Source organism: Limanda limanda, chromosome 18 (assembly GCF_963576545.1).
Source record: "Limanda limanda chromosome 18, fLimLim1.1, whole genome shotgun sequence".
NCBI lineage: Eukaryota > Metazoa > Chordata > Actinopteri > Pleuronectiformes > Pleuronectidae > Limanda > Limanda limanda.
This window is the reverse complement of record NC_083653.1, coordinates 6573732-6635990: the sequence shown is the minus strand read 5'-3', so window position 1 is coordinate 6635990 and position 62259 is coordinate 6573732. Positions and strand designations below refer to the sequence as shown.

Genomic DNA, 62259 nt, shown 5'->3' with positions numbered 1-62259 from the left:
ACTGTGATCAACTGAAACGTGAGTATTTATAGTAGTACTATATTCAGTTTTTTCCATCGTTAATCTTACCCACCACCTTTTTCCTAAACTGAAATGATTATAATCTGTTGAACTTTGAAGTAATAAACTTTTATTTTGACCATGTAAAAGTCTGTTAAGGAGTTAACCTGGCACATGTATGACTTTACATATCTGTGTATTTGTGTTGACTGTTCCTCTAGGATGTCAAACATGAGACACAACTCGAATCCAACCAGACAGAACACTGAGTCATCACTTCAACACTGACTCCAGGAACAGACATGTTTTCATAACTTACAAACAATCAAAGCAAAGTATTGCACATAATACATAATGTATTAAAAAATATATGCAATACTAATAATGTGGAAGAACTCCATACACTACATTCATTGTCTTGGTAGTGCACAGTTTAATCCAAAACCATATTCAAAATCAGTAGTTGAATATCCACAGAAACTAAAGATGCAGACTTTGTTCATAAGTAACACTTCCTCTACAATAATGCCAAATTTATGTTTCCTATCATTTAATTAGGTACGGACGAGCCTGAAGGACACAGTTTCCCTTTTTAAGTGAACTTTTTTACAACGTTTTGTTTAATAAATTGTGCAAGTTATTTGAGCTATGTGTCTGTCTAATCTTTTTACTTTGTTGCAATCATTTTACTTTAATGCTGTATTATAGGCAACATCTTTGTGTCGCGCTGAGCGCTAAAGCATGTGAAATATATTTGAAATAGGATTTCTGCTCCCTGCTGGCACTGAAAATGCAGCCCATAGTATATCTTACTGGTCTATATAGGCCTACTGCTTATAATAATCAGCTACCTCTATTTTTGTGACAGTGACATGACGTCATACAAAATTGCCCCACCAGAAATTTCAGGTTAAAATCGCTACTGATTTCAGATACAATTAAAACCATAGTGATCATTTTTGTCTGAGTCTCCCCTGTTAGCAGATGATTATTATGATTATAGCAATACTGCAGCAGCAGTGCGAGCTAAGGGGATTATAGGAAACTTCTCTCTGCTTAAATAGACCTCCTGATAAGGTGGGTGTGTATTAGAGATGGTTGTGGGGAGTGAGGTATGTCACATGATGAATGTCACATGATGAATGTCACATGATGTATGTCACATGATTGGAGCAGCGCAGCTCGAGTTGGCTGCCTGAACTGGCTCTGAGGTGTTGCTCCATTCCTCATGCAGATTACCATCTAATTGAAATTTATATGTGTAACATGAATAGGCCTGTGTTAAGTAATGAATATGACAGCTTCATTGATTTATTGTGGTAGGATACAGCTGACTACAGTACACAGTAGATGTAGCGTAGTTCTTTTTGCGGTTCAATCAAAAATTCTATTCCTCTGCTCTTTTCTGTTCAAACAAAGAGGCGTCTTTCTTTATATATTTTATCTTCTTTCCTTATAAATAGCAAAGTATCAGGATAGATTAACTAATCGGATTTGGCTGCTTAAAGAAAAAAATTGCTTTAATATTACTTGGGTGTTGGGAAAAGGGTCATTATCTAATCCAAGAAGGCTTTTCATTAGGGATGCACCGATATGAAAATTCTTGGCCGCTAGCCGATATTTGTTTATTTTGTTTTTGTTGTTATTCATTCACCCTTTTGTGCCAGGAAAATAATTAAATCCTTATTTAAGAAGCACTATTTTAAATTATTTCAGCCATTTATCACTCTTACCTTTTAATGAGCACAAATTCAATCAGATTTATGAAACATCTTTTTTTTTAACTAAACTTTATTTAAAGGAGTATATTATGCCCATTTTACCACAAGTTAATATGGTTCCTTAATGAAATGTCTGTAACATATTTTGGTCAAAATACCACAAGGATAATTTAAAACAGCACCCTTTTTACCCTGTCTAAAACAGCCCTCCTCAGATTGCCCTGTTTTGGGTGTGTGAGTGTACCACAACCAAGGGATGTAATCTGGTTGCCAGATTGGCAGGCTGCAGAAAACATAGTGTAACGGACTGGGTTTATGCTTATGTTTTGTTATGACTTATGTTCAGTTAAGACACCCTGTTAAAGGAGTATTGAGATGTCCTGAGGGTCAGTGAACAGGTTGGGGTGGGGCATGTGACAGTTCTAGAGCAATGGGGTGGGGTTGTGTGGGATGACAGGTTCTCATTGGCTGGCTTGTTGGGGGTCAGGGGTGAATGAGGAAGGAAGTGTCAAAGACGATTGTTGACATAGACAAATATAAAGGCTAGATGTCTCTTCTGCGTTGCCGGCCAACGGAGCCGGACGTCACCACATGGCGGCCATCTTGCTAGGGGGCAGCTCGCTCACCCATAACATTGTGTTGGTAGTGGTAAATAACCATAACTTACTCAATTTTCAACCGATTTTGAAACGGTCTGGTTTGTCATAATCGTCAGAGATTTAGTTATGACACTGCATAAATTATTTTATTTTTTTTAGAAAATAACATAATTATTCATAAGTTTGCAGTGTCATATCTACATCTCTGACGTTTATAACAAACCAGACTGTTTCAAAATCGGTTGAAAATTGAGCAAGTTATGGTTATTTACCACTACCAACACAATGTTATGGGTGAGCGAGCTGCCCCCTAGCAAGATGGCCGCCATGTGGTGACGTCCGGCTCTGTCGAACGAGACATCTAGCCTTTATATATGTCTATGGTTGTTGATGTGTGGAGTGCCGGAGAATGAACAAGGAGTGTGACATGTTCGTGTTGACTTTAATAAAGTTACAAATAAGAGAAGAAGTTCCGTGTCGTCTGTGAGGCGCAGACGTTACAATACCAAGGAACATCGGCCAATTCCATCGGTGAAAGTCAAGTTTATTACCGATACGCTGATGGCAGTAAACGAGGCGAATATCGGCCGCTGCTGATGTACGGCCAATACATCGGTGCACCACTACTTTTCATGTCAAACTGGTTTGGTTTTTCATGTAGGCCTGCCCTATATATTGTAAAGTGTGACTTTGTTAACACTACCACATTAGTCCACTTGATTGGATCGTCAAACAATAACAGTGGACACGCTCACTGATCTGTGTAAAGGATGGAAAAGGACCTGAAAGCCCAGTTAATTGTGTAATTCCCTAAACCTACTGTATGTAAAAGAAAACTGCTCATAAGATCAATTTAAATTTCTTCATCACACAATCTCCTTGATTGCAGATAAGAGAGGAAAACAATACATCTACAGTTGCAACCAAAAGTTTCATCTTCAAGTAAATATGAAGCAGTCATAGGACATGTCAGGATCATTTAGGCCTGCAGCCATTTTCTTGTAAATGCCATTAAAGGTGCTCTTCCGCAGTTCCTACTTTTAGGATTTTTTTTTACCACAGGAACTGTCTAAAGTGCAAAGATGCTTTTGTGTTGGCTGCACATGCTGATTATAAGGCATCATGAGACAGTGTAAAAATCTGACTTTTTGACCTTTGGTTCTACCTTTTTAATTGGCTGTTTGATGTGTTTAGGGTGCTAAACTTTGTAGAGGTTCACATGAGTATTTCACACAGATGTTGTGGCTAGTTTGGTTTCAATGTCTGCTCTGTACTAGTATTTTTGTGCTGTTTGTGATGGATGTATGTAAACCTTTACTGTTGATGCATGTGTAGTAGGCCTATAGTGAAACTCTTTGTTAAAATCCCATTGTGTTGTGTTTGAGTTTTCAATGTAGAAAATTGTTTGGTGGATAATAAGAACAAAGACATACCAAGAGTCAGGAAATTGCTCATTCCCGGTTATTCAAAAGTACCAATTCACTCAGTGATGTAGTTTATAATTCCAGAGGCTGAGTTGCTGTCACACATATAAAGTTTTGATTTGAATTTCATTCAACGTCATGAAGCAGGAAATCACACTACTACAGATGATTGCGTTGATGTATTTTATTGAGTCTGGTAAAGTTTGACATGTACACAATAAAACATCAAAATTGACGTGATACAACAGCTGTTTCTACTAAACCTATTGGTATAAATATGGTTAAAGAACTAATTATCCAGATTCCTTCCAAACATGTTTTCTAAAGAGATGTTAGTTTTTCAGATGTTACACTGTTATTATTACAGCCTCAATTAATTAATGATGGAAGGCAAGTGGAAGGTCAAGCTCAAGTTTTCCTTCACTAACTTTAACGTAGGCTTGAGCTTCCTCTGAAGTTTGCTGCAGGAAAGCAGAGGCAGTGTTATTGAACTGTTCCACAGCATGAATGAGCATGTTCATGATGTTCTCAAATGCATTGTGGGGATCTACATTCAGATAAATCTGGTCAACAACATTCTTCACAAATGTGAAAAGGTTAAGATAGAGGGCATTGATGTTGATGAACACTGCATCTAAATAGTCAGACTTGATAGAGTCAACAAACTCCTGAGATTTCTCAACAACAGCCTTCAGGGTCTCTCCAATTTTCACTAGCATTGTGTCAAGACTCTCCATATTTTTCACAAAGTCCACCAGTTCATCGAATACATTCCTAAACGTTGCTTTGATCTGATCCAAGACCTGACCACCAGTAATTACATCGCCAACTGGCATTCTCAATTTAATGCTGCTGATATTATCAATAAAGAGGTTATAGTAGACTTCCATATTTTCATAGGTAATCTTAATGGTTGCATCTAGCATAGCTGCAATGCTTGTGGTGAGCTTCTTCAGGACCTCAGGAAGAGTGGTCATCTCATCAGAACCGGGCACTTTGAACTGGGTCTCTCTCAGAACCTTAATGACAGCATCCAAGAGGACCTGGACAGTCTTCTGGTACTCAACAATGGTGTTCCTGTAGAAGATTGACAGCTGGCTCATTTGATCGTCATAGTTGATAGCTGCAGCGTAGGCCTCGTTGATGCGGTTAAGAACAGAGTCCTTCAAGTCACTCATCTTTGTTGTGATCTGGTACTTGTCAGCAAACACTGTGAATGAAGAGAGGATGGAGGGGAGTTTCATCTTGAGCTCAGAGAGCAGTACTTTTGGTGCCTCCATGTTGTAAGCAACGTGAAGGGTCATCTTGTCAGCGTTTTTAGGAGATGATCTGATGGCCAAGATGTCAACATCATCCTCTGGGGCAGACTGTTGAAAAGGGGAAAACAGAATATTATTTTAAACATATTTTAAATATATTTAGCTTTTCCAAAAAGGCAATGTTAATGATACTCACAGGATAACGGCCGTAGAATCTAGCGTTCATCTGAGATGGGACTCTGCCGCTGAGCTGAAGGCCGAGGAATCCATTGTGTGGGGTGGATACTGAGCCACTGATACCATCTGTGCGAACGGCAAAACGGATGTTCATGTCGGTGAAAGTAGGACTGGTGATGTCCACAGTCAGGGTGTTGTGAGAGACGCTGGAAGAGAAAGAAAGCATGTTAAATGAAAAATCCAGACAACTTTTCAATCTGATATTTATTATTGTATAAATTAAAGAAATAATAAGACATAAGCAAGAAGAAATAGGAGCCTTACCTGTCATCAGCCTGGCGCCTTTTCCTAAAATATGAAGAAAATTATTTCGTTATTATATCCTTGAGAAGCAGTTTCTGTAACATAATGTGTATTAAATACAAATCCTGTTACCTCAAGGCCTGGGCAATGGCATGATTGACATTCATGGTCATGTCACTATGTGTCAGGACAACCTTGCTATTCATCTTCAGAGCTTCATCCTCAAATGTGGCAGAAGTGGATGCTGTCGAACAACAAATTTTTAGGATTTAGTTTCTGAAGATGCTTGACACAAAAAACAGGTAAATCTATTTGAGTGGGTGTAAATAAACTCACCATCCAGGTCGTATTCCAAGAAGACAATCACAGAGGTGGCAGAGGACTTAAAGGTGATTTTGAAGACTGGAGCATTGCCCTCGATTTCTGCTGCCAGGTTTGTGCTGTACAATGGGCTGATGAACTTCGCGTTGGTAGAGATCTTCTGCTTGTCAGCTGTTACTTCAGCAACAGTTTTCTCAAAGATGGTCAGCTCACCCAGACTGCTGGGCTGAGAGATATCGATCTCAATATCGGCAATCAAGGAAGACACTGGCGTAAAGTCAATGGTTGCCTGGGCAATGTGCTTCCCATTGGTGTTGAAACTGAACAGGTCTGCCTCATTGTTGCTAGTATACTTCAGCACTGCATACACTCTGCTCAGGGAGGCTTCAACGGCAAGATTTTCATTCACATCCAGGCCAAAGAGTTTGTCAGTGCCATGGTTAAGTTTGGCGTCGGCAATAATCTTGGAGGTGGAGCGCAGGCCATCATTATTCAGGTACATATTGAACTCATTATCAAGGACTCCCAATACTAGGTAATCTTCAAGCACTGTTCCATCCATGTTTGCTCTGGTAGATGACTCCATGGAGATATACTCAAAAGCTCCTTCCAGCTTCAGACTGTGGTCAACCTCTGCCTTTCCAACTGCCTTGATCATGGGGATGTTGCAATCAGCCTTCACCCTCAAGGTGGAGACAGCATTTGCTTTGGTTTTGGTGTCTGCAACCAGATTTTGGTTTGCCTCCAGATTGAGAATGGGCAGGGAAATCTTTGCAATAGTAGCCACAGAGACGGCAGGTTCAAAAGTTTCAGTACTCACAGTGATGGAGCTGTCATGAGTGCCTTCAATGTGACGATTTTCAAGGGACAGAGAGTTGGCCAACTTGAGTCCTCTCTTGGTGGTCAGACTGGTAGTGCCATCGAGTTTGGCGTTCAGACCCTCAAACACAGAGACTGTGGTAGCTCCCAGACGGAAGACAATGTTATCTTCAGTGTACAGTCCAGCATTGGCATTCAGATTGAGGATGGCAGACTTGAGGGACAATTCTGTGATCAGATCACCCAGATGGGGAATGTGGACCAGACCCATCACATCCACAAGTGGAGCAGCTTTCCTTTTCTGGTAAACAATCTTGGCATCTACATCAACGGTTTGCTCAGTGGTAGTCAAAATCTTGTCTAATCCAGTCTGCTCATACAAGTTCAGTTCACTGATGGCTGGAGTCTTGAAGTCAACAAAAGGCAGATCTAGCTCAGGAATGCTGATGGGGGATGTCAGGAAGTCAAGATTAGCCTCACCATCCATGGCAACAATGAGGGCAGCCTCATTTTGGTCATTGTTAACAGTTAGGTTGTAATGCATTTTGTACTGATTCAGGCGAGCCACAGCAACTGTGTTCAAATGTTGGATGTCAGGCTTGACGGTAGCTGAGTAGTCATTCTGGAGATCGATCTTAGCGATCAGAGTGTCAAAAATGCTGACCTTGGCATTTCCTTTGTTTTGGAATTCGAAGACAAACTCATTAGGATGGGCAACAATGTTCAGTCCATTGGACAGGACTCCACTGACTACGCCATGCAGTTCTGTGTCATGGTTGGCCTTCAGCTCCGCCTTGAAATCATGAAGGTTGGCGTTTGCAGATGCAACAAGAAGACTGTTTTTGATGAATGGTGTCTCGGCCTCATTGCGTAAATCAACCTTAAAGTATGAAAAGGTGCCCATTTCAGCAGCAATTTGCTGTTTCATCTTTATGATGGCACAGTCTGTGTCGCCAGTGAAAGTTAGAGTGATAATGCTAGGAGTGAGTGACAAGATCAGGTTGCTCTTGTGTTGGCCCTCTTCAGCATTAACTTTGCCAGTGCCTGAATTGTCAAATGTAAGAGTGAGTGTGAGGCCGTCTTGGCGAGCAACGGATTTCTGGGTTAAAGTGGCCTCACTTCTGACATTGAAAATTGGGGTCAACACATGAGTGTAGGTTGTATCGAGAGTAGCAGACATTCCTCCTTCAATAGCAATAAATGCTGTGTTCATAAATTCAGCAGTATAGGGTGTAGTGGTGACCTTAACTGTTGTCTTGGCTTGAGCCTGGCCTGATAGACCATAGAGGGATACAGATGCCTGATGGTCAACTCCGAGAGCAAGATGGTCAAACTTCAGAGTCTCGGCTACAACGACACGACTCATTTTTGGGAGTCCAATCTGGGCAGTGGAGTCAAGTTTGTAATTAAGACTTTCAAAGCTTGGAGATGTGGCCTGGGAGGTGAAGAATCCAGAGAACTTAGGTGACATGTCACTCTCAGTGGAGTTCTGGAACTCAGCAGAAGTCTTGATGGTGTAGATAGGAGTGATGAATTTGATCTCACCAAAGAGTTTACCAAAGCATGGGAACATGAACTCACTTGGGATGGTTGGCAGCTTACCAGTAGGAATCTGAAGAGACTGAACAAGTTTTTCTAGAGGAACTTCTGGGAAGGCAGGGAAATCCATCGCGGGAAGAGTGAATTCTGGAAGAGAAAGCTCAGGCATGGGGGGGAGGTAGGTCATTGTCAGATCTCCAAAGAAAGCATCAACATCAGGAATTTGGATGTCAAGGTTTACAATCATATCAATAAGCTCAAGGATTTTCTGCTTGATGTCATCAAAGGAAATTGTGGTGGCCTTTACTGCTTGGAAGCCCAGGATGGTGAATTCAGGGATGTCCAATTGTGTTGGGATTTCAATGTGTTCGAGCGTATCCATGCTGAACATAATGGAAGGCACAACAAGATCAGTAAACGGAACGGTGAAGGATGGCGTGGCCAACTCAGCTTTTTTCAGTTCTCTGATTAGGCCATCAGCAATCTGCTGCATCTCGCTTATGATCTTTTGCTCAGGTAACACAGACTTTACCATCTCAACCGTGCTGTTGAATACTTCAGTGACGATGGTTACAACCGTTGTGTAGTGCTCCCTCACAGAGTCCAGACAACTGTTAATCACAGCGTTGACATCCAGATTTGTTAATTCCTGTTTCACAAATTCAGCACAGCTCTTCAGGTTCTTCAGCAGGTTCTCGTCAATGACATCCTTGACTGATTTAATCATCTCTGCAATTTTGATGTCTCTCACACGCTCCGTGAAGCCTTTAAGAGAGGACAAGGCCAAATTGACAAAATCTCTTGTTGCTGCAAGTTTCTGGCCAATTTCAAAATCTCTGATGAACTCATTCAGGTATACTTCGCACGTAGAAACAATTTGATTGAGAGAGTTAACAAAGTCGTTGTAATTAAATGATGTCAGCTGTCGCACAACAGTTTCAATATACATATTAAGCTGTTCAATTATATCCTTGACGTCAGTTGATTTCAAGTAGTCGATTGCACTCTGGAACATTCCCATGAATTTGGTTGGTATATCTGCTTCCTTCACCTTGTTGACGACAGCTTGGATGGTTTCCTGAATTTTGAACTGCTCGATGAGCTCGACAGCCTTTTCCAAGGCAGCTTGAACCATTTTGTCAGCCTCAAACTTGACGATTAACTCTCTCAACTTGGCATAGAAGGTGTTGATCTTGCCGATGATGTCAAGGTCCTCAATCATTTTCCGAACATAATCTCTTACATTGCTGAGAATCTCTGAGGGAATCTGACTAATGAGTTCCTCAAAGTGAGCTCTGAAGTTCATAGATGTAATGTAACTTTTCAGTTCAGCAACAAAGTTTTGCAAGTCAAAGGTCTCAACCATTTGCTTAATCTCTGACATGATTGTCTGTAGTTTAGCTTGGATTTCATACTTGGCATCAATGTCAAGCAGGAAGGCAATGCTGCTGCCCTTCAGTTTTTCCAGGTCAAACTGCTGGACCATCTCCCTTACGGTGTCAATCACATACACAACCAGAGCCTTGATGTCATATTCCTCGTTAAAGGCATTCAGATGTTGCTGGATACTCTGAGCGAGTGTTTCAGGGAGGCTGCCACTAAGAAGTTCTTCCATCATACCAACAAATTGTTGGATGTAAACAGTTAGATCAGCCAGCAGTTTTTCAAAGGTAACCTTCAGGTTACTTAAAGAAGCCTCCACATCGTCCATGGAAATTGCATATTCTTGGGTAAGATCAGTGAAATACTGCTTAAGTTGGTTTACTTTGCCTTCAATATTCAATTGGGAAACAAAGTCACTCACATGCTGGGGAAGAGCCTCAAGTTTAGCCTTTATCTCCTCGTTGTTGATGCAGTCTTGCAAAGTCTCAGCAACATACACGATGAAGCCTTTCACAGTTTCCAAGAGGGCAGGGAGATTGTTAAAAAGAGGGATCTGAATGATATGACTGTCTGTGTTCTTGTCGTACTTGAGGAAGCCAGAGATGGTGAATTCCTGGTTGTCTGCAGAATCTATGTTGATGAGGTTTGTGAGGATGGTGCCAGAGACTTCAATTCCAGTTCTCTCAGGGGTATTGTACACACTCATGTCCTGATTGAAGACATGCTCATTCATTTTAGATTTCATTCTAAAACTGGTCTTCTGCTCTTGGGGTGTCAGAACAGTGTCCATTTTGTTGTCGAATGTGGTCTCAAGGGAAAAGCCAGTATCTAACTGCTGGGTTACTGATGCTCTGCACTCATGTGAACTAGCAAGAGCCAGAGGTTGAGCTTTCAGGAGGAACTTGCCATACAGCTGAGCACTGTGCTTTCCGTATGCGTTGATGTCTCCATCACCGTTGACAACAGCATCGAGGTTGAAATCAAAAGGAACAACGCTGCAGCGGATGGTGTGATCAAAGCGCATTGGCTGTGAGTTGAAACGGGCATCGTTGGAGAGCCTGGCAGCAAGACCAACAACTTCCAGCTCGGTATTCTGGTTCATGTGGGTTCCAAAGAGTTTTCCAGTGGTGCTACACTTTGCATTTGCAGTCATATCAGCATACATCACCTGATAGATGTGCTTGATCTCTTCCTCACCGTAGAGGGCTTTCAGGCTTCCGGTCAGGTCCATCTTGTACAACTCTGCCTGCAGCTGAGCCTCATTAATGAAGTTGACAGCCAGAAGTCTCAGGTTGTTATTAACATTGGCAGAAGCGGTGTAGGGTTTCATGTTGATGAGGATATCATGGGTGTAAGAGGCATACTCGCTGGCTGTGGCCTCAGCCTTTGAGCTGATGTCTAGGCTAGCAAGAGTAATCACGAGAGTATTTGCATTGTCTACCTTGACATCACTCATTGCAGCCTTGTTGTTAATAGATAAAGTAGCTCTGGAAGCATCAAGCTCAGCATTGAAGCTGTTTTCTAGGGACAGGGGGCTCTGCAGGGTGTTTTTTCCACTTGTGATCAAACCGTCCTTGTTCATCTTCAGAACAGCGTTGTGAATAGCTTCATTCTCAAGAAGTTTCAAGGTGGCATCGCTGTTTACAGCCAGACCATTGACATCAAGAGTGGCAGTCAGCAGAGAGGAAACACTGTTTTCAGTCTGGTCGGCATTTGTCTCGATCCTAATGACGACTTCACTTGCACCAGCTGAGGCTTCAGCCTGGTTGCGAATCTTCATGCCGAGAGCAAGGACAATGGCATCACCTTTCAATGACAGCTTGCTTTCTTTGAAGGAAAGCTCACCAACATGTGTCAAGAGGTTTTCAAAGGCATTGGTGTTAGACACAAGAGAGAATTCACCATTGGCAAGGGATGCTGCGATTGTGTTCTGAGCATTGATAACTGTGGAGTCAATCTGGACGGTAGAATCAAGCTTTGCTTCTTGCCTGAATGGGAAGATGGTGAATGACTGGGTGGAGATGGTTTTGCCGTACATGGGTCCAGCCTTGAACATTGCATCAAACTTGCTATCAGCAGAGATTTCCTCAGTGTTGAATCCAGTCATGCCTGTGTGCTCTAGTGCGACATTGAGACCAAATGGACTTGTGGCTTCAATCTTGCTGCTTGATTTCAAATTGAGTTTATCAGTGAAGGTTGCGTCTTCAGTTATGCTAACACTGGCTTCAATGAATTTATGGACCAAAGAGCTTTTCAATTGAGCATTAATGGAATCAGTTGTCATCAACATTCCTGAGCCTAAATAAGAGACAAAAGAAGAAAATATGCATAGTGTGAATCATTGGGTAAAATACCAAACACAATATGCACAATCAACTGCTGTATCAGCAGAGATCAGTGCATTGTTATATTGTTGCACTGTTACTGAAATAAGCCACGTAATATATCATCAGTGGGAAAAGGAAACTGTTACATGAATCTGTTCCACTAAAAGTGAACAACACATCACTTACAATGTAAATTTAGAATAACATGGATGTAAGAAATTATTAATAATTTAAATCTGAATTACCTTCAATCTTTATTGACAGGACGTCAATTGGGGAAGTTCCTTTCACGTCAAACTTCGCTGAGTAGCTTGGTGTTTCCACCACATCTTTGCCAGCAGAAAATGAGGCCTCTGCATCATAAAGGTTGCTTTTCATCATAGATGAAACTTCAGCTTTGCCGAAAAGAGGAATAGACAGAGCAAGACGCTTGGGCACAACAAGTTCTGGGATTGGAATCTCCATGGAGACAATCTCGAGGCCGAACTGAGGCAGAGACAGGCTAGGTGTGGTCAGAGCTGCTGGGAAGTTAAGCTCCTCTGTGGTCTTTCCTCCGAGAGGGAGAGGGATAGTGATGGTGAAATGCTCATTGTTGAAGTAGTATGAAGCCTTAGCCTCACTGTTAAAAAATACAAAAATAAAATGCATTAAGGTTTAGAAAATAATAATAATAGTCATTTGTAGCATTTAGCACCATGAAATGTTCCACACTTACGTATTCAGGAACAATGTCTCTGGCAGAGAAATCGCAGGCATATCAGGTACTCTGACATTCTGGATGTAAGGGAGGTGGTCAGCACCATAATTGTCCATGTAGTTGTTCGCAGCCTAAAAAGACAAGAGTTTTTTAATGCCTGCTTTACTTATTTTTTCAAAACAAAAACCTACAAATCTTAAATCCAAGACGCTTACCTCGCCAAACTTCTGGAAGATGTCACGGACTTTCATGTCTGCCTCTCCCACATGTGCGTCAAGCAACTGGTTGCCATACTTCTCCAACATGTCAGCACTTGGCAACATGGTGGTCTGGGCGTTCACATCAGACTTGAATTCAACTTCAAACTTGCTGGCATCTGCAACAGTACACAGATCAATTAAATCTACGTACTTCAAAATTTGATCTCACGTCACATGTCACGGTGTCATGTGTTGCTACATTTAGGATGTGACGTTACTATAGAAAGAATCGTTTTAACGGAATATTATTCTAAGAAAGGCAGGTGGAAAATACATTACCATATTTAATCTCGACCGTCTGTTTAGAGACGGCGTCCTTTACTTTGATTTCACTCTCAAGCTCCAGCTCCAATTCTTCACCATGCTTCATGTTAGCTGTGACAGTGGCATCAGCATTGAGTGAGGGGACAAGAAGCTGGACTTGCAGCATTGCTTCCTTCATGGCCTTCAGACTGAAATGTGTACCAATTGGTTAGTGTCAATTTAATGACAAGAGTGACATTAATGTTATTTGATGAGGATTAATGGCTGATTTCTTACTTGGCGCGGCCAACCAGGGAGAGCTGAGGGATGTTCTTGTTTACAAAGTCCAGAGAGATTGAATGAGTTCCTTTGCCCTTGGTGTTTCCATCAACAACACCCAGCCTGAGTCCAGCCTCTACATCGTAGTCGGGGATCTTTAAGTCAGCTGTGACGACATTCTTCCTTCTGTTGTACTTCAGCATTGCTACGGCCTCAGTGGGCTCTGCACCTGTTGTTGGGAGACCAAGAGTGTAATTTTAAGCTTGTGGGCCACTTCAACAGTGGAAGGATTTGATCATATTGTCCAAATGTACTGCAACTTACCTTCAGCCCTCACAATGAGCTTCACAGAGTCAACCTTCTGCCTGCCCTCTTCTCCCTCCCTGAGGAGCTCGTAGGCAACAGTGGCTGTGTACTCAGTGACTTCGCCAGTAGGGTGGAGCTCCACAGCAAATCTACCAAGGTGAATTAAATACATCTTGTTTAAACAAGTTCATTTCAGAAATGATAATTAGTGGGTGTTTCAGAAAATGTTGCTTACTTGCTGTCTCCAGTGAAGGGGAAGTAGGGGGTTGTCTCTTGAGAGGAAGCATCAATGTACTGCAGAGCGGTGCAGTATTTCATTCCAGCGAAGAAAGGAGTGCACTCACTCACATCAACCTTGTCCATCACTGTTGGGGGGATGGTCATCACCTCTTTTCCAGTCACGGCCACCAGGGTGTTTCTAAAATTTAAATGGAGAAAATTTTAAATCTGAAATTTGGCTATTATCTTAAATTTAAACATGGCAAAGTTGATGACACAAAGTAAAGGCTGTTGTACTTAAGATAACACAACATTGCTTCTATTTCTTGAATGTTCCCTTGTGAAACATCATGGTACACTTTGTACTTCAGGTTAGCTAGATTAACAGCTGCATTTCAACCAATGTTGCAGAGAAACTATTACTTGTATAATATTTGAAAGCTCTATGGCTTACGTCATTTTGATGAGCTTTGTGGGATTCACTGGTGCAGGGATGGTCAGCTTGACTGAGTCACGTTCCATGGAGATCTTGGCACTGAGTCCACTCTCGTGGAAAATGTTGGTGTGCATCTCTAATCCAGAGTCGACATATTCAGGGATGTGGGATCCAACCTGAGTTACAAACTCAATGCCAGCAGAGGGCATGAATGCAACTTCACTCTGCGTGGACAAAACAGGACAAATATAAATGGTTTTGTTGATGTTGTGAAATTTAAAATATTTGTGTAAGATTTATAAGCACATTTAGGGATTTTTACCATATCACGAGCAATGTGAAGTCCACCCTTGATACCAGGAGTGAAGGTACCAGACAGTGCAATCCTCAGAGGCACACCAGTTAGAGTGGACAGGAAGAATTCATTGTCCATGAACATGTAGTGGGCAAAGATTGTATTGTCAGTCTTGGTCATCAAAGCCTTCATTAGCTGTAGGAAATAAAAATACACAGGACATTTAAATCATAAACTGTTTATAAAACATAAAATTGTTTAAATGCTCTTTAAAATAAGAACACTAAAATTCTAACACTTCCTTACATCACCAGGGAACATCTTCATCATGCTGTCGATCATCATTGTAGCAGAGTAGGCCATCTCCTGAATTTCGTTGGTCTTCAGATATCCCAGCTCATTTCCCAGAAGTTTCATGTAAACCATGGCCTCAGGAGACTGAGCAGACTTCAGTTCACCCACAAGTTTGTTCAGGTTGCTTCCGATCTGTTTCACAAAGTCCTGGGTGGCCTGTGCATATATTACCAAATTAATCACTCGCCTAAAAACAAGATATTCAACACACTTTCTTTATACAAACAAGTTTCTTTGAATACCTGTCTCTTCATCCTGTCCTTCTTCAGAGCAGGAATTATAGTCTGCAGCATCTCACTAACTTTCAATGGCATGTTTTCAGATACAAAGAACATTGTCTTCATGGCAGTGTCAGGGAAGAATCCATTCTGTCCAAACAGGGCTTCAACTGTTGGCTCAAATCCTTGGCCCTCCATTCCAAACTGTAAAGGTGACACATTTATAACACTTACTATCACAACTAGACACAACTTGTCACGTTTCAAAATGTCTGATGGCACAACATATTTACCTCAATCATGTCCATATCATAGCCAAAGGCCTTGAGAGTCATCTCAAGCATGACTTCCTTGGGCAGATAGCTGGTACCCTCAAAGATCATGTTTCCCTCCACAGATCCCATCTTGTAGTTGCGAGAGAACTTGGTGGGGTCCATAGTGGCTCCAATCTCATTTCCCTGCAGGGCATCACGGATCTTCTGTCTCAGTCTGTTGGAGAGAAAAATACATGTTAAAGTTAAGCCAATGATGGTGTCAGGGGACATATTCACCACTAGGTTTCGCAACTAAAAGGTGAAACAAAAATTAAAAAATAAAAACATTTAAAATTAAAGCTGCAGATATTTTTGCTTACTCTTGGGTCTCAGGCTCAGTTGAGGACAAAATGTTGGTGATGTAGGAGATGACAAAGCTCTTGGCTTGTTGGTCTTGTTCAAGGGGCAGGGCAGCCGCCAGCTGAGCCAGTTCACTTGGCTGGGGGTTCTTCATAAGTACCAGATACGCAGCCACGCGCTTTTGCAAGGGGGTGGTACCGTCCAGAACTACCTGCATGAGAATCTCTCTACCCTGTGACAACGAGGGTTCAACATGATTAGAATCAGTCATGCAGGAAAATTATTCTAATAAGCTGTAAAACCAATTAATCAATTTGTCTTGCCTCCTCAATGACGGGAATCAGCCTGAACGCTTGGATGGCAGCCTGCTGCACAGCCAGAGAAGCCTCAGGTTTGTTCACACACTGGATCACAGCGGCTCTCAGTGCAGGACTAGCAGAGGACATAGCTGGAGCCATATTTCCAATAACCTATAATCAAAAGGAAAGTGATCATTATCTTCACTGGACTGAATCTAAATTCATGCAAAGTATAAGTCAGTGCTTCCGTTGCTCTTAATCACGTCATTCATATCCTTGAAGAAACTGGGTGAGACACTTACCCTCAAATACATGAAAGTGGTTTCCTGGTCACCGGAGCAGTCGCCCAGATGAGAAGCCATGAACTCAGCCACAGAGTGAATCTCAGGGGTCAGTTTTCCTTCAGCCTTGTAGAACCTGTTGAAGAGAGAATATGAAACAAATATTTTTTAACTTTGTTTTATTTAACACTCAGCTAAAACATTATTCAGTCATTCTTTTGCTGAGTATAACTCATGGTTAACATCACTCACCTCTTGACGATATTGCTCAGGGCATACAGGATGGGCTTGCTGGGCTTGTGTTTGGCCATCTCGAGCATGTCATTGATCAGGAGGGCAGAGGGATTGGACACGAGTCCCAGAGCAAACACAGCAGCATCAACCTCGACTGCAGAGCTGTCGAAGGTTCTGAGGATCTGCATGATGGCACTGCTGCACTCAGGGGTTCCACACTGGGCCAGAACCTGGTAGGTCAGGACCGGGGACACTTCAAGAGCCTCGGGAATGGCGGGACTCAGGGTCTCGGCCTTCATTCCACGGACCATGGTGACAAGCTTGTGGAAGAGGTTGGCCCTCCTCTCACCCTCGGCCTCGGGCAGATTGGTCAGCTCTCTCAGGAGGTTCAGACCATCTTTATCCTGGAAAGCACTCTTGTCATGGACAGCTTCCATGTGAAGATCCTTGGCAACATCACCTGTGATACACAAGAAAGGTGGGGAATCTGAGTTACATCTAATGATCCTTTTCAAACAGCTCTAAATCCAAACAATATAAATCAAACAATGGAGCTTACTGTGATCGAAGACTCTGTCGTTGTAAGGAGTAACCTCAACCAGAGTGAGTTCTTGCTTTCCAACGTTGGTAACTCCATATTCTCCCCTGTAGGAAGAACATTTATCCTTAAATATGCCACACAAGTCATATGAGACGGATCAGTACATAAACCTTTCTAAAGGAGCATCTAGTATATGGCTTCTCTTACTTATGTGAGAAGGGAATGAGGATGTGGTTCTCAGTGCAGGATCCAGAGGTCATGTGTTTGTTCTCATTGTCGAACTTGTAGTTGCATGTCTGGGAGCTTCTGACCAGCTGAGAAAGAGGGTAGTGCTGAAAGACAGAAAACATAATGACGTTAGTGTCGTGGAATATTGGAGTTATATGAATATGATTGTTCTAATTGTCATTTTTGAATTACAACAACAAAACCATGTTTCTTGTTTTTTCCACATCGCTGTGGCTATAGACAACCATTAGTTTTACACCTAATTTACTTCTCTCAAGGAAATCTGTAATTTCTGATTTGAGATATTCTAGCTCACTAAAGGTGCTTGAAAGGTCATGAAGCAGCTTTTATCACCACGTTTCCACTTACCATGCCAGAGATCAGTGCCAGCGGGCTGGTGTGCTCTTTCACTGGGAGAAACTCGTCACATTCGGACAGATCCCTGTTCAAGGTGATGTCAGTTGCAATGTCCTCTCTTGCGTTGACCGTGGAATGGGTCTTGCACATGCCGTGGATTGTGGGCTGAAAGTAAGAGATAAAGATGATTAGAAGTAAAGTTTGTGTTAAATGTACTATAAAAAGCTTTATAATACGTTTTGGTGAATACCATAAAGTATAGATAACTTGGTGTTAAACTGTGATATTAAAATATTTCTCAAGATGCGTATTAGAGGGCATTTTTTAGTAAATTAATTTACCATAATCTTATTCTTGTCTTCTTCCAACAGAGGAACAGCCAGAGCAGAGATGATTCCTCTCTTGATGTTCAGGATGGTTAAAGTCTCACCTTCCTCGGGGTACAGTTTCACATCGTACACACCCTCAACCACAACCTTCAGAGGGTATCTGAAAGAAAACAGCGTATTTAAATGTTGTTATTTGTGCAATAGCTCCATAAATACCTAAAGTTGTGCGATAAAATGTTAACTAGACATTGGGGATTTTCATGGAGTCACATACTTCTCCATTTCAGCAGCAAAGGCGTCGGAGCCGGCAGCAGGTCTGAACACGAGGTTTCCCTCTGTGTCCATGTCAGCGACCTCGCTCAGCATACAGTCAGTGGTGCGGACGATGTAACTGCAAGTCTGAGGCACTTCGATTTCAACCTGTGAGAGAAGGTAAATGTTTGATTTGTCTTTGGGGAATTGTTTGTTTTTTTACAGCGGATGATTGTGAAAGATTTTTCCTCGTACCTTGCAAGAGCCTTTGGGTCCATTCTTCAGAGTGGAAGCTCCGTTGATGGCGTTCAAAGATTCGGCTTCATAGCGATACTCATACTTGTGCAGGGTCTTGTACCTTGTGGCCACTGGAGAAGAAAATCAACAATTACAAGGGAGAAGCAGTGTTTTATGGAAAATATATATTATTATAAATAATAATAATAAAGACACAAAAACACAAAAGTTTAACCGTAAAATTTTAAATCTTGATCCCTGAAGCAGTCTTGAATAACTTACACAGGCAGGTTGGCACATCTTCGTCTTGGGCAACTGTTCAGGAAATAAGTTGGACAATGTAGGTTTTTAGTCATTTTAATGCAATTGAGGATCTCTACATGTCAAATTAAATAAATACATTTTATTAATACATTTTTTTTAGCTGATGCTTTAATCTAAAGCGACTTAAAATAAGTGCGTTCAGCCATGAGGGTACAAACTCAGAACAACAACAATCAAGAAAATAAAATGTTCTTAAATGAAATGAAATCAATTGCTAACTAGAGTTACAACAGCCCCTCAGTCCTAGGTCATAATATTATTTCATGGCACATAAGGATAATGGTTTTAACATTTGTTGTTTTAAAGAAAGTTATTAATAATAATGCATTGTATTCTGACAGCACTTTTCATATGTAAAATGCAGCTCAAAGTGCTTTACGATAAAATAAAAGACATGAAATGACATCGATCTATAAGAATAAAACTAAAGATTTAGGATTAAAATAAAACTAGCAGAAGGTATAAAAATGAAAAATAAATACCATGAAGACGATGGTGTTAAAGAAAGAATATATAATGTAATTAAAATCAAGATCAAAGAAATAAGTCTTGAGTTGTTTCTTAATTTCTTAACTTACATTTAAAGATTTGTAAAAAGACGGATGTTACAATGAATTTTTAGGAAATAATCTGATTAAATAATTTATAGCACAAAAGCTGAAAAGAAAAACTTGGAAAACAGCGGATTCTATACTCACAAGCCAAAGCAGATGTACTGAGGAGCAGCAGAAGACAGAGCTTTGAATCCCCCATGTTGGGTTGGTTAAGCTCGCTTCTTGGGTCTGGCGAGTACTCAGATGAGACTGATTCCTAAGCCTCAGCTCAGGTCTTTTATACCCACGGCCGGGCTCGGTCACAGCACTGGGAGACACAGACAACGGTTTGAACGCTCAAAGTCCACCCCAGCCTCCTGTGTGGAGGGACAAAGGGAAAAGGTTCGAAAGGATCTCATATCTCGGGCTTGCAAAACTGATCATTTGTGATCAATCTGTGAAATGTCTCCTTTTTGCACCATTACAGGTTTTAGACAAACAGAACTCTGGATGAGATATTTGAATTGATTAAAGCACATTAAAGCTCAGTCTTATCAGATACTTATGGTTTTATGATACTTTATTACTTGTAATATAATTTAGATATCTCATTTGTATAACAATAATTGGATTTACTGCAATTTACTGCTATTCGTTGTGAGTATTCATGTGATAAGAAGTGATAGACTACAGAAGCTTGTCTTGACTTTTACTCTTTTCACAGTAAATCTGGGACAAAATACATGTCCCAGTGTTTGAAATGTCCACAACCAGGCAGATGTTGTTAATCTTTTGCGAACAAGTCAATCAATGAATTTGACGAGCCAACAGCAGCAGCATGAATTGGGTCACTCACAGGCGCTGATTAGTGAACCATGTGTGATCAAGGCGTGCTGAAAATACAAAGTCCCTCAAGATGTGAAAAAGATGATAAACTTATCAGCTGCTTTATCCCTTGATGATATTAACCCCCACCCCACCCCACCCCTTCAGTCCCCCCCAAAACAGAAGAAAAGACAAAGATATCTGCAGGCAACAGTTCCTCTGTTCCTCTGTGTCATGTAAAGTTTGAGTAGATCTTTTATTCACTTGTTACTTCAAGAGGCACAGTTCACATTGATGACGTCAGTTTTTATCTGCAGTTACCGTTGTGCTCAATTCTACTTTTATTTTATATCTGAGCACATTTATTATACACATCCCTACACATATTGTAGCTAGAGTCTCAAATTTGAATGTGAATGTGTGTAATAATTGTAATTACAAATAAACATAGTTGTAGTACTTACAGTGTAGCACCTTGTACAAGAGTCAGATGCTTGTTGTTCTGCTTCCACTGCCACGAGCCAAAATGAAAAACAGCAAAAACATTTACCAAACTTTGACATGGTTCTGATGATGGACTTTAAACCACACAGATTTGAAGGTTGCCGCTTTTCAAATTGGGTCTGCAGTCGGTTTTTGGGGCCAGCACAGAATAAACAAACAAGGACGACTACGGATTGATTCAGGTCTTTTACTTGTAAGGATGTAGACACATACTGCCCATAACTATGGAATGTGTGAGAGCACATACAGTTTTTTTATTACTTCTATATGTACTTCTGTTATTTTTTAAGCAAATCACATTTCCAGCTCTGCACGTTGCGTAATCGCCTGTTGCAATATATCCCCCCATCAGCACCCTTTTAGATGTCAGATACTGACAGTGTTTGCACTGACATGAACAAACTTAAAGTCCAAAGGGAGCTTATGCTTCTGAACACTTTGTATTTTAATTTGCTTTTTTTCACAATCTCACCCAGAATTATTCTTTGCTAATATTAAATGAAAATGTTTTCTCTTCTGTTGAAATGACGCTGTCGGTTTGTAAATGCTGATATAAGCTGAGGGTGCAGAGGCCTCTGTTTGGTTTGTCTCTCCAGGCCTTGGTGCAGTTGAGCAGCATTCAGACAGGATAAGTGCGACATGATCTCTGCGATCAGGGTAGATGATAGAGTGGTAGAAATAAAGGGACTGAAACTCGCACACTTGTGTATTTTAATCATGCAGTACATGCTGCGTAACACAGATTCGGTCTTATTCAGAAAGTTCCACAGTGCAACCACCAGGATATCCACTGTAAGTCTTGATGTGTTGTGTACTGGAAAAGCAGTGTAATGTATGTAGGTTCGGTTGTGTTTAAAGTCAGTCACTAAATACAGAATTACATGTGTATCCTGTTCCTGTCAGTATTATCAATGTTTATATATTTTAAATTAATTTAAACCTGATTTAAAATTCAACTGTTTTCCTACAGAAACAACAATCTGCAGCACATCCGAGCACATTACTGTTATAAGATCATTCATCGGTAAGGGTGATTGCTGATATGTTCTATGGAGAATACAATTTATTGTGTGTCCACCGCAATTTTTGCCTTTGTTTATAATTTTCTACTCATTTGTGTTGTCATGATGCACTGCAGCTAATGTGTTGTGTGCTTTTTTTCACTGGAGTTTGTAAAGATATTGAACCCCTCCACTTTTTTTCCCACAAGCTGCTGAAGTCTTTGCCATGTCTGCAGATGAAAAATAGAATCAGGAGGGTAGTGGGTGGAACAAATGTAACGGGTCCATGGTGAGTTTATAAGTTTATAAGAAATAAAGCATGACCCTGCTGGTCCACCTGATGAGGCTGAGGAGAATGATCCCAAACTCTGTGAACCCACGGCTGTGGACATGTGCTGTCCCCCTGCAAGGCCGCTTTGGGCACACTTTCCCAATCACTTGTTCAGTGTAAAGGTCAGCCGTTTAATACGTGCATTTTTTTTACTGAATATGTGGACTGAAAAGGACATGGAGCCAACGGATTGTGGCATGATCAAACTGCAGAATCAAACTGCAGGATCAAACTTCAGGACAATTTGAAAGAGATAGAGGAGTGAATACATTACACCATCTATGCTTTGCTCCTGTGTAATCACTGATTACCTGTTGATCACGTTTCTCAACCCTACAGTATGGACTGTTGTGCTGCAGTTTACCAAATCAGCAAACATTTATTTTACCAGGTAAGTCATTAGGAACAATGTACATTTACATTGACAGCCTGGATCTCATCATGAGCTTTGTCAGCTAAAAATCATGAGGTAACACCTTTATGTAAAGTCGCACCAATTCAAAGTTTTGATATCAGAGAAGGTATCGAATTAATAAATCTATTAATAAATCTGTGGCTGGCTGTTGGTGCTGATGGTTTTCAGTGTCTCAGCTTCTAAAGCAAAGAAATGTAATTTTTTTCAGTATTGTAAATAAAAATGCTCTTCCCCTAAAAAAACCTGCCAAATAAACATTTTACAATTTCATTATTTATTATTTTAATGCTTATTTCATTGGGATATATACAATACATAAATACCTACACAGCAATAATCCAATGCAATCCATCACAGCATTTGTAGCAAAGGCTAATTTCCAATACCCATCCCTCAGAATATCAGAAATATGAATTGCCTACAACTCTTTGTAATTATTCTCATTCAAAAAATGTGTAATTGTTTGTCAATGTATTTAAGTGATGCATTAGTTTGCTGAACCATCATTCTTCATCTGTACACTTCTAGGAAAGCCTAACTTTTGAGTACAGCTACTTAAAAAACTATCGCCAAATTTATTCAGTTTCAAATAGTATCACATTATATGGCAGCCTTAAATATTCTGGAATAACTGCATTCAATTCATATTGAGTTTGGGATCCCGCTGGCTGGAGTGCTGGCTGCAGTCTTTAATTTGCAAAGACATTGGAAAGGACGTCTTCTTCAAAGAAGGCTACAAACACATCTCCTCGAATGCAAACTGTAAAAATCACAGTAGGATGTACTATCACTATCACTTAATGCTGGATCTTAAAAGATCATAACTACAATCTTTTTTATGAATATTGTCAATTGTAATTAAAGCAGAATTTATCGTATGTTAACTTGCTTTGACGTCACAATTCATGATCTAAATGTGAACAAAAGTATTATTTATTTAATTTAAATTACAGTATACCCACTTTAAGTGTATTGTCAGGATATTTGGTTGTATATAAATTGCTTAATATTGGACAAATCTAAAACCAATTATTGTGCATTGTAGTCTGCAGATTTTTTTATTTGCTCTTCAAATTTTGGTTACTGTAACTTTCATTATGGAAACTTCTAGTCTTCAAGCCCATTTTACGTAAACTGACAGGTCTTTATACCAGTGCTGCAACAACTTCTAGAAGACAGATGCATATGTCTATTTTCCATTATGTGTAAGATTGAGTATGCAAAATACTTAGTGTACACTCATGCATTAGAAACTCAGAATATGTACACTGGATTTTATTACCACAAAGAAATACTGTAGCTGGAATGCAGTTTGAAATACATTTACCTACAGTTTACTGACCTATTAGTCAATCTGGTTGAGTAAACATTGGCTGAAAGTACAGACACAATGAAGTCAGGCACAGAGTATCACTGTGTCATAAACCCCCAGTCACTCAGTGTCATATTCTTCTTCAACTTTATCAGGAACCAACCGATGGAACTTTAGACCCAGACTAATAAAAGCTTCGCTGACAGTCACGGTATGAAGTTTATCACGTACTGTACAGCACTCACAGTACATGCATGTATACTTGTACTGTGTGTGCTGTACATTGACTAAAGATTCACATCTGCAGGAATCCCTGGAGAGCAAAAAATACAGATGTTCAAATATTGAGAATCTCAGGGTTAGGGAATTGATTTCCCAACAACCAAGCTGCCAAATGTTTGTGAAAAATATTTAAATAAATTACATTTTGGTATAAGAAGGGTAGATTTATTTAGAGAGTTTCTGCCTCAAAGAATCGTATAATGCACAAGTAAGGAGATGTTTTTTTTGGGGGGGAGGTTGATAAAGATTGGGTTTGGAGCTACTTTATCTTAATGTTATATCTTTATATTTTTTTATTTTAGTGGTATGCCTCGTTAAGTTCTGTTTTGTCTCAAATGTGCTTTTTGCTTTTGCAACATCAGGCAAATCACATGAAACTTGATGGCTGAAAACATATTATTGCTTACTGAATTCTTAACTGCATGCAAACATTTCCCATAATCCTTAACCAGTACCTGATGTTGTGTCTCATCAGGGATGTTCTTTGGTCCCTAATCAGGACGTATGTTGCCACGTATTTACAGGAGAACCACAAAAGTGGAGGATTCTTAAAATGATACATTTACTGTATGCAATCTACAGCGGCGTGTTCAGGTATCATCAGGGGCCAGGGTGATAACAGAGTAGTGATAAGAAGTCTGCAACCAGGCCAGAGCTCAGCTGCAGGATGTTTTGTAACCGTTGGGCAAACACAAAGCTGAGAAATTTTCCATTAGGAAACAGACATTTACATCAAGTACTTGATATTTAAAGTTATCATATCAGAAAAGCAAATAAATTAATAAATCAGTTTGTTGAAGACTCAAGAGCTTCTAATGCAAAGAACTTTCTTATTCAGGTCTGTAAACTCAAATGTCCAAATCATCCTCTCTGGTATCAAGAGTAAATGTCATTTTCTGACCAACTCTTATAACAAAACCTGTAATATGACATAACATGGATTAATGATGCAGTCAGCATTTTACTAAACATAAATCATCTGTAATCTGATAAACTACGAGATACTCTTGATCATTATCCAAGTATTGTAGATTACAGAATAGGGAGAAACACTACTGATTCATTCACAATATATTTCATACACCGTATACATACATTGTCAAGGTATTGGAGACATGCATTTGCACAAAAATCAGATTTCATGTAGAAACTTCTAGGAAAGTGTAATCGGCGTAATCACTATCAACACGGGACAATAAAAGGTGAAGCAGTGTTAATATGATAAGCGAGCGGCAGGTCGTACTGTACATGGAACTTATCAGGAGTCTGTCTCAGCGTGTCCACATGAATGTACCGTCTGCCGCCTTATCGTGTCCTATCAGCTGTAGCACGTACAGATTTCACATCCAATACCCCACGAAACACTGAAAGGGAGGGGGGGGGGGTTTGGTCGCAGCGATTTGATTTCTTCATATGTGAATGTAGAATGTAAAGTTTTTATTCATTAATTTAACTCTTTAATCTTTGAGAATGTCCACATTTTTCTGAAGATTTTCGGAGTTTTAAATTTCTTTAAAAATAATCCTATTGATGTTTTCACTAGTGTTTCGGCTGTGTTGTCTTCTTTACCCTTTATATTTAAATACTTTGAATTTAAATCTGGACTAAATCTCCTCTACGGAATCCACCATGTTTTTCTACGGTAGCCCAAAGGTACTTTGAGCCCCATTAACACTAGATCCACATAACTATTGATGCAAGTCAATTTGTAAGTTGATAGAAGTCCCCACAAATAACCAAAGGGATGGTGGTGGACACTTTTCCTCTGAATGTCCAGAGAATGGACACCGAGATGATGAAGTCTCACAAGTACCTGGGTGTACATCGAAAATTAGTTGAAAGGGCATGTTATTATCCCTCACTAAAGTTAAACCTTGATTTCAGTGCAACGTGTTCCCCAAATATTGACAGAGGACGAGTCTATAGGGGGGGGGGGGGCATTGCCCTTCACTCTGCATAATGTAAAGACAGACAGATCAATACTCGAGGAGTGTGTGCTGCGTTTACAGCTGCTCGGATGAACCATGGCTGGAGGACTGAGGGTCAACAAATTTTTATGGAGAAACGAAACTCTCTCACAGACTTGAACAACAGTTCATCTAATCAGCTCAGCTCCCTGCAGTTCAAAATCCTTCTGGATCACCCACTGTACCACGGTGGGATGATGCATTTCATGTAGTCCAGTCACAATGAAGGAATAATGAAAGAGCATGGTGACAGACCTGCTTTCCATGATGATGTAAATGTTTTTGCTAAAGTGTTTTTTGGCCTTTAATCAAATCTGGGGTTAATTATCAACCTGGAAAAGAGCTAACATACTTTGTTTTTGAACTTATTATAATCTATGAATGAATGTCTCTTGATAAATGTATCATCATCATAACTCTTCCTTTTTTGACCGCTCTCAAATCAATGGTTTAAACTGTTATCAAACACATATATCTATAATCTATAATTCTTTGGAAATGTGCCTATTTTTTTTAAAGAAAAACATTTTAGATTATAGAATGAGAAGTGTGTGTGTGTAGTCTGTGTGAAAGTGTGTCGTGTTTATATGTTGCTATGTGCTCGAACATACATATAACTGTAAATCACATGTGCTTATGTAGCAGTAGCGTATTGTAATCAGTTCTCAGAGCGAGCAGTAAAAGACACAACATGGCTCCACTAAAACCAGGATTCTCTGCAGCAATTGGCTGGAGGGAGACTGTGCCCCTGTGACAACAGGCCTGTGTGAGCCCTTATATTGCAGCCAGCAGTCATGGGATCCAGCTGCAGGAGGAGCTGCAGCAGGAGGAGCAGGCTGAAGGGCTGTTTGCGGCCTCTTGTGGTTCATTGTGTTTCTGCAGGACGACAGAAAAGTGGAACCTCTGCTTCATTGCAGTTTACTTTTATAACTACAGTCTCTTTTTTTGGGCTTCTTTGACTTAACCAATGTTGCTCTCTCACTCAACTTCTGCTTCTGTCTTTGATTAGAGCATCAACGCGATGCCTAAGCTGCAGATACATGTGAAATGTCACAGGATAGATAGAGTATGTGTTGATTTATTAAATTTGTCCTCTTAAGATCCACTTACTGTCGCTTTCATGACTTTCAGCCACACCTCGTGCCAAATGCTCAGCTGTCGTGGAGACCGCTTTCGAGTCAATATGGGAAAGTTTCAATATTTAACCAATTTTATGGAAGAATTCTACACTTATCATATGATTCTGTGCAAGTAAATGTGGAAATACCTAGCAGCCGACATTCAGCAGGGAGCCACAGGTCGTCCACTAACTGCAGTGTTATCGGTTCGATTCCCCAGCTTTTGACAGAGGAGCTCTTCTTAGAAACACTGTATTGGTTGTGACCTATATTGTCCAGCACTTACTTCGAGAGATTTCAACTGCAATCTCGCAATTTCCATGTGGGAAGAAAGAAACTTTTGAACAAGAGCAATGAAAAGTGACCCTTGAGTTTCCCTTAGGTGTCAACTGCATCTTGCAATCTCCATCTGGGAAGAAAGGTTTTAAAAAGAAGATAGCATGTGACCGTTGACAGCTTTTATTTGCTTCTCGTCAAAGATTGTACAAAGTGTCTTTTATCAGCTACGTTTAGTGGTTTGTGGTAAATGGAAAATGGAAAATGTACAGTATACCACAGTACTTTCATAAAGGATTCCCACTGATGCTTTTTATCTGTATGACGCAGCAACAGGCCCGTGTCAGTGTTGAGTTACAAGTTGACAAAAGCAACAAAGGCAACCTCGGAGTGCTTTGTCACTGCCACGCACCCCTCCTCCTCCTCCTCCTCGTCTGTATTGTACTCACTCTTAGGTGGAGATAAACACTCCATGTGCTTATAGGAACAGGTGTCGGGCTTCAGGAAGACACGCGCACACACACACACATACACACACACAAGGTTAATTATTTATCCACTCGCCGAAATGCTGACATACACACCACCCTCCCCACAGTGTCACGATAGCCAACATAAGAGAAGTTAGTGTGACAGGGGCTGACGGACGAGTGCTCATCTTCAGTGAGAGGAGTCGTGGTGGGAAAATAGAGGAAAATGGGTTATAACCTGATTGTGTAACAGCACCGCTCTCTGGTGCAGCTTGTCCCACAACATTAGAGGGAGTCGTGGGATGGATTAATTATCTTAGGGTTGTTTTTAGGTTCAAATTTAAGACATCGTGCATGAACGAGGTCTCAACAAGGAAACTTTTTCTCAAATATTCCTGCGCTGGTATTTGAAGCTTGATGTGTTCGCGTTGATTTGACGTATGTTGGCATCCCAATAATAGATATATGCAGTTAAAGCAGTTCTTTATAGCCAAATGAAATAAATACTGTATTTTGCACTATAATTGCTTTGTTTTTTCTCAAATTTAATATAGAATGGCTGTTATTTGAAATTATTAATGCATCATCGAGTATCAAAACTCTCCCTCAAATGTGAACAGTTTAATTTAGAAATCGAAGGGGAAACATACTTTCTACAATATTCCTGTGATGGTTTATGACGAGTGATATGTTTGTGTTTATATTATGTATCTACATAATAGACATGTGCAATTAAAGCAGCTACTTATAATAAACTGTCGTACAAATTGTGTGCTATTTTATTATTTCTTTGCTTTATTCAAGATTTAATAAAGCATTGTTTTTTGTTTTTTTTAAGTACTTAACGCATGATAAACTGTTTGTTTGATGAAGTCGGTGAATGCATGATGTAGAATTAAGAATATCCCTCAAATGTGAACAGTTTATTTTAGATATTGTATCAAAAAACAAGAAAACAGATCTTCCTGTGCTGGTTTATGAAGAGTGTTGTGTTTTTTTGTTGATTTCATGTATCTTTGGAGCATCTTTTTAATAGAACTGTGCCAGTAAAAACTTTATTTACAGGATGCTGTAGTACAAGGTGTATTTGATTGTTTAACTGAATTGTTTTATTTAAATATTTAATGTAGACTGACTTGATTAATGCATGATAACATGTGTGTTTGGTGCAGTCGGTGAATGTGTCGTCTAGTATCAAGATTTTCCCTCAAATGCGAACAGTTTATTTTAGATACGGAGCTAATAATAGTCCCCAGTGATCATTTTCCACAGGACGCTGCTGCGACTGTTCCTACGATGGAAGCGGCGAGTGTGGACGGAACCATTCGGATCGCAGGGGGGTGGGGCTCACACTCAAAACATCACTTACAAGTGGGTAAATCTTTATAAAACCCTCTTTAAATCACGGTCACTTTTGTTTCCGACGCTAGTTGGCGCTCTCTGGTTGTTTGGATGCGAACTCACTCTTCAACAAGTCAAAATAACAAGTGTAAAGGCTTTGAAACACGGAGTCAAACCCCTTTGCTTCCGACTTGGAGGAGTCGGATGAAAACCGAGCTGTGTGCCACATCTTCCACTGATGATAAAAACCTTCGGGCAGAGAACTGGAGGCTGCAGCGACCAAACCAGGGGCTTTCTTTTAACCCCCTCCCAAACACACACACACACACACACTGTTCACACCTTTCTGATAAAACCCACACGTGTTCGATTCCCGGCTAGTGACGTGTCAGACAGCTTGGACCATCCTTGAGTTCGAGCTGGAGCAGCAGGAGGAGGTGAGAAGTTCAGACTGTGAAGTTTGGAGGGAGGAGAAGTGGACTTTCCCTTCAACGAGCTGATATCCTTGAGGAGAGGTGAGTTTACATGACTTTGTATTATATTAGAAATTATACTTTAAAAAGTGTTCTCCAGTTACTGTCCCCAGGAGAGAGGAGGCTGAGGAAGGGCTACACCCATAAGGACGAGCCTACTTCTCACACACTGTAAACACAGGCTGAGGAAACACTGTACACATCATCATCACACTATTCAGATTTTCCTTCATCGACATTGTAGTGATCTAAAAGAGACAAATGATGCTGTGGGAGGGAATTTGTCGAGTTGTGATCTAGATTTGAACTAATTCAACTCTTGAATAAATCCACCTCAGATGATGACATTTTTATGTACTATTTCCTAAAAGAAAGGACTCTGAATTACTCAAGGATTTGTAGAATGGTAATTTATTTCCATGTAATCACAATATGATGCCTTATAATAATAATAATCATTATACACTGTATTTATGTCACATTTCTCAAAAATACAGTTGTAAAAAGCTTTAAAAGTTAAATAAAAGAAAAGCAGTTTGAAGATCACACAACATTAGACAATATTATAAGTATAAGAATTAAAATCATATTGCTTATACAATGTTAATACAGTCAAAACACTAATATTTAGTTTTAAAGATAAGATAAGACTATACAAGATTTAGTAAATGAACTTGTGATGGGACCCTTCACACTTTGTGTGTTGCTATAATTGTTAACACCAGTCATCTCATTTAAACAAATACACTGCAGTGTTGGGGCTTTTTAATAATTAGCAATCATGTCAAATTTAAGCCAAATTTTAATAGACCCACTTCAAATGGGGGGAAAGCATCTAACAAATTCAGTGCTATAATAAAAACAAGTTGTAAATGGTTCAGTTGTAAACAAGAGTGACATCTAGGATACGAAATAGAAGGTTGTGTGCACTTCACAATATCAAGTCCGATGCTGAACAGAAGGAGAAAATCACTGTTTGAGAACAAGCAGCATTTTAAACACGCACATAAAAAATGCAGTTGTTTCTCTTGAGTCCTGATAAATCTCCTGCCCTGTTCTCGCCCCAGATTGATGGTTACATCGCCTCCCTCTCATAAACCTTAGTGCTATCCTGTTGCCTTGACTACTGGCGTGTCAGGGGACTTCATCCTGATCCAGTGCACGATGTTCTCTGACACCAGTTCAGAGAAACTGCTGCGAAGCGGCGTTGCGAGCGAGGAATAACTGGAGAGCTCATTTTTCTGTGTCTCCTCCTCGAACGCCGGGCCGACTCCTCACCCACCTGATGCCTCCGCGGTCACACCAGCCGTGCACGCAGGCTGCAGCCAGTGAGTGCTCTCTGCTCAGCCACAGATCAGCAGGCTGCACGCACCATGGGAAGTCTGCGGTCGTTCTGTGCAGCCGACCATATCAGTTTGTCTTATTTACATTTCATTCAAAAGAGGCACAAGACGGACACGGCGAAAATTATTTTCTGTCTTGTTCACACAGCGTGGACGATGGGAAATGATCTGTGACTCTGACGTCTCCGTGACATCATGACACGTAGAGTCAGATCTATTTTGGGGTTGTTTATGCTCATCACAAACTAACTCTGTTATTGTTATTTTATTATTAATTTGGATTATTTTGACAGTTGGTTCTGTCTTACAGTCGATAAGTGTAAATCACAATGTCCAGGAGTACAAGGGGACATATTGTCTGGAATCCAAACATATTTGATTTACAATCTTAGAAATGGATGGAAAAACAAGTATACCATTTAGAAGCTGGAACCAGTGAATATTGTGCTAAAAATTACTTAAACAATTCATTCATTAAATGTATTTGCAAATGAAATGATTAGTTACAACATTTGGGTTTAAACTTTGACACAAGTGGTCTCACTAAATCACCAACTGATGCACAGCTCTCCCAGCTGTGTGTCGTGTTTTGTTGATGTCCCTCTCTGGGCTTTTTACAGCTTGACTCCCCCCCTCACCCCACCTCATGTGCATTTGTGTGCTTGTATGCATCCAAACGCACACACACACACACCCTTCACCTCTCCTTTCCAGACTTTAGTCTTTGGAATTCAGTCTTTGCCGTACACAAAGTAATGAGCATCTGGGAAAAGAAGAAAGGCTTTCTTTGTTATGACAAGCCATTACCCCAGGAAATGAGGTGGGCCTGAGAATGGCAAACAGCAGTGAAAGTGGCCTGTTCATGGGTTTACACAGTCCCCATCTGAGATTTTGGGGAGGGGGATGCTTGGTCTCATTAGACGAACAGGAGCCCAGTGGAAAAACTGGGAATGGGGGACAAGCAGAGAGGCTGTTGCTGTGGAATCAGGAGGAATCACAAACTCTGAATGGCAGTCTCGAGGGGCTGTTGTGTATCGACGTGCTCCGACTGTGCGTTCGCAGCTTGTGAACTTCTCTGGCAACTTTCCGTGCGAGTCAAGGCAGCGAGCTTGCGGTTCTCTCAGCAGAGGAGGAGGTCACGGGGACGTCAGAGCAGCGACTCAGAGTTATTTCTGACCACATCGCAAAAAGTGCAGCAACTTAAAATCCACCAGAATAGGTCAGAGACAGGCTCCAGCTGTGAAAACACATAAAACATCCTGTGAAATCTCAAATGTAGCTATGTGTGCGTATGTGCTGTGGGTTGTACCTACTTTTTACAAGCACAAATGGAAAAAAACGTAACGCTAATGACCCTGTATACTCAGTGAGACGTGATTTAAAAGAACCAATCGGGCTGTTTTCTTGCAGCAATGTGTCATATGGGATAGTAAGTAATTTACATCTAAGAATAACTTTGATCAAATGCTTCAAAGTCGTCTGATCTTCTCCCTGTTTCCCTAAAAGACAGCATTACCATTTTACAGCCTCAATTGCATCACATGTTTTATTTGTGGGAGTCTACTTTAGCTTTAGGGTTTAATGAGCATATTTCCGCGCTCACTCCTTTTCCTTTTAGAAATAAACTCTTTTTTCAGTCTGTAATCTTGTGGAGTATTTTTTTTTTTTATGTGGCTCCGTGTGTTTGAGGGAATAAGTAGCAACGCCCATATTTTTTACGTCTGCTCCAGCTCAGCCTGCACTGAGCTGTCCTGGAAAAGCCCATGTGACCGTCGAGGCTGAGGAGGTGCTGTCGCTTCCTCATCCTGTTGCATGCAGGAGCGGAAGGACTCCGGTCGTGCCTGCAGGGCGGCGTGTGATTTATCCCACTGCCAAGTGAAAACACAGTCAGCAGACAATTGTATTACACTGTCACGTTGAGCCTTTCTTTTATTCTCCTGGGTCCTGCTCTGTGTCAGTCAGAGGATTGTTAGATACTACGGCAAACACACAAAATCCTACAATGTGAGATTTGCTCTATTTTCAGTCATAATAATTTCTACGAATCTATTTTTAGCCCTGCTTACGACATTGATGTGTACATGTTTGTTGGTTAATTCTTCCACTTTGATTCTGAATTTCATGGTGATGATGAATCCCACTGACTTCGCAGATCAAGTTAAATATCTCAACATCTACTTGTGGGATTTGAAGTGCAAGTAACAATAAGACAGAATAAAAACTGTATAAAAAGCCTAATAACTTATAAGCCAGTTTAAAAACATAGTATTTATCCAGTATAAAACATAGTTTAACACAAAAAGACAGTAGAGAGAGACAATTTATATACAATACAACTATGGAGTCGTCCCTCATGACAGAACCACACTCGCTGGTGTCTACAGATGCATTTACAACATGCACTGATAGACTGTCTGATAAGTATCAGGTGTGATTTGAGTAAAAACACATTGTTCATATGTTTTTACTCTTGAAAAAAGCTGCCGGGGTGAAACACCAGATGTAGAATATAATTCATACATGATGGAGCTGGAGAATTCGACATGTTTGTTGATGTTTTACAGCCACACTGCACTGGTATCAAAGCTAATCACCCACCAACCCTGTATTGTGGACCAGTAATATTTTCAGCCACATGCAGCACACAGGGTTCCAGCCATTCTTTGTTCAGGGCTTCTCCCTCCAGAGGTGGGGGGTGTAGGCATGGATGACCTGAACATCACACCAGTAACATCTGGATCTCTGTTCAGAAAGGTTGACACTGTCGTGCTGCCAGAGTTTACAGGTCCTTTCCTTCATCCAGAGCTTTAGACCTGTTTCACACCAGAAACTAAATGTTAAAAAGGAACGTAAATCTAACAATTAAGATCAGAATACATACTTATCAATACTGGATCAAAACATTTGCATTAATATGTGAGACACAACATACAAATTGTAATAATAAGTGAAGTGGAGACGCATCGTCCATCTTTTTATACACCATGATGTACATTTGTTCTGGTCTGTCTTTAGCTGGTGATTGGGTGATGAGGGCCGACACTTGATGAAGAAGTATGATGATCGGCTTTAGATCTTCTAACAACAACTTGTGCTTCTTGGCTCCTCTGACTCTATCCTAGTGATGTAGGATTAAAAGAGGATGAGCTCAGATGATTGTGAATCATCGCTCAGCGGAAACATAAAGTTCATAATATCCATAAGGTTTTTGTTGTTATATTCAGTCTAAGTTGTTGTGTTCATTCACTGGTATTTTATTTGAACTTCTATAGGACTGAAGTAGAGTAACGTTTCTAATATTCTTTCCTCCACATGTGTATTTAGAGTTGACATTTCTGTTTGATATGGAAACATGTGCAGCTAACGCCTGATATATGAGTGAGTGGAAAGGTCTGAGGTTACACCGTGATCCACAGTGAAGTGTGAGAAATGAACCGCAGTAATGTATAATGCGTCTGGTTTGCCCAGATTTTTTTTGCTGCTGTTTCTCAAACCCACGTCTCAAGAAACTCTCCAGGAAATTACACCGCTGCAACAATTATAAGACGGGAGCATCAGTGTGTAGAAAAGACCTCATTCAGATTCACGCTCGCTCTGCTTTGTTCTATGCTAGATAGGATCGCTCCGGTGCCAATAACGCGATGGGAGCGATGGGTTTTCAATAATTGAAAGAAAGAGAACATGGGGATAATACATCTCTCTCCCTCTCTCCCATAAATTCATTATCGGTAACTCCGAGCAGTGGAGGTGTTGTTCACAGGGATTATTATGTAATTGAACCGCTGGTATTAGAAAAGCGGCTCACATAGTATAGCTGCAAATAGTTTTTCTTTCTATGTGTCATACTTTTTTCCGTTCTTTCTTCCTCCCTGCCCCCGCACATCCCTTCTCTTTCTCTCTGTCCCTCCCACTCCCACTTTGCCAGATACATGTGGTGAAAGATCAGCTCAGGTTCTGGTCCATTTCTTCCTAAGATCTACAAAAACAAAAGGATTGCTGTCATTTGTTACTTTTCATGTTTTACTTCAGTGATTCATCTCAATATCGTTCTGGGTTATTTTTTTCTCAAACCTCATATGAAAAACAGATTTTGGTCGGTAAATACTAAAATGTTTGCGGTTATTTGGGAGGATAAGATTGTTTGGTTTTATTTGTCCTTATGTAGAACTCTAGTGAAATTGTGTGTTTGTATATTTTGTCTTTAGTGACCAAAGTAATGACAAAAAACATTCGCTACGTTTTGGAAAGAAACTCTACAACACAAACACAAGCACACACACACACATACACACACTAGTTTCATGATTCATGTGGCTATTTCCCAGCCCCATACGCTTCACTATTAAGGTCGCAGAATAGGTCATAGATCATGCCTCCTCCATGTTATTGGATGGGGCATGGACCAAAAGAAAATAATCTAAGTACCTGTCAGATACATTTTCTCAAAGATGGTTTCTCTAATTTAAAATAGCTCTTATCACACTGATGTATTTGTAAGAGACTCTTATACTCTTAAGTCCATCTTTATATAAAATCTACGATCATGACTCTGTTGTGTTTTCATAGGAAAGAGGCTCAGGTCCTCTATTCAAACCTAGACCTGATGTAACCTGAACCCTAAAATCAGGTCAGAACTCTCAAAAGGCAACAATGGGGTTGTTGTGCACGTGTTCAAATTGATAACACGCACGCACACATATGTAATTCCCCTGCAGGTGTCGTAACCTTTTTACCTGCTAGCACATGTTTGCCTCTGCTTCATCAGTGGCCTGGATGCACAAAGCTTTCCCATCTAATAGTTATTATGCTGTTACAGCTTTATTGTGGATGTGCCGTGTTTATGCGTCCTCATATCCCCGGTCATGAATGCACCTGCATACATGAATAAACCCAATTTTGCAGGATATAACCATGGAAACAGCATTGAGACAAACCACAGACACCAAAGGTGAATAGGCCAAGGTGATTTGTGTGTGTTTTCGTTGGTATTTTTTAAGCCGTCTTTTGTGTTTCTCTTTAACCCCACCTGCTTGAACTAAATTACAGTATGCGTTTTATTGTGGGAACTGTGGTGGAGTTGAATATCTGGCTGTCTCAGTAACAACAGACTATCATTAGCCTGACCTTTCAGAAAGGGGCTTTATTGATAATTACAAGGCCCCAGGACACTTGTCTCTGCGCCTTGCAATGAAGTGTTGATAAATTATGGCTGTGCCAGAGGACTAATAAAGTAGCCAAGGACACCAGACCTCCGAACCACACACACATACAGTGACACACACACAATATCTTTATAATCGTATCTTTTCTTCCTCTGCATTGCCTCATAAGTCCATTTTTGTCGTTTCTCAGAAGCGTCTTCAGCAGATGTTCCCTGAGAAAACATTGCAGCAAACTGAGGGAGAAATATTGAACCGATGAATCATTGATGATTTTCACACAAGGATATTAATGAGGGTTGTTGGTCTCCTGCAGGAGCGGAGGAAGCCGAGCAGCCGTAGACGTGGAGAGTGAGAGCACAGAGGGAGTGAAAGGAGAAGGTAGAGACGCCACCCGACCCATCAGCCTGCAGAGAGAGCTAGAGCGAGCTGTGACATGGGGAAACAGAACAGCAAGCTGAGGCCCGAGGTCCTGAACGACCTGAGGGAAAACACAGAGTTCACCGACCACGAGTTGCAGGAGTGGTACCGCGGTTTCCTCAAGGACTGTCCCACCGGCCATCTCACCGTGGAGGAGTTCAAGAAGATTTACGCCAACTTCTTCCCCTACGGCGACGCCTCCAAGTTCGCCGAGCACGTCTTTCGCACGTTTGACACCAACGGCGATGCTACCATCGACTTCAGGGAGTTCATCATCGCCCTGAGCGTGACGTCTCGCGGCGGGCTGGAGCAGAAGCTGCGCTGGGCCTTCAGCATGTACGACCTGGACGGGAACGGATACATAAGTCGAGCAGAGATGCTGGAGATAGTTCAGGTGAGGATGTGAGCTGAATGAGAAGGTTTCCATGGATGTGCTCTATATTAATCCATCATAATCGGCTTCCTCTCATCTAAATGTGTACTAAATATTGGCTTTGATATTAGTTAATGCCAATTTACATGGTAGTTATGTAAATGTAAATACTTTTACTTGAATTTGAATTTTCCCTTAGATGGAAGCCAGAAGTAAACGTAGATATGTAATCACATTTCTCTCTCTCAGCACAGTTTAAGCTGAGTTTAAATAAATTAAATATGAAATATAATTTATTCAAAACTAAATTTAAAGTAATGTTTCACTTGTTCTACAGATTCCAATTTATGTTTGAGTAGGAAGGCCACTCAGAGGGAATCATTTTGATAATAACGTGGCAGCATTAGGATAATAGAGTCATCATATTTTTTAGAATGCAGTCATAATATTTCACAATAAATATTGACCAAATTTAAACTTCATCATAATATTAATATCATAACATTATGACTTAATATTAGCACTTTATTATCATGATATATTATGACTTAATTATCATAATATAACCACTTTATTATCATAATATTAAAACTTTATTGTCATTGTATTAAGAATGTATATTCTATATTATATTCTATTCATAAAATCATGACTTTATTATTGTAATCTTATGACCTAATTCTGTATTTATTTTTTCCATGAGGATGGCCCTAATTCTCTGTTCTATTAATTCCTACTCAGGCTGCATCTGACAGTCATTTCATTATCAATTTAGCTGACATCTACTTTCTGACTAACGCAGTAGATTCACTATTTGATCGGTAAAGAAACCGAAGAACCGCTCAAAACACTGAGTTCAGCAAAAGCAGCAGATCCTCTCTCCTCTAATCTGTTTTTTTCAGTCATATGCAAAACACACTTTAGTTTCCTGTGTGAAGACTGATCTCCAGGTCTGAATTCATAAGATATTTCCATCTGGCGTCACGAATGCAGGCTGCCCTTTCTCTTTTCTTATCACCCTGGCTATATTTACTCTTCCAATATGGTGAGCTGAGCAGCCTGCAGGGCCATATCAATATTGGCTCAGTCCGCTGTGTTTGTGGATACAAATGAACGTGGAAAATAAAGCCCTGGAGAGAGAATTGAGCAGCGAGTGCAACAGCAGCAGTAATTTTTCATCTGTGACGCCTGAGAGCTTCACACAGATGATAAAGAAAATGATTATTATTTCTTAATGTCGTTTGTAGGCAATTTACAAGATGGTGTCGTCAGTGATGAAGATGCCTGAGGATGAGTCGACACCAGAGAAGAGGACAGATAAGATCTTCAGACAGATGGACATTGATAATGATGGTAAGATCCGTGTTCCCTTTCATTTTCATCTGGATGTTTTTAAGGAGAAACATCCTAAAGAAATGTCCTTGAATCATGTCCCACGTCTCCCTGTCCTAAATGTATTGGACATGTTCGATGTCTAGAGCATGAGGCAGCTCAGGATGTTTTGAAGCGTGAGGTTGAGAAAGTCTGAAGGTCAGAGTGAGTGTCTGTGGCTCTGGTTTAATAACATCACGTGGTTCCATAGAGTCACTTAACCTCCGTTTCTGATGCAACGTAAACAGATGCTGACTGACAGAACAACAGAAAGAGCAAACTTACAAACAAATTTCAGTTTTTTTAGTTTTATCTTCGGTTGCTGAGAAATTTGACTTGCAAAATAAAACAAATAAAAATGTTAAGTCATGTATGGAATATTAAAATAGTGCAATAGATCAATATCAAAATAATCAATGTCACAGCTCAAGTGTAGCACATTTCATAGTAATACCTACTAAAAGATTAAATATGTGTTAATACCACTGCAGTTATAAAATGCCCTTTAATAAATTATTTAGTGAATATTTAGATGCAAAAAAAGTGTTATAATAGAGGCAATAATTGTGTTTTGTTTCATTTCATTAATATCATAGTCATACCGAGCTACCGACTTTTAAAAAATATTCTTAGAACCACTTTTCAGTGTTGACATCAGTAGGTATCAATACATAAGATTCTTAAAATAGCCACTTTTTAAGGAAAGTGCTGCTCAGTTGTTACTTTTCGTTTGTTTATCAATTCACTGAAATAATTTGTGAAACAGATTTAGTGGCACACTGACACCCCCTGCTGGTTGATGTGACTGGACAGCTATGAGTGACTGAACAAAAAGGTTGATGTCAGCTTATTATAATTTAAGAAATGTGTTGTTTGTTGGAGAAGCACTGCTTATATTTTTGTTATTTGAGCTGAAAATGAAAATCTGGATTTTGGATTGTGGGGTTGGGGGGGGGGGGGACTTGCCTCATGATTCATCCCCTCGTCCAATTTACAGCTGCTGGTGACTGAGATCTTTCTTTATTCCTTTCGGTCTCTGCTCCACAGGTAGATTGTCGCTGGAGGAGTTTATCAAAGGTGCCAAGAGCGACCCGTCCATCGTCAGACTGCTGCAGTCGGACCAGGGAGCCTCTCGTCAGTTCTGAGGCAGAGACATTAGCGCCCACGCACGCTCTCTCCAACACACACACATCATTCCAGCTTCGTGCTGCTCGGTCGTCACCACACAACCCTCTCAGTTTATCTACACTCCACTGTCTTAATGTTTACATGAACGGATAATTGATTTGTTTTTTCCTCTGTTGACGTTGAACTTGCTCGAGACTGTGTATAAGCTCCTCCCCCCTCCCTCGCCTTGCTGTGCCATATATATTTATACTGACTGGATTATATGCTTGCAAGTATTATGAGTCCTGTGATGTTACATGAAGGAGAAAACTAATTACGTCAGTTGGTATAATTTGATTGAATCGGTTGTTCAGGATATCGACAAGTCGCCGTTCTGAGCGAGCTCTATATGCCTTTGGTATTTGCATGCGCTCAGTGATCTGTGTTTTCTGATATTGTAACAGTTAACGTGAATAAGGAAGCCCGTGATTGTTTTTATTCCTTTTTATTTTTGTAACAAAAACGTCATTTTGTTTTCACACATTTGAAATAAAGTCGTGTAAGAAAAATATACACAAGCAGTCCCACAGTATTCCCTTGTCCGGGACAGACATGGGGCCAAACCCACTAAGATTCTCAACGTTCACTGATTTAAAAAGAGAAAGAAAAAAAAAGGTATATTTAGAAAACACCAGACTGGACATTGAAGTGTTACTCTGACAAGCAGACATCCGAGAGACGGTGCTTGAAGATGGCGGAAGAAGGGACAATGTTTGACACTTGAATAACTGAGATGCCAGATTCAGAGCCTGCTCGCTCCTCCTCTCAGAGGGTGGCGGTCGCATTAATACGCCACTTCTTCTGTTCAGCAGGTTCAAGAGTTCACTTCAGGGACAAGACAACTTCACCCCCCTCATCTTCTTCCTGTCCCCGTGTGAACGACAAAGATGATGTAGAGAAACTGCAGGTGTCTCTCATGTGTCTTTTCTGGAGTATTTCAGTAACTGGGCGACCTCGTCCACAGGAGAGGGGGGGGGGGGTGGGGGACCGGATCAGATCCAACTAAGCCAGTCAGGATCAGATCCCGCCCCGTTTTGGACTCATAACTCGGTTTTCTCAAAGAAGTCATCTAGGTCTATGTCACTGAGGTCGTAGTCCTCTTCCACGGGAAGCTGAAGATGACGAAGAGTGTAAAGTTAAGACAGTGAGTAAATCTGATCTGTTTGCAGATACTTAACGCATCAGTTTTAGATCATTTGTACTTTTAACAGACAAATAACAAAACCGGCTGCAGAGCGGCTTGCTTCTCATTCCGAGCTGCTCTGAGAGAAACCAAGAGGCCGCTGGGATTCTCCCACTCACCTGTCCGTCTTTGCCGTCCCAGGATTCAACAGCGTGAATCTTGGGCATGACGCCACCTCCCAGTGTGGCGGTAGAGCCACGGCCCACAGAGAGCTCCCTGAGGAGAGCAAGAAACGAGTGAACTTCATCATTCATCTGACACTTGAGATGGGTTTTTACATGACATTGCTTTAGTGAAACAAGTTCTGACAACAGCGCCCCCTACCTGAGGAACTCATGAATGCCAGTCTCACTGAAGGAGCCCCTCAGCAGAGCAAACTTCATCTTGCGTGTGTTGATGGCGGCCATGGCGGGGTAGCCAAATCCGCCAATACCCAGAGAGGCCTCCAGGTCCATCTGAGCTCCTGCCTCAGTCCACAGCCAGCTGACAAAGGATCAGTCATTAGAATAATGATAGTTGTAGTAATAATAATAATCATAATAATAATCCATGCTCATCCATACCCCCAACTCTTCTTCTTGTACTTGTCAGCCATCTTAACCATCACCTCCAGATAACCGTTCCTACCAGCTGCGCCTGTAGAGACACAAGGAACATGGATGGTGAGTGATTCAGGAATTTTAAAGTCTTAAGTCTCATTTGTGTTTTCTTTCTACTTGGTATAATTTGTCATATTTCTGAAGTATTGACAATGTCCTCAGAGTCGGGGGTGTGTCTGGTCTCACCTGTGTCCAGGATGTGAGGCAGGACGGCAATTATACACAACTGACTGTCCTCACACGTATTCTTCAAGACGCCTTCACCGAGAATCTGAAACCAGAATTAACAATGAAGAACCTCACATATACAAGAAGACACACATATCTCAAGCTGAAAAACTGCTGCTATACACTTAGAAGACGCCGACAAAGATGACAACTTGGAAAAACAAGATCCGAGAGATTTTGGCGATAACAACAGACGCCGGTGTCCAGACTCCTCCCCTCATCTTAATGTTCTGGACATTTTCCTGCTGTTGTGAACGGGTCTGACTATCTCATCTCTCTTTATATGTGAAAGGCAAATTTTGGAAAAAATCCAGAGCCAATTGTCCAGACAGGTTTCTGGAGTGTCAGAAAAGGACTTAAGCTTGGTGCTTGTCCTGCTTTGTGATCTATAAACCTTCACACGTGCATCCAACAATACAAACACTGTACTGCACTGACCTCCAGCATCTCAGGAGGAGGAGCGTTGTCAGAGTACAGATCCAAGGCTCTCTCGATGATCTCGCCACGGGTGCGGCCTCCTTGGAAATCCTCGGGCTCCTCGCCTTTGCGGAAAATCTTGATGGTGGGAAACCCACGGATCTACACACACAAATACACAGAAGGGGAAAGATATATTTTAATGATTCTATTTAACCTGATATGTCTTTTAATGGAAGGACTTCAGCTGTAATATTAAAAATCGGTTATGTAACTAATAAAAGTCTTTAAAGACTTTGCTGTGGATCATTCACTTTGTGCTCTTATTTTATGTGACTGCCACATAAAATAATCTGCGGCTACAGTCACAGTGTTGGACCTACGAGCTGCAGCAGAAAGTAAAGATGAAGTTGAAGAGTAAAGCTAAACTGAAGATGAGTTAAAAAATACTAATTAAGTCATTAAAAACCAGCATTTATATCCAGGAAACTAGTAAAATATGAAGAATTCTTAACCAGAGTTTGTTGGATTTGTATCAGTGGAAGCTCTTCTGGTTCAGGAAGCCGGGGATCATGGGAAATATCAACCGTTCAGTTGTGTTTCAGTTCACTGACAGTACGCTGTCAGATCTCCAGTCAACACATTGACTTGTTTTTTTTCTCCACATGAAAACCACTTAATAGATCGGACACAGAATCTATCACCACGTGGGGCTGCAGAGGGCGCTGTTACTCAGTGAACGCTACATAGGATTTCTTCAAGTTTAGTTAAATTGCTCAGCAAATGTTTTACTTCTATCTTGCAGTGCTATTCTAGTTAATTTGCAACTACAGAAGTTAGTATCTGAATCGTGTTTCCATGTACCACATTATTTCTTGTCTAACTCACCCCGTAGCGGCCGGACACAGCCTGGTGAACAGTCGCATCCAAGGCTCCAAGGCGAACTCTGCCCTTGGTCTGCTCCTTCACAGCTGTGGCTGCAGCCGCCCACTCAGGCTCCAGGCTGTCAACAACAGAAGGGAGCGATGGTTGAGAAAAAACGAGGATGATGCAGTGCACTCAGAGTTCAATTCCTCAATATGAGGTTGGCAGAGGAAAGCCGGACAAATCCAAGGAATTTCGAACACTACATCTCTGACGTCTGAAGAGTTTTAATAGGGATTACTTCTTGCTGAGAGACTAGTAGTTTATAAACTGAGGACTGCATGGATAATCTGCAGAGCTCGTTTTGGTTTCCAAAAAGAAATTATTATTTAGTTCTTTTAAACATCACATTTCAGGGTTTAGAGCAGCAAACCTCTGCTGTACTGTGATATGTTGATGTGGACTGTGTCAGGAACCAAACTTACTTCTTGCAGTGTCCACACCAGGGGGCGAAGAACTCCACCAGCCACACATCATCACTTTCCAGCACCAACTTGTCAAAGTTGTCGTCGGTGAGCTCCACTACGTCCTCCTTCCTGCCGTCGCCGCCACTCTGCTAGGAGGCAGTTGAGCGTGACTTAACCAACTTCACAGTTTCAAACAGCCTCAATATAAAGCTACTGCAAGGTGCACTGCTGGATCTACCTGTTTTCTGTAGCCAGAGCTGCCGGATTTGCCGCTGAGCCGATCTTTCACCAGACTCCGCAAAGAGTTCATGGCTCCGTCCACGATGGCCTGGCTACTGCGTCCACCTGATGGGGGGGGAAAACATGAGGAGCTCAGTCATTGCTACCAAAAACATTATTTCATTGTAGAATCCAAACGTCTGCCTCATACAGACTTAGAGTTTCCAAAAAGACAATAAAAGAAAATGAAGGAGAGGTTGCATGGCTTCCATCTGTACCTTGGTATTCCTCTGGCTTGTTCTTATTGCCTCCAAAGATCTTGATGGTGGGGAAGCCTTTGACGGCGTACTGTCCGCCAAGCGACTTGTGCTGATCTGCGTCCACGGCACCGATCTTGACAATTCCCTGAAAAGTTCCAGGACAAACAGGTTATGGGTTTTTTTTCACACTCAACTTTTTATTACAGCTAAATATATTGTCGTCTCTCAATGCCCGTTGTATGATTTTGAAATCAGTTTCACATCTCTGTATCTCTTCAGAAACTCTTACAGTGGTTATGAAATCTAGATTTCTCTGCACAAACAGTGTAGTTCAGATAAAAAGTGGAAGGGTGCTCGGAGATTGCATACCTCTGCCAAGGTTAACGCCCTATCTCGCAAAGTATATGAACTAAAAGAAATAATCATGGATGTGCTTGTTTATCTGGATCAATTCAAAATGTAATGGATTCTTTCTCGGGTCCTTTCCCAGCGCTCCACATAATATCATGAAAACTATTACTTTCAGACGGACTGCAATGAAAAACAACCTCTTTCACGGAGTCTGTTGGCCCCTTTTTTTTATTCATGACTGATTTCAGTGGTACTTTCTTTTATCTAAAAACATAATAACACAGCCGTCAAAACACTGTAATTTCAAATATATCAAACTCCTGCTGGAGCAACTTTATCTCTCCCTCCGTGAGTTAAAGCTTTTCAGTGGAAACGTCTCCAGCTGACAGCCTGCGAGTCGACAGCCACGCTGGTGATAAGACGACAGAGATGATTTGTTTACCTTGAGGGCCGTCGCCACCTTCTTCCAATCCGAAGCAAGGGTTTGACAGTGGCCGCACCTGCGGAGATAAACAAATGAGATGCACAGGTGTGATTGATAATAACTGTAATTCATGAATGAGGGAGATGTTTGCTACTAATGTGGATTTATAATAGATGCATCCAAATGATGGGTAAGGATCAGAAAGATGAATACAAATGATAATCGTGTTCATTTTGTCCCCATCTGTACTTCACAAGGAATTGTGACCCCCATCAGTCACAGAACCAAGTTAAATACTAACACATCCACAGAATATTTGACACCTTTTATTTACATACACTTTTGGTGTAGAAATCTCTTATGGCTAATGCTCGTCGAAAAACCCCAATTCAAATGTATCAACGTGGTCAAAAGATTGGTTTTCTGCAAGTTTCCAGGAGTTAAATCTAAACCTGACAGAAAAACGTGCTAAAAAAAATACCACAAGATGCCGTTTGGCGCTGGGACGGTGAATCAGGTTAGTGAGCCAGTTTGCTACATGGGTGCAGTTTTTATCTTTGCCACCGCAAGATCAATCCAGTTTTGTTTGTATATCCCATAATCACAATTGGCCTCAAAGGGCTCAACAAGGCGTGACCTCCTCTGCGCTTGACCCTCAACAAGGGTCAGAATAAAACTACAGAGAAAAAATAAATACCTCAGATAGAGCTGTGAGGAATCCCTTTTCCAGGATGGACAGAATCTTGGTTCATTTCAGTGCCACGTATTGTGTGGTTTTTATTTCTCTGTCACTCTGAATTGCTCTTGCATGACACTGGAACATGTGAAACCTTTGCTCAACCCAAGGCAGAGCGGCCTGCTTTGCATTCAAATTCCCCCCCCAAACTAAACACATGAATGTTCCCTGTGAAGAGGACAACCCGCCACCACCGACTCCCTGTCAGGTGGCAGGAAGCTACAGACGTGTCAGTGCTTGGTTGAACCCGGACACACTGAAAGTAAGAGTTGTGTGGACTCACCAGGGAGCGTAGAACTCCACCAGCCACAGACTGTCACTCTGGATCACTTCCCTGTTGAAGTTGGAAGGTGTGAGCTCCACCACATCATCACTGGCCGAGTACATGGCCCGGACACACAGCAGCAGGGAGCAGCCCAACACTCCTGCAACACAACATGGCAACACACACAGGTTTATCATCAGCAGTGACATGAACACATGGAAAACAAATTATTATCCAGCAATTCACTACAAATAATGAACAAAATTAACTCAATAAAATAAGAATTTTTCTTAAACAGAAACCTGTCTTGCTTAACTTAAAACTGTATACATTAATATAAAACAATAGATAGAAAGCAGAACATCCATCCTGAAATAGTGCATATTTTTAGTGCAATAACAAAAGTGCAAACAGAACATGTTATATGAATATGCTGTCAGCTCATTGATCCCAGAGAAGGACATTGCCTGGGAACAAGTTTACCGTAAATTTTCATATAAAGCGCCCTGTTATTCATTTTCCATTGGCATTTTACTGACCATTTTTTAAATCTCACAGTAATAAGGGACAAAGTGCGTCCGTTTTCAGCTCAATACGGGACAGGTGCTTATGTTTCCAAATACGGGACGATTCCGTTTTTCAAGGGACGGTTGGCAACCCTAACACAGCAGCACAACACTCCTTGCAACACAACATGGCAACACAAACTCATCAGCAGTGTGTGATCACAGATGTTTCATTTACACTGACACAGGACTCAACAAACAGGGATCTATTACATCTGATGAGCAGAGTTGTGATCATTTGTGTAACAGGTGAAGTTTATTCATTGACAGACAACAGAGGCCTGTGCATCTTCACTGAGCAACTCCAGCTAACCTCAAGCGAGAGAAACACACACTGAAACACACGCAGCGTTAAATCAATTAACGCATGTTTGAGTATAAATTAGAGATCAAAGTACAGGTCGAGTCTCTCACCAAGTAGAAGGGTCCTCATGGTCTCAGCTGCTCTTCTCTCGTCCTCACAAGCACTCGCTCCTCGCCGCTCGCTGCGCTGCTAAACTACACGGACAACTCTCACCGTGGCCCGCGCTGATTGGTCCGCTGCGGCCGACGCGGCGCTGCAGCCAATCAGAGGGCGACGTGTAGTTTCGATACGACCACTGAGGGAGAGGGAGAAGAGGAGAATAGAGAGAGAGAGACACACACAGAGAGAGAGAGGGGGAGAAGAGGAGAATAGAGAGAGAGAGAGAGAGAGAGAGAGAGAGAGACAGAGAGAGAGAGAGGGAAAAATACAGAGAGAGAGAGAGACAGAGAGAAATACAGAGAGAGATAGACAGAAATACAGACAGACAGACAGACAGACAGACAGACAGACAGACAGACAGACAGACAGACAGACAGACAGACAGACAGACAGACAGACAGACAGACAGAGAGAGGGAGAGAGAGGACGAGAGAGAGCACTATGAAGAGGAGGAGAACAAGTGAAATAATAATTAGATTAATATTAACACATTTCATGTGAGACACTAGTTTTGATCAGTGATTTGAATGTGGACAGTCCACAGATGTAGACTCAGGATTATATATAGATAAAGATAAACTGTTGATATTAAAGTCACTTCTTACAGCAGCAGATGTGAAAGTATCAATTATATCGAAATAAAAAAGACCCAATAAGATTACAGAGAATATGTACACAGTGTACACCTTTCACTACGTACAGAAATACTGTTTTGTTTTGTGGTATATTTTTGAGACATGCTAGAGTAAATAAAAAGGTGTTCTCACACACACACACACACACACACACACACACACACACACACACACACACACACACACACACACATATATCGATATATTATAAGTACAGGCGGCTGTATATGTACTTCTATCAATTTTTAATGATACTCACTTAATTTTAAAGTTTTTTTCAGTCAGAAGCACAAAGTTTATTTACTGTGGTGCAGGTTTTTACATGTATTACTCAGTCTATGGTACTACTGCAGTGTGGAGGCGTTGCCACTAGATGGAGACACACACCTGTGTGTCAGTTACTGCAGAACTGATCAGCTGCCCATAAAATAAAAGTTGTAAAATAATATTATTCTGGAAATAAATAACCAATAATATTATATTTTTAATAATATGGAAAATAACACTTTCCTTTAATTATCAAGAGCATTATTCTACTTTTATCCCCAACTATCACTTTCAAGAGCAATATTATGTTGGTTCTGATCTGATATTCATAGAGAACGTTTTCTCTCTTAGACAAACTGATCCTGGTTCAGTGTGGGTCTACACTCACAGTGAAATGCTGTAATACATTTACAATGGATGACGGATACATGCAGGTCCTGGGTCTGATGAAGACAGATTGTTGAACCAGGTTACAAGTGTGTTGCAGCCCTTTTAATATGTTGTCTTTAACCAAGTATTGGTATTAGAGTTGCAGCAGAATAAGAGTGAGTGTCCCTGCTTCACAATTCATCACATAAGGAAGATATATATAATCTGCTGCCTGCACTGCTGCACCAACACAACCACAGACACACACATACAGACACACACACACACACACACACACACACACACACACACACACACACACACACACACACACACACACACACAACCACAGACACACACAGCGCCACTGGAACACATGAGGTCTGCTTCAAAAATAAAAGCACAGGCTGGATAGGTGGAGCCCTGACATGATAGTTATTTACAACAGACCCTAGGCAACTCTGAATTAATCATGAAGTATTACAGCAGATAGAAACAAAAACAATATTAACGAGAGGAGAGACCAGAGAAAACACAGGGACACAGTACAGGGACAAATACAGTACAGCTATAACAAAACCTTGAGTTAACACTGAAATGAAGTTGCAATGCAGTAAATGTGAGAAGGAACATAGTGTACCCTCAATATGTGTGTGTGTGTGTGTGTGTGTGTGGAAGAGAGAGCATGATTTGGAATCAAATTAGTGTATTGGTTGTTAACTGCGAACTTATATTATCAAGCATTTTCATGGTAAATTTAGTTCTCGAACTGCAGTTTGTGCCCCCTGTGGTTACTCTTAAAATAAAAATCTTATTAGATTGGTTCTGTGTAATTCTGATGTAAAGGCAGAGCATATGTGTGGGTGAGATACACTACAGAGAAAACAAATGACAAAAACTCGACCCAGAAGGACACATCACTTATAAACACGCTTGACTTCCTGCGTCTGTCACGCGATGTCGATCCTTGCCTGCTAATTGTACAGTACGGTCCATGCTATCATTGCAGATCACACGATTATGTTGCCAGGTGGTGCCATCACTATTATTACATACAGACTAATAGATCTGTTCAAGTAGGGGCTCTGATGTAGCATGAGCTATTTTAAGACAATTGGACAATGTTACAACTTCAGGTTTGAGGGAATGTCACAATTCTGACCATGGTTCAATGACTTGTCTCAGCTCTTTTGAGCTACTTATTGTATAGCAGCCAGGAGCAGTGCATCAAAGTATAAAACATGTCACTTCCTGTAGCCAGCAGGGTCGGGCTTTGAAATTGAGTCAATATTGATACATGGATCTGATCAGGGCGGGACCTTGAATGTGTGAATGAGGTTTGAGGCTGATAGTACAATGCACAGAGGTGTTGTAATAAATCCCTCGTTTTTGGCAAATCATCCAAATTTCATGCCTACACTTTAAAAATGATCATTTCACTATTAATCATGAACTAAAGTTATCTCTCAACATTAATTGACACACATCAGTAAGTTTAATTTAGTTTCCAACATATTAACAAATGTGTGAACGAGCTCTTCAGCCCTGGGGAAGAAAATGTGTGACTTGGGCAAACACTGCCCTCTAGTGACCAATATTGCAGCTGCAGCTCAATCATATTGATTTGACTCATCAAACTTTAATGCCACGCCACGGTCAGACTGTGTGACAAAAACGCAAAATTTGCGGTAATTTATATCTCCATCATGTTGAGATGACACTCACCTCAATATGAAGTTGATCTGAGGAAAGCTCTACGACAAATTCGTCAAGTAAAAATGTGGAAAATGGCCACTAAAGCCAATAATTCTTTGTTGTCAGTTTGCTTTGATTATTTAATTTTTAATTATTTGTTGTCAGTTTGCTTTAATGTCCCAGTGTCAGTGGTGTTAGAATCCTTTGATGTCTTGCAAAGGTGAAAGAATTATACGATCTGTAGAAAGAAAAGAGTTTTTGCCCTGAACAGATCTATTAATATGTATAAAGTGAGTCACAATCAAATGTTATTCTTTTAGCTTAACCCTTTGATACAAAACATGGGTCAAAAGTGATCATGGTAATGGGTCATGGCAATACTTTCCCCCAGTAAATAAGATCACTAAAGTGTAAATACTATGATTTGTTATACATCTTCTGTGATGTCTGCCTTTTCCAATGTTGATCTGATGAAAGCCCTACGACAAGTTTTTCAAAGTAAAAATGTCTAAAATGGCCAAAATGGCCACTAAAGCCAAAGTGGCAGGCTTCCTGTTTTGTCTAGCATATCTATCCAAGAGCTAATTTTGTTTGTTATGCAAAGACACATGGCCCTACCTATTTTTGTAAATGTCCGCCAATCGTGGTGCCGGGCCTACACTTTGGGGGCGCTTGTCACTTATTTTGCCACGCCCATTCCTTAAAACCATATGAATGTCTGCAGGGGGGGCTGTTACTACACAAATGTAGTTTGAGTGAGATAGAACCATGAACACTGAAGTTACAGCAATTTCATGTGTCACAGCAAGTTGATGAACTTTAACGCCACCCCACTAATATAGCGATTGACAAAAAGACAGTAATCTTTTGCCGACATTATCAATGTCTTGAGACCCTTTTGATACAGTTTGACATGGTTGAGGTCAGTGGATGAGGAGGAATACATCCAAGACGCGAAATTAGGGGTATTTTATATCACCATCTTGTTGAGACGACATTCATCTCAATATGAAGTTGATCTGATGAAAGCCCTGGGACAAGTTCGTCCAAGTAAAACTGTGGAAAATGTGGAAAATGGCCACTATATCCAAAATGGCCACTATATCTAAAATGGCTGGCTTCCTGTTTCCCAAATTGCACATCTAGACTTTTTTGTGCGTCTGGTCAAGATACACAGGTGTCCCGATTTTTGTGAAGATCGGTGAAAGCTAACTGATGGGCTTTTCCTTAGATGGCAGATAGATTAGAGTTTTGAATTTCCTGCAAACTTTGGTATGAATTTGAGCATGTCTAGGCCCTGAAAAATCCCAAAAGGGAAATACAAATCCTTCAAAATACAATAGGGCCTGATGATGTAGCCTAATATTATAATAAATAATAGGTCATGGTTAAATGTAAGTGAAGTTACTATACAATTTGAAATTGGTGCAATTTTATTCTTTCTTCCTCAATATTTTTTATTTTATTTTATTGTATTGTATATTCGTTTTATTTTGGAAGATTGTGCAGGAAGTGGGAGATTTGATTGTGGGTAGCTTGACGTTACACGCACTTCAATGCCAACTTTGTGTGCGCGCACAGGCGCACTGCTCGGCTGAGCTGGAGTGAGGAGACTTCAAGCTGCAGAAACAACACACCATACTGGAACCAACACACCATACTGGAACCAACACACCATACTGGAACCAACACACCATACTGGAACCAACACATCCAGTATCTTTCCAGCACACCCAGTATCTTTCCAGCACACCCAGTATCTTTCAACTCAAACACAGAGGCTTGGGGGATTTTGCAGCTTTTACGCACAGCCCCGGAGCGTCTGGCGACTTGTTTCTTCTCTGCCAGCAGCAGGTTGTGTTGAAGATCTCGGTTCATTTGAGCAGTTGTGGGTCGGACCTGTTGTCTGCACAATGTGGGGGGTCCAGCGGACGCGGTACGCAGACTGCAGCGGCTCCGAAGCCAGCGAGGAGCCGGAGGTCGCGGTGAACATCGGCGGGGTGAAGCAGGTTCTGCATGGGGACGTGTTGAGCCGCTACCCGGACACCCGGCTGGCCGAGCTGCTGGACTGTTCCCTCAAGTCTCCGGAGGAAATATCGTCCCTGTGTGACGACTACGACCCGGACACCGGAGAGTTTTATTTCGACAGGGACCCCGAGGCGTTCAAGTGCGTAATTGAGTTGTATTATTATGGAGAGATCCACATGAAAAGAGGAATCTGCCCCATTTGCTTTATGAAGGAGATGGAGTTCTGGAAGATCGACTCGGATTTCCTGGACGAGTGCTGCACCTGGCACCTGCAGGAGGTGGAGGACGAACTTGCAGAGATCGCAGAGAAAGTGAGAACGATCCTGGTGGACAGAGAGGGAGACCCGTCTGCTGCGGGCTGGCAGCGGTTCCAGATGTTCCTCTGGAGGCTGATGGAGAAGCCGGAGACCTCCATGCCTGCGCGCATCATCGCGATCATCTCCTTCATCTTCATCCTCGTCTCCTCCGTGGTCATGTGCGTCGGGACCATCCCCGACCTGCAGGTGGAGGACGCAGAGGGAAACCTCACGGAGCACCCGACTCTGGAGGTCATCGAGACGCTGTGCATCTGCTGGTTCACTGTTGAATACTTCCTGCGTCTCATCTCCGCCCCCAACAAAGTCAAATTCGTGCTGGCTTTCATGAACATCGTCGACTTCATGGCGATCATGCCCTTCTTCGTGGTGCTCATCCTCACCTCCGTCGGCGCCGGGATGATGGAGCTGGCGAACGTGCAGCAGGCGGTGCAGGCTTTACGCATAATGCGCATAGCGCGCATCTTCAAGCTGGCACGTCATTCCTCCGGACTCCAGACGCTCACATCTGCCCTGAAGAGCAGCTTCAAAGAGCTCGGGCTGCTCCTCATGTACATGGGCGTGGGGGTCTTCCTTTTCTCCGCACTGGGCTACACCATGGAGCAGAGCCACCCGGACACGCTGTTCACCAGCATCCCACAGTCCTTCTGGTGGGCTGTGATCACCATGACCACCGTGGGCTACGGAGACGTCTACCCCAAGACCACTTTGGGTCGGTGCAACGCGGCCATCAGCTTCCTCTGCGGGGTGATCGCCATCGCGCTGCCCATCCACCCCATCATCAACAACTTCGTGCTGTTCTACAACAAGCAACAGGTGCTGGAGACTGCGGCCAAGCACGAAATCGAGCTGATGGCGCTGCGCTCCGGCCCCGGGGAGCTGGAGGCTGCACCCAGTGGCACCATGCACTCCTGCCACAGTGAGGCATACATCCCTTTACTGAAGGATCCCAGGGGAGGGGGTGCAGGCCTGTCGACCCCCAGCAAGGACACGAGCTTTGGAAGCACGGCCGAGACCACCGAGTATTTTATCTCGTGAACAAACAAACACCTGCAGAACAGAAGAACCAAACATCAGTAATAATTCTCCACTGTTCATTTTTGATTGATTCAAACTTAACCTCTGGGTTAATGATACAACGACGACTTGAGATTGTAAATAGCCTCAATAGAAAATGCAGCCATGGCCTCTGAGGACCTTCATATTTTGAAGAATTGCACCTATTAAAGGGACATCTATTGACTTGATGAGCTTTGCCTTTGCGCAGTGACTCCCTGTGGGCAGGGGCGAACTGTTTGAACGTGGATTCCCCTTATGCAGGCTCCTTATATAACTCCCCCATCCCCAATCCTCACACTCAGATTGTTGTTGTCACAGTAGCGTATTCCTTTGTACAGAAATATATATATATATATCACCATGAATGTTTGTTTTTTTGAAGTAATAAATTTAGAGTGCTCCTGTGAGAGAAAAGACAAATGTAGTGAGTCCTTGAGAGGTTCATGAGGCATCAGGTGTTTGAAAATGAGACTTACAGTGCCAGACATTTTATAGGGGAATATATGAAGGCAATGTATCATGTCTGTTTTTGCCTGTGATCTTCCTGGGTTCAGTGATTTATGTTACGACTGAGAGTGAGGTTGTGTTTCAGATGTAAAACTCAGTCTGTGCAGGAGCATGTTAAAAGCAGTGGATGTGTCAGTCGGGCTGGGAATCTGCGAAGCATCACGTTGTCAACACTGGGACCTGAGCAGCTGCAGGACACGTTCTTTTAATGGGTTTACATTTTAGCAGCAGTCGTCACCACTCTGCTCCGAATACACGAATATACCGAGGTGAAGCAGCAACAGGCTGGACGTTAAACAAAGAATAATCCAAATAAGAGATAATAATAACTTTATTTGTGGAGCACCAACATAAACAAAGTGCTTCACAAGATCAAGAGGCTGGAGAATTCTGAAAAGTGGCAGAGAAGGAGCTCAGATAGATAAAAAAAAAGAAGGAGAATATGAATAATCAACCTCTTTTTCAATAATACATGAAAAACGATATCTAAGAGTATATGAATAAGTCTGTATCTGACTCAAACATGGGTCTTAATTAAATTTTGAAACTTACAGAGATGGTGTTTCTCACACTGCGTCCCACACTTTCAAAAATGAACTAAAATTGCCCTTTAATGGCTGCGATATTTAAAGGTTAAAATTCCACAATTTGAAAGGTCACTCCTCTACCATTAGTCTGAGTGACACCAAACCTGCCTCACGAATTCAACATTCCTCTGAAACTTCCTCGCTCGGCACAGCGGGGGAGCTGTAATTAAAATGGGACATTTAATTCCTCGGTGTCCTAGGTGTCGAGGGTTGGATTTTTTTATAGCCACCAGGAGGAACTCTATGTGCCCCAGTGTTATTTTATTAAATACCCACAACAGCTCAGATGTAAATGCATGGTTTGTGCTCAAAAGGTGAAACATTTAAATTGTTTAACTGAGGAGAACCCAGAGGGCGTCAGTAAGAGGTGGAATCACAGTGACATGCTGCAGAAGAGGAGGGTTGAGTGTTCACCCTCACCTCTGGGTTACATTTTCACTTTGAGCCAAAATCGTCCATAAGACGGATTCATTTCACGCAAGTAATGATGGATAAATGACCCAAATCTTTAAACTGAATACTTGAGCCAACTATTTTAAATGTTTATTACTTACTTTTAACAGATGAGACCTTTCTTGATTGCAGCCTGGTTTTCATGCACCTTTGCTTAGTGGTCAGGCCTCTTGACTACACTTCTTTTCAGATTGGTTCAGCAATCATTTGAGAAGATATTTCTCTTTGCATTTTACCTTTAGGACAGAGCTGACCTAAGTGTGGATGGGTATCACTGCTGTTCAGGTAAAGCTGTAACCTTCATGCCAGCATAAAATAAAAAAGGTTATTTCGCCGGCAGAAAAGATATCACAGACCCATGAAGGGCGTTTAATATTCAGCTGATCCACGTTGGACATGAAGAGGTTTTTACACAGTAAAAACAAATACAGTGTTTGGCCTGATGAGGGAGCTAAGAGAAAAGGTCAAAAAAATAAAATTTGAAGTGCCACACTGCACCTTCTGTCACAGTGAAGGAGGCAGATCCATCTTCCTGCCTCACACTGACAGAGCATCATTCACTGGCCCAAGACGTCAGCGTGTTTGATAAGCTCGGATTCAGAATCAGCGCCTTTCTGTTTCCCACCGAGCTCCCGTCTAAGCCGTGCTGCCTGAGAGAGAGAGAGAGAGAGATCACGGAGGAGGTCAGGCAGGACTCTGCAGGTCGTCCACCCACACGTGTCCAACACAGGGTTCTGCTATCTCTGCCGACCAGCTGCAGATTCACACATGTCAGAGCGGGAGAGAGGCCTTTGTGCACGCTGACAGGTGGAGCTGGAATGTCAAAGGCATGCATTGTGCAATGGTACAATGCCCCCCCCCTCTGCAGATGCACATGCAAATACACATGCACCCACCTTCACGTTCAAATTTAGATTCATACGCATGCACACACACAAACATCCTCCCTTTCTCCCCCACAAGTGCATACAAATAATTACAAGCACACAAACACACAACCATCTGGTGTACTCCACAGCGACCTGCTGTGATCTGACAGCTAATCACCAGTTTTTACTCCCACATGTTTGGTCATCTGCGGCGCTCAGTGGGCGTTTTAAGATTAGATCGGCTCCTGAGTAGTTACACGGAAATTTGTGCTCATCATTATGTTTCCATTAAAAAAGCCACAAAGAGAATTCTTACAGCTTGCTAACAGACATTGCCATTAATCAGTGTATTTTTCTGGATGGTCAGAGCTGTTATATCATCAGAGATTGTTTTTTGGGTAAAGATGTGTTGTCTGACAATGTCCTGGGCAAAGGGATATTTATTTTAGCCACATTATTAAACATAAGGTTGTCTGATGCATCTGCAGAACTAGATCCTCTCAACACACTAAAAAGATGACAAATGGTGGGTTTGTGCTTGTGGGGAGATTTTAAAATTGTTCAGGTGACCAGTGAAGGAATCTTCTGTTTTCACCACCTTCCATTGGTTTGTTTGTTTGTTTATCTGGAGGATTACGCAAAAATTGACCAAACGGATTTGAATGAAACTTGTTGGAACAATGACATGTAGGCCAAGTGAGAACCCATTGAATTTAGGGGACAAAACCACATAGCCAGGGTTTATTGTCTTTACATTTTCACAGATTTAGTGCAGCTAGATTGAATTTGAGACAACTATTTGGCCTTAGCGCAGGTACGTGTTCCACTGAGGGCCGTTCTAATGGTGTTTACACGATCTTGCTGACATGGCTTTCCACTGTTCACATGCAGCAAAGCTAGAGAAGAACAATCTCTGGCGTGCCGTGTTGGTTTCACCGTCATAGTGTTAAACCATGGATCATGCTTGAAGATGCTGTAAATAAACACAGCTTGACATTCAGCCTGAACCCGGTGATGCTTCCAGCTGCTGCTGCTGCTACATTCAGTTACCTGGTAACTTCAGTGGAGTGAAACTTAAAGAGATCAGTGTCGACAGTGTCGTCTGCGTGAGCTTCAGATGATCAAAGCAATTCCTGAATCCTTGTGTATCCCGTCCGGCTGACTGCCAGCTCTGGGATGGTTTTCTGGTGACGTACCGGCACAGTAGTGTTAGGTTACACCGAACCATTTGAGGACAGCACGGACACACAGGGACTCTCCCCCACTCTGTCGACCTGTAGGACAGCTCTCTTATCTAAAAATAGGTGAATCCCTGATGGTATCCTGGAAGCACATACAGTATAGCACAGACAAAGAGAAGTTCAACACAAACAAGAGGTAATTATGTCGTACATGTACGTATGTTGTCTTCACCACGGTTACACATAAATGTGTTATGCCAACTAGAAGGAATCTCAGAATAGCGCATGTCCCATCCCTCCAACAAGTTTCATGTAAATCTGGTCGGTAGTTTTTGTGTAATCCTATTCACAAACAAACGGACAGGGGCTAAAACATCAGGATCCGAGTTGCAAATAGTAGAAAAGAATAATAAAGACGGAAAGAGAGACGGAGAGAGAGAAAAGAAACACAACACGGCAGGCATTCAAAACACATCCTGGATAAATGTGGCTCTCTAGACGACACTAAAAGCCGATAATGTCCAGTCCCAAATGGAGAAAATGGGATATTTTAATGGATTCATATCCTGGAGAAAATGGCCAAACACATTCATTTGAATAAGAATGTTTATTGCCAGGGTGGAACAGCCCACCTCTCCGAACACCAACTCCATTTGAGAGATATTTGCTGCAGAAGGAAAAGGTAATCTCCCTGATGTCACATTCAGAGGAAAAGGAAAAAACATAATCGACAAGCATTTTTTATTTTATTTTTTGTGCAAGAGGATTTTTTTCAATAGGAATGTTTAAAACAGTGCGTGGGCGTATCCTGGAGCACTTTGATTCAAGCCGAGGGCTTTCATGACAATAATCACGTAGATTAAATTTGACCTTCTTCAAAATAGCTGAATAGGATGAAGCACCGAACCCACTCAAGGCATTTGCAAGAATTATTTTTCGTATCTTCTTTTTTTCTCCCCCTCTCACCTCATCACTTCTTCTTTTTATCTTGCAGAATGTATTTGGTAAAATCATCACGTCTTTCCCTTGTGGCTCTTCTATAACAATGCGGATCAGGAATAGCGAGGGAGAATTTATAGAACCGGCAGAATGTAAATACATTTTCATTTCACAGAATCCAATAACTTGAGCACGGTCACCGCATTGTAGCGAATGCATTACTAAAAATGGCCCAGCAGCTGACTTTGCCAGAGCCTTTCAAGATGTCAAGGTAGAGTGTCAAACAATAAAATCAACACAGTCGTGCTACCCTCAACATAAACACAGACGAGTAGAGAAGAAGTGCAAACTGACTGAGGGAAGCTGCTGGATATAAGCTGTGGAACGCTGCACCTTCGGAGGCTGCTTTTGAAGACTGTCACAACGGGACACCACTACAGACGGCCCCGTTTTTGAATGCATCTTCAAATGAGGCAGACAAATGCCTCCTTCTATCCCAGAGAAGTGAAGGCTCCGACTGGTGGATCCTTCCTGGACCAACATATCATAGGGTTCAGGACACAAACTGTTTTTCAAGGAGACAATGGTGCCGGCAAGCGACAAGACGCCCAGGTCTTGATTGTCACGCTTAGACTCAATCAACAGCTAATGATTACAAAGAAAACCAAGGGACAGTAGAACTTTCTCCTCATGTCAAACTTCAAATTCGGAATTTGAAATTCCTGACCAGAGCCTCTTATTTCTGTTCGGTCTTGCAGCCCCTGAATTGAGACACAGCCTCAGTTATGGCTGCACTGACAATGAGGCTGTGTGGTGAACTCAGTATTCAACATAAATCAGGTCTAAGTGTCCTAGTGGATCGCTTCAGTAGTTTATTGCCTTTTATCTTTGTCTTAATGAAAATACAGATTTATGTTCAGCGACTCCTGAGGGCAAAATTAAACCGTGGTGGATGATGTCCAACTATTGCCTCGGTGGACGTAATAAACATGAAGCTGTCGAAACCCTTAACATGATAAGAAGACGGAGGAAAATGGAAAGTGTGCGTTCAGCCTTTAGTCCCGCTGCCAGTGTCTTGAGATTTGACTTGAAGTTATGGCCGGTTATGGAGTTTCTTTTTAAGATGCCTTTTGATGTGAAATACAGAGCTGGTGGTTCTGGGCAGTTTAATACTCAGCCTCAGTGAAAACATCTGCGTCTGCTGGTCTGAGAACAAACCAGGTTCCTGCTATGTAAAAATGAAAATGAAAAAAAAACTCTGATTAGAGTCATCTGTTAGAAATATTAAACCAAGTGGAACAACAAATGTGAGTGAACTCAAATTATTATAATCCATTATGATCGTGCATATTGTTTAGAGCCTATGGAGCAATAGTTACACAAATGTGCATTTTATATTTTACAGTTGCAATTCAATTAAATCACTTTTTGAAATCTGCTTTAAACAGATATCTTCCTTGCTTCAATGTCTAAAACATAAAGCTTCCAAGGGAGCGTGAATAATTGAATGGGCACTGAAGACACAGAAGGAATTTTGTTGCCTCATCAATCTGAAATCCCAGAGAACAGCTGAGCAGCATCTGATGACCACTGTATGAGACCCTGTAGCTCTTACATTTTATGAATAGGAAGAGCGTTAAACTGAAATTCAGCAGTCGGAGATCGTAAATAATACGGTGGAGACCTGAGAGTTTTTATTCTTCCCCTTTAACTCTGAGCAGAATCCCATTGAGGGTGAAAATGAAATTCAAAAAGTCTAAGAACCGACTGACACTGTTCAATCCCCGGTGAGAGTTTGTGAATTCTGAAAATATGTATATGTAAATATAAAGTTGGACTCCCAGTGAAGCTGTTTTATTCATGTTTGTACCCATTAATGTCTTGAATAGTGTTTCTTTGAATTGTCATTTAGTGTCGGCGCTCTGTGTTTTTCTGTCACTGCTTCACGCTGTTGTGCAGACGGCTTTGATCAGGCCTGGGCTGTCTGAAATCACACGCTTCGCCTTTCTACTGCTCACATTCTCCAGAGGAACTTGAAAGCGTTGCCCATTGACAGCTTTAAACGACTTGTTCAAAGTGACAGCTTGTTAAAGGAGCCTCAGTTTATTTCAAAAATCAATTCTCGGGTTTTTCCAGCAAATTATTTTAATTAGAAGGTTGTAAAGAGCCACGCTTTAGGAACTGCTCTCCTGTGGACCTCTGCCTATTGAATAAAAACCTAGGTCTCCTTCTGTCTGGAACAAGTTGTGTTTTCTTTCCTCTCGGTCTCTCAGATCATACCGTACGCTGATGGTCCCTGTTTCGGAAACGGCGCTTCACACTGGATCAGCCATGTTCTAGTGGCGCCGTAATACTTCCGGTAATAAATGTGTGGACATGTAATTAAGGAAATTGGCCCCAAGAGACCAAAGCCATTGTAATACATCTGACCTGATGGCTGATGCACTTGCCCCCACTGGTTATCTCATCCAGAGACAATGATGTTTTATGGAGCAGAACATCTGTGTCATAGCGGCTTGCTTCAATGATTTCAATTAATTTAGGGCAACAGGTCGTTAAAAAAAAAAAAAACGATATTTAGTGAAGGCATCACCAGACTTGTGTTTCCTCTGGGATGTCTTATTTATTTCCGTCACAGATGGAAGTTTGACAGCTTTATATTGCTGCTCCCATGAAATGTTCTCGACTTGGAAAATGTCCCATGAACCCGCTCTCAAGTCGGTACAATGATTAGGATTGGGATGTGAAGTTTTTGTGTGGATTACATAGAGACTAATTTCTGGTATGTGGACCCAGCTGTAGACATTTCTGAATAATGAATGTGTAAAACAGTGGGGGTGGCCTGATGGTACCTGCTTGGTTCTGTGCCTTCCTGTGAGGAGTTTGCATGTTCTCCTCGCCTCTGTGTGGGTTTTCTCCAGGTATCTGCCTCCTACTACAATCCAAACACATGCCGATTAGGATAAGCAGTATAAATAATGGATGGATAGAGTCTGAAACATATCACCTAGCCTGTCAATAAAGGGTCAATAAATGCCATATAGCTCATGACAATAGCTTTTTCTTGGCTGCTTCATTCCAGTCAGACGCAGTTGCCCTGACCCCTCTACACACTTACCAGTGACATAGGACCTAACTCAGTGGCCTTGGCCTTGTTCCTAGATGCTGTGAACACATTTGAATGGCTGCAGGCACGTCTGCGTGGCCCAGCGTCTCAACAGCAGGGGAACGGTCTGTTATAGGCCTTACGTAAAGCCCCTCCAGACACATGGTGATGCATATGAGCCCGGTCTGAAGGGATAACATGGAGCCGACATTAAAAACCTCTGGCAGAGGACGTGAGGAGTCAACGGGGAGATTTAGTCATCAAACTGTGATGAAATGCCGTGTCCTTGTCTTTTGTGCTCGGAGGTAATTAAACTCCCTTGGCCCCGTTTGTCCCCTGCTAGGGTCACTGTGAGCGAAACACAGGCGGATGGTGGCGTGCTGATCAATCTGCCATCCCTAGAAAGAGGAATTATAGAGTGAGACGAGAAAGGAACAGCAGGGATAGAAGTATTTACGAGAGAGATCGGCGTCGGATCACAGCAGCAGGGATCGAACGCCGTGCTTTGCCGCAGTGGAACATTTACATAGCCGGTGTGGCGCGTGGATGTGTACTGTCAGAGGGGAATGGCTGGAGGAGGGGGAGGAGCGAATGATCTGACAGGAAGGTTTTTTAAGACGACTACATGTGGGAGATCAGAGCGGCTGTGTTTCCTGAGGGTGGGCTAATGAACCGCAGATGGGGGTCCTGTTTATCTTTATTCTCACTAATGAACAGTGGTGTTGACAATAACAAATGATTGTGTGTTAGGGCGGCTTACAGGGGACAAACAGGAGATTGGTGGTCAGCTATACAAGTTCTATTCACATCCATTCATTGGGTTGGAGACAAATACTTCAAACCTGGACAAAGAAATCCAAAAATATCCATCGGAACCTCACCGAAAGAGAAAGTGTATTTTGGGTGAAACTTTATATTCCTCTGTTGTCTTTGCTGGTACTTTCCTTCGTTGTTTTTATCAATAGTTTCATCTGCTGCGTCTGTATGAGAAAAGTCCAGAACATCCATCAACGCTGCTGCTCTGTGTCCTCTCTCATTTGGCCATTACTAAGTTGTTGTCATCTTGATATTCGTTTCATTTTTCATTCTTTTGGACCGAAGAAGCCTTTTCGTTTCCAATTGCACCTTCACCATTATTTCTTCTACTTCTGTGTGCACACTGGTTTCCATGGATAAATAGCTGTTACATTTCTGTGAACGTTGTCCCTGTGGTTACGTAATATGTAAACAGCCTTCAATCGAAACCTTTATACCCATCAATAGAGCAACCTGGATTTGTGGGCAGTGTTATGTGCAGTGTCCATCTAGGAAGAGACCCTTAATAGCCCATTTCCCAGAAGAGCACGAAGGGGCCATTTACAACAACCAGTCATACAGAATGGGAAAGAGCTTCAGCCCTCTTTCCCAATAATGAGATAATGGTTTAAGGCAGCAGCATATTCCTTTTCTCCGTGTTTGTGTTGCCGAGGGGAGCGATGATTTATGAGCAGGAGAATGCGATGAATACAATGCACTAACAATTATAATGGATGAAGTTCCTGGTTAATGCGCGAGTTCAGGCCATTTTGGTCAAATTGATCCAGACTGAGAGATGCAAAGCATGCTGGTCCTGAAAACACGCAGGTTTGAGGCATAAACAAAATGACGTCAAT

At 41.6% G+C, this 62259-nt stretch overlaps 4 protein-coding genes across 5 annotated transcripts; 2 read left to right on the top strand and 2 right to left on the bottom strand.

Moving 5' to 3' along the window:
* Positions 1-3913: 3913 nt before the first annotated feature.
* apobb.1 (apolipoprotein Bb, tandem duplicate 1) lies at positions 3914-19768 on the bottom strand. Its single transcript, XM_061091928.1, has 29 exons — positions 19574-19768; positions 18834-18866; positions 18570-18682; positions 18337-18482; positions 18075-18222; positions 17746-17898; positions 17356-17480; positions 17167-17252; positions 16626-17067; positions 16395-16509; positions 16117-16263; positions 15814-16025; positions 15473-15668; positions 15204-15383; positions 14914-15117; positions 14635-14802; positions 14331-14536; positions 13893-14075; positions 13676-13806; positions 13370-13580; positions 13109-13281; positions 12785-12945; positions 12588-12700; positions 12118-12491; positions 5820-11843; positions 5616-5727; positions 5505-5528; positions 5200-5386; positions 3914-5111 (listed from the first exon to the last, which is right to left on the bottom strand). The coding sequence occupies exons 1-29, from the start codon at positions 19626-19628 to the stop codon at positions 4122-4124; spliced, it is 11412 nt and encodes a 3803-aa protein (XP_060947911.1). The 5' UTR covers positions 19629-19768; the 3' UTR covers positions 3914-4121.
* A 9748-nt stretch (positions 19769-29516) lies between these two features.
* Positions 29517-40136, top strand: hpcal1 (hippocalcin-like 1). The gene is made up of 4 exons (XM_061091068.1): positions 29517-29765; positions 36542-37039; positions 38266-38371; positions 39437-40136. The coding sequence occupies exons 2-4, from the start codon at positions 36662-36664 to the stop codon at positions 39532-39534; spliced, it is 582 nt and encodes a 193-aa protein (XP_060947051.1). The 5' UTR covers positions 29517-29765; positions 36542-36661; the 3' UTR covers positions 39535-40136.
* On the bottom strand, positions 39986-46638 carry pdia6 (protein disulfide isomerase family A, member 6). 2 transcript variants are annotated; one of them, XM_061091066.1, is made up of 13 exons: positions 46550-46638; positions 45588-45729; positions 44587-44644; positions 43812-43938; positions 43553-43659; positions 43333-43463; positions 42872-42986; positions 42005-42145; positions 41525-41609; positions 41303-41375; positions 41064-41222; positions 40859-40955; positions 39986-40668 (listed from the first exon to the last, which is right to left on the bottom strand). In XM_061091066.1, the coding sequence occupies exons 1-13, from the start codon at positions 46566-46568 to the stop codon at positions 40597-40599; spliced, it is 1326 nt and encodes a 441-aa protein (XP_060947049.1). In that variant the 5' UTR covers positions 46569-46638; the 3' UTR covers positions 39986-40596. The 2 variants fall into 2 exon arrangements, with proteins under 2 accessions (XP_060947049.1, XP_060947050.1); XM_061091067.1 differs by having other exon boundaries at positions 43333-43460.
* Positions 46639-51169: 4531 nt separating this feature from the next.
* LOC133024522 (potassium voltage-gated channel subfamily F member 1-like) lies at positions 51170-53373 on the top strand. Its single transcript, XM_061091658.1, has one exon. The coding sequence runs from the start codon at positions 51478-51480 to the stop codon at positions 52942-52944; it is 1467 nt and encodes a 488-aa protein (XP_060947641.1). The 5' UTR covers positions 51170-51477; the 3' UTR covers positions 52945-53373.
* The last annotated feature ends 8886 nt before the right edge of the window (positions 53374-62259 follow it).

What these genes read in the sequence shown, in the direction of transcription:
- apobb.1 (XM_061091928.1), bottom strand. Translation starts at nt 19,628, where the DNA reads ATGGGGGATTCAAAGCTCTGTCTTCTGCTGCTCCTCAGTACATCTGCT. An exon ending in CTGAGCAATATCGTCAAGAG is followed by an intron (nt 16,510 to 16,625) that starts GTGAGTGATGTT and finishes TCTCTTCAACAG; the next exon opens with GTTCTACAAGGCTGAAGGAA. An exon ending in AGGACAGGATGAAGAGACAG is followed by an intron (nt 15,118 to 15,203) that starts GTATTCAAAGAA and finishes ATATATGCACAG; the next exon opens with GCCACCCAGGACTTTGTGAA.
- hpcal1 (XM_061091068.1), top strand. Translation starts at nt 36,662, where the DNA reads ATGGGGAAACAGAACAGCAAGCTGAGGCCCGAGGTCCTGAACGACCTG. An exon ending in AGATGCTGGAGATAGTTCAG is followed by an intron (nt 37,040 to 38,265) that starts GTGAGGATGTGA and finishes TGTCGTTTGTAG; the next exon opens with GCAATTTACAAGATGGTGTC. An exon ending in GATGGACATTGATAATGATG is followed by an intron (nt 38,372 to 39,436) that starts GTAAGATCCGTG and finishes TCTGCTCCACAG; the next exon opens with GTAGATTGTCGCTGGAGGAG.
- pdia6 (XM_061091066.1), bottom strand. An exon ending in GTGGAGTTCTACGCTCCCTG is followed by an intron (nt 44,645 to 45,587) that starts GTGAGTCCACAC and finishes TTATCTCCGCAG; the next exon opens with GTGCGGCCACTGTCAAACCC. An exon ending in AGGTGGCGACGGCCCTCAAG is followed by an intron (nt 43,939 to 44,586) that starts GTAAACAAATCA and finishes GGAACTTTTCAG; the next exon opens with GGAATTGTCAAGATCGGTGC.
- LOC133024522 (XM_061091658.1), top strand. Translation starts at nt 51,478, where the DNA reads ATGTGGGGGGTCCAGCGGACGCGGTACGCAGACTGCAGCGGCTCCGAA.